The sequence below is a fragment of the Miscanthus floridulus genome, chromosome 7, assembly GCF_019320115.1.
Source record: "Miscanthus floridulus cultivar M001 chromosome 7, ASM1932011v1, whole genome shotgun sequence".
Taxonomy (NCBI): Eukaryota; Viridiplantae; Streptophyta; class Magnoliopsida; order Poales; family Poaceae; genus Miscanthus; species Miscanthus floridulus.
In genome coordinates, this window is record NC_089586.1 from 118565797 (window position 1) to 118635540 (window position 69744).

Below are 69744 nucleotides of genomic sequence, written 5' to 3' on the forward strand. Positions count from 1 at the left end.
AAAAGGACGTGCGGGGGACGAACAAAAAACTCGCTCCGTGCAGAGGCTCGAGGGCTCTTCCTGCACCCAAGATAAAGACAAAGCGACCCAAGCCCGTTACGGTCCAGGGGTTCGAAGGCTGGGCCCCCAGGGGTTTCGACAGCCGCCCCAGTATAAAGGAGTCAGGGATGACCACGGGCGAGCCTGTACAGGCGCGCCCCGGGTCGTGTCCGAGACCGGCAGGGAGGTCTCTGAATGGGATCCCACCGTAGGGAGGCACCGAGCCACCGAGGCCCAGCGAACGGCCTCGGCACCCACTAGAGAAGCCCGCCGGTATCCTTGGAGCGCGTCTCCGGACCGCTAGCCGACCCCCAGCGAACGGGGTACGGGCCTCCACTCGGACTTACCCGATAACAGCTCACCGGAAATACCATCGCTCGCACCCACCGAGGGTAGCATGGCATCTTCCACCCCTCCTTCCGAGCGAAAAGGAAGCACGAGGGTCGTACAGAAAGTCGGGAGAACCCCTGACGGCCCTCTCGCTCCAGGCGGAGGCTAAGGGGCTCTTTCCGCGACATCGTCGAGGCCCCGCGATCCGAACCCGCGCCCACGGGCCCGACAAACACGACGAAAACACCTCACTCGAAAGAGAAAAAAGCCCCTGAAGAAGTGAAATCACTCCTCTAGGGCCTCGGGGGCTACACCCGGCGGGTGCGCTCGCGCGCACCCACCGAAACCTCGAATACAAAACACCATCCCGACAGGAACTACCAAGAGCCAATTCTCGTCGGAACCTCAGGGGGAGTGCCTCCACTCCCCCCAAGGCTCGGGGGCTACTGTCGGGTACCGCGAGAAGGGGTACCCTAAGCAAGACCCAAAAAACAACTGCTTGGACTTCGTAAAGATCGAAACCACCTAAACGCTGCCGGCCTCGGCCGATTCTCCGACTCGCCCGAGGCTCCAAGGGCCTCGGCCAATTCTCCGACTCGCCCGAGGCCCATCGCCACGGGCCTTGGCCGAGTCTCCGATTCGCCCGAGGCCCCCTCACTACTGACCCCGAGCGATTCCCCGCCAAAGGCCTCGGCCGGGCCACCGACCCTCCGTCTCGCGCAAGGCAGGCTCGGCAGCACTCCGCTGCCTCTTCCTTCTCCCGTCCCTCTGACAAAACGTCGTGTCACATCACCTCAGCCAACTGCTGCCCCTGACGACAACGGCATGCTCGGCACAGTACAGCAGAATAGCCGATGGGACAGGAGGCAGGACTGGGCAGGGGTTACCCGCCACTGTACTAACCACCATGCACATGGTTGACGCCCATGCCTCACTGTGCTGCCAACTCCTGCTCCGAGGATAACGCGGCGTGGGAAGCCACGTCTGGGCTACTGTGGCCTCGGAATCAGTACCCAGGACCAATAATTCCCTCCAGGGCCTCGGCGGTTTGCTTCAGGGGCTCGACAGCCTGGGGACCCATGTCCGCCAACGCCCCCCGCGATGGCTTGGCCTCGGCACCTACAGAACCACGGCCCCCTACGACGTCATCACGCGATGACCTGCACGTCCCTCGGACTGGGCAGGGGTTACCCGTCACTGTGCTAACCACCATGCACATGGTTGGCACCCATGCCTCACTGTGCTGCCAACTCCTGCTCCGAGGACAACGCGGCGTGGGAAGCCACGTCTGGGCTACTGTGGCCTCGGAATCAGTACCCAGGACCAATAATTCCCTCCAGGGCCTCGACGGTTTGCTTCACGGGCTCGGCAGCCTGAGGGTCCATGACTGCCGAGCCCCCCACGATGGCTCGGCCTCGGCATCTGCAGAGCCGCTGCCCACTACGACGTCATTACACGGTGACCAGCACGTCGCCCGCCATGTTCTGCATCAAGCTGTACTGGAGTCCCACGACGCACAAGATCGAGTATGACTGGCGCGTCACTTCTGCACGACAAGGACGGGGCCACTCCGTCGACCACACCACAACAGTGGCCGGCTACAGGGCTCGGACACGCCACCCCCGTTTTTAGAACGCTATGTAGCAACATATGTAGGTTCCTGGTTCTCCCTTGGAGTATAAAAGGGAAGGACCGGGGCCATTTCTAGGGAAAAAAAAGAAAGAGGAGGACGAACACACCGATAGAACTAGACACTTCCGCTACGCTGGTGGAGAACAACGCCTCAAGCAGCCCGCTCCACCCTCGCCGAGACCTGGGGCTAGCCCCCTCTCTCACCTAGCTTGTAACCCCCTACTACGAGCACTCCGGTGCAAGGAATACAAGATCGATCTCTCGGACTGGACGTAGGGCCTCGATTGCCTGAACCAGTATAAACCTTGTGTCTCTTTGCATCACCATCCGGGATTAGGAGCACGCAGCACAAATTCACTCGTTGGTTGAGGGACCCCTGGTTCCGAAGCACCGACACTCTAACCGGCTAACAATGAATTCAAATAATCTTGTGTCAACTAGGGGTTTTGTTTTTCCCATGATTCAAAAAGGTCTAAGGCCCGTCTCAATAGCGGTTTCATGTCATTGTTTTTGAGACTTCCATATGTTGAAATATAGACAAGTTTCATCTTCACGAGACTTATCTCATCTCTCTTTTCATCAATGCCATGCCACATCAACTTTATTAATCATTACGAAACTTTCCAAGTTTCAGCGAAACTACCTTGGTCCAGTCTTAGTGGGGGTTTCATGTCCCGGTTTACCACACATCCATATTTTGGGAAATGCAAACAATGCAGAAGAGTTTTATCCTCTCTAGTCTCATAAAACTTTTATAATCTCTATCTTTATCAATATACGGTGTCACATTAACATATTTAATGAGCATGAAACTCTGATGAAACCCATTCTTATAGAAACGTACTCTTAGTCCAGTCTCACGGGGATTTTCATGCCCAATTTCCGATGCACCCATATTTTGAAAAGAGTGCGAAAGAGTTTTATCTCAATTAAATTTTCTTTATTCTCTTAGAACTTTCATTATATCTCTTCATTAATATAGTATAATGTTAGCGTATTTAATGTTCATAAAACTCCATAAAACCCGCATTGAAATTGGTCTCATTGACACTAGCGATTGTGAAAGCGAGTTGCTAAATCACATGCACCTATTTTTTCCTTTTATTTCAGGCAACGAATATCATCTAATCTACATCGAATGATCAGCACTCATCCTCATTCCTAAGACCAAACATCTTCTCTCTTGTTGTCAGAGCAAGGTTAATAATACAGCCGATTTGCTGGTTGTAAGGTTCCTTATAGCTTTCTCTCAGCTCACTCATATAGTAGTTAGCTCTTTACAGTTAATACATGGCCCACTTGTCTCTCTCACAGACTTTCTTGATTCTTTTGCCCAAGCCGACTATAAGCTTACAGCCCGCTTCTCCTCTCTCTCCTCCCCTCCTCCACATCAGCATTTAGGGGGTGTTTGGTTCCATGGACTAAATTTTAGTCCATGTCACATCGGACGTTCGGATGTTATTTAGGAGAACTAAATATGAGTTAATTATAAAACTAATTACATAGATGGAGACTAATTTACGAGACGAATTTATTAAGCCTAATTAATCCGCCATCAACACATATTTACTGTAGCACCACATTGTCAAATCATGGACTAATTAGGCTTAAAAAATTCGTCTCGCAAATTAGCCACAATTTGTGCAATTAGTTATTTTTTTTATCTATATTTAATACTTCATACATATGCCCAAACATCCGATAGGACAGGGACTAAAATTTTCCTGTACTAACAAACATAGCCTTAGTCGGCTTACAGCCTGCTATGATACTCGCCTCATCTTCACTTCCAGCCACCTGGATGTTAGGAAATGTGATTGTGAAAACGTGCACGAGGATTCACTGGAGCAAGAGAACGGTGGACCACCGTCACCACCCCCCGCGCCTCATGTTCAACTTCCAAAGCTGGCACGCCGCACCATCACCGCGACGGTCTTCATCGACCTCTCCTCCGCACGCTCGGCGCCCACCTTTTTTACCCCCGTTCCCTCCCGCCCGCCACGCCTCCCAGTGGTGCCCGCCAGAAAACCCGTGTCCCTACGCGGTAGCTCAGCTACTTTTCCAGGGCATGCCGAGGCCCACGCCACTCCGTCCCAGGCCGCCGCGCGCCCAGCCCCACAACCCCGCAACCACCCGTCCATTCCCGTCCCGCCCACGCCCTGCGCACCGCGCGCGGCGGTTTGAAACCCTTCCGCCGCCTCCCCCTCTATTTATCCCCCGCACAACCCCATCCCCACATCACCTCACCTCACTTCACTCCCTAGCCGCGCCGGCGCCGCACCGTGCGCCGCTCCGCACCGCCGTCCCCCAGCCCGCCCCAACCCAATGTCGCCTCGCCAAGCCGTCCTCGCGGCCGTGGTCCTCGCCGCGCTGTTCCCGCTCGCCATCTCTCACGGGCTGGGCCTGGGGCACGGGCATGTGCGGCCGCACGCGCACGGGCTGGGGCTTGGCCACCACCACGTCCAGCCGCACCCACAGCCGCAGCCGCACGGGCACGCACCGCTCGGCGGTGGCGCGTGGTCCTCGGCTCACGCCACCTTCTACGGCGGCGGCGACGCGTCCGGCACCATGGGTACGTGAGCGAACCCCATTCTCGAACATTTCGCAGTACTTGTAGATTGCAGTCCCGTGCTGAGACACCTGCGACTGAATTTTGCATCTGAACGTGCGTGCGTCCATGCAGGCGGGGCGTGTGGGTACGGCAACCTCTACAGCCAGGGGTACGGCACCAACACGGCGGCGCTGAGCACGGCGCTCTTCAACAACGGCCTCAGCTGCGGCGCCTGCTTCGAGGTGCGCTGCGACGCGGCGGGCGGCGGGAGCCACTCGTGCCTGCCGGGCTCCGTCGTGGTGACGGCCACCAACTTCTGCCCGCCCAACAACGCGCTGCCCTCCGACGACGGCGGCTGGTGCAACCCGCCGCGCGCCCACTTCGACATGTCGCAGCCCGTGTTCCAGCGCATCGCGCTCTACAGGGCCGGCATTGTCCCCGTCTCCTACCGCAGGTCCGTGGTGAAACCAAACCGTTGTTTCGTGTTTTCAATTTCGATTTTTTTCGTTTTCTTTGAACAAAACAAGAAAGGAATTCGAGTAGATCTGACAGTCGCGCTTGTTTGTTTCCTATCCCACCTGACATGCTGCAGGGTTGCGTGCAACAAGAAGGGCGGCATCCGGTTCACCATCAACGGCCACTCCTACTTCAACCTGGTGCTGGTAACCAACGTTGGCGGCGCCGGCGACGTGCACGCGGTCGCCGTGAAGGCGGAGCGCTCCGCGGGGTGGCAGGTGCTGTCGCGCAACTGGGGCCAGAACTGGCAGAGCAACACGCTCCTGGACGGGCAGGCCCTCTCCTTCCGCGTCACCACCAGCGACGGCCGCTCCGTGGTCTCCAACAACGCCGCCCCCCGCGGCTGGGCCTTCGGCCAGACCTTCAGCGGGGCCCAGTTTAACTGAACACCCCGCAGCGTCGGCGACGCACTGGCCCTAGTACTAGTAGTTCGTTGGTCGTGGTTGAGTCGTCCTCCCCAATTGCAGCTTGCTGAGAGGCGCCATGGTTTTATGAATGGTGCGTCTCACATTAGTTCTTGGGAATTACCAGTAGTTTTAGGCCTAGTATTATCGTGCTGGGTGTTGTTAGCCTGATGTGTTAGTGTTCCTTGGTTGTTTCGGCCTGGGAATTGGAAGTGGTGGTAAAGGCAGGCTTGGAGATTAACGGAGGCAGGCCGCCTGGTATCACCCGCCAATTATGCGTTTTGGGCCTCATGTTGATGGCCTCTTGAGATGAGATCTGTTTTGTAGTCTGGGTTATCCAAGTGTGGTTGTTATGAACCTTATCAGGTTACTATTATCCTTTTGAACTGGGTTAAGATTTAATGTGTCCTTTTAAGCTGGAACTTGATTAATGGGCGTCTTCTTTTAAGCTGGAACATGAATTTGTTCTCGGTCTGCCTTAAGATTTACTACTCCATAGTTCACTCGGCGAGTAATTTGGACTCTCAACTTGGCCGTTTGTCCTGTTGATCCTGTTTCTGTCTGTCGGCCCTGTTCGCTTTGAAAAGTATTGCCTGCTCCACCATTAGTGATAAGCCAGGCAGAGACATTGCAGCCGTTCTGACCGTCTGATTCATTGCAGCCGTTCCAACTACAGCTGCAAGTTTAGGCCTTGTTTAGTTCCACCCCAACTTCCAAAAAGTTACTAGAGTACCTGTCACATCGAATGTTTGCGGTCTTTGCATGGAGCATTAAATGTAGACGAAAAGAAAAACTAATTGCACAGTTTGGTGGAAAATTACGAGACGAACGTTTTAAGCCTAATTAGTCCATGTTTAAACACTATTTGTCAAATAAAAACGAACGTGCTACAGTAGACTCAAAATCCAAATTCATGGAACTAAACAAGGCCAATGCAGTGCGTCTACAGTAAATTGTTGTTCGGCTAGTTTCCAAATTTTTTCCGGCGCCGCCCGAAGTACTGTGCACTACTGTAGCACCATTTGTATTTGGTAATAATTGTCCAATCGTTGACTAATTAGGCTCAAAACGTTCGTCTCGCAAAGTACAACCAAACTGTGCAATTAGTTTTTGATTTCGTCAACATTTAGTACTCTATGCATGTACCGTAAATTTGATGTGATGGAAAATATTCTTTTTACATAATGCCAAAATTTAAATTTTGATGGAACTAAACATGGCCCAACTACACAATCGAATCTCATTCCGTTTGTGAACTCTCGGCAAACAAAAAAAAAAAGTTGTCCATTACGCGGGCAATAAGTAGTTCAAACTCCCATAACTCAGATATTTTGTACCTGATGCACAAGGACGCCCTGTATTATGCTAGTGCTGTTTGATTTCATGTAGTATGAGTACGCTGTGTTTCGGGCATAGAGAATCCTTGTGTACCAGCAGCATAGAGATTCTTGCTAGTGGTACTGGACGCTCCCCTGAAGCTAGCGTGCATTCCAGACTTGGACGGGGGCCTCGTTTAGATTGTGAAAAAATTTCAACTCGATAAATAGTAGCATTTTCGTCTGACAAATATTGTTCAATCGTGGATCAACTAGGTTTAAAAGATTCATCTCGTGATTTCAAACTAAACTATGTAATTAGTTATTTTTTTTACCTATATTTAATACTCTATACAAACAGCTAAAAATTGATGTGACGGAGAGAGAATGAAAAAACTTGGAATTCAAGGCCCGGGTAAAATCATGCGGTGCCTGCTGCGTCGGCCTCAGCGTCGCCTCGCATAGCTGCAGTGCTCGAGAAGTACGGCGCCAAAAGCAGGGGCCTAGCCCTAAATTAAAGCGAAGGAGCCATCGTCAGGTTCTGTTGGTGTTGTGTTTCGGTTCTCTAGAACAGTCATTCCCATCTCTGACCATCTGTTTGAGCAGGGATTATCAACCCTTGCTGGCCCGTATTGTACCATTGGATTCTTCTGATGGTCTCCGACAAGCATCGGTGTTCGACAGGAGTGAAAAAAACAAGAAAGTTTTCTTTTTTTCATTCAAGAAAAAGGTGGGAACAAACAAAATATGGAGTAATACCGCATACCAAGAATATAGCCTTTCTTTCGTAAAAAGAAAGAAAGAAAGAATATAGCCTAAGAATATGCATTTCAAAAAAAAAAAAGAGAATAGAGTATTATGGAGATGATTGGGTGCCAGCAGTGCTACACTGTTTCTTAACCTCTGTTTCTGCCCGACGAACACGATTTATTTTGCGCTTTGATTTTGTGCAAGAATCAAGGCCTTGTTGAGATCGTAAATTTTTGCAATCTGAACACTGTAGCACGTTTTGTTTGTATTTGACAAACTTTATCCGATCATGGACTAACTAGGCTCAAAAGATTCGTCTCGTGATTTACAACCAAACTGTGCAATTAATTATTTTTTTACCTACATTTAATGCTCCATGCATACATTAAAAAATTGATGTGATGAAGAGATAGTGAAAAAACTTGAAATTTGAAGGTGATCTAAACAAGGTCGGTTGGAGTTGGACACATCTCAGACAATTGACAAATGGAAACAGAAGCAAGAGCTCAGCTTTGACTGGACATGACATCTGACATCTCGGACCCCAGAGCATCCCAATCAACAAATGACGAAATTTTGCAAGACATGTCATCATGTCCTGCGCCGCGACTGCGAAGGGAGTTTGCAATCAGCTTTCGGCATGCGCGGCAGCCGCGCAGGCAGCTTCACTCGCATAACCGACAGCATCCGCCCTCGCATGGGAAAAGCTATCGCAATCCTTGGCGGTTCGCATGCCAACTTGGGCCCAGTTCCCAAAAATTTTATAAAATTTTTCATATTTTCCATCACATCGAATCCTTAGACGCATGCATGAAATATTAAATATAAATAAAAAATAAAACTAATTACATAGTTTAGACGAAATCTACGAGACAAATTTTTTAAGCCTAATTAGACTATAATTAGACACTATTTGTTAAATAATAACGAAAATACTACCGTGTCTATTTTGCCAAAAATTTTAAAACTAAACTGGCCCTTGCCAAGGGACGGGAGCATGCAAGGGGCAGGGGTCGGCAATGGCAATCGATGCGTTTCCCCTGCTAGGGCAGACATGGCGCAAAAGGCTACTACACTGCCTCTCGCGGACGTGTAGGTGGTGGTTGTGGCAAGCAACATGCGAGTGTCAGTGGACGCAGTGCTACAGTTGCAGCAGATACGCACATGAAACTTCGTAGTACTGTGCTTTAAATCTCTGTGGTATCTCCATGCAGTGTCCTGTCCTCGTGGACTGACGGTCTACGGATGGAATTGGACGGCTGGGAGAGCTCCCTGTTTTTCGTTCTTTTTTGGTTACGTTACCTTTATTCTCTCGGCTCCGAATAGTTTTGAGAAGATAAATAATTTAAATTTCACTAAATCTATAAACAACAAAAATATATACCGAATAAGTGTTATTAAAATAGAGATATGATATTTTCCTTTTCTGAAATTTCTTTGTGTGTGAATTTATCTCGGCGTTTGAGCTCCGTTATATCGTGTTCTCTTAGGCCATGTTTAGTTTTCCCAATTCCTGAATTTGGCACTATGCAAAAAGAAGATTCTCCGTCACATCAAACTTGCGGTACATGCATGGACTACTAAATGTTGATGAAATCAAAAACTAATTACACAGTTTAGTTGTACTTTACGAGACGAACGTTTTGAGCCTAATTAGTCAACAATTGGACAATCATTACCAAATAAAAACAAAACGCTACAGTAGCTACAGTAGCGCCACGAATCCGGCGGCGCCGATTAGGTTTACAGGAGTAGAGAGTTGTACGTACAAGAAAATTGTAGTCTAAACTTGTTTGGTTTGATTTCGAAGACAAAGTATAAAAAACTACGTGCTTTGGTGCCAATTATTCATGCTTTGTTAGCACTCATGTAAAAGTGGTGATGGCAACAAGCGGTATGTTGTGAGGATCAAATTCAAAAATATTATGGGCCTGTTTGGTTAGGCTCCAAAAATTGCCCTACCAAAATTTTGGCAAGCCAAAACAAGGGCATGCTAAATTCTAGTTGCCAAAACCAATGTAAGAAATTTAGTATATGGTTTGTCCAAATTTTGGCCGGGCAGATTTGGAGCCTAACCAAATAACTGCCTAAGTTTTGGGACTACCCTAGTTTTAGCTAGGCAGATTTTGGAGTCCAACCAGTCAGACCCTATATTTTATAATTGTTATTGTATAACACATATGCGAAATTGATTTACTATTGTAATGTTTTGTTAGTTTTCTAGATCTTCATTAAAAGTAATAATGCAACGACAATCACCTATTTGTACATATAGGGAGACAAATGTTTGACTAATTTATCAAACACTAAAGAATGAACTGCTATTTTTAAGCCGGCATCTCCTAATCTTTTCGTATATAAGGGCATGTTTGGATGCACCTGAACTAAAGTTTAGCTAGCTAATTGTTAGAGCTAAATTTTAACAATCTAAACTTTAGCTACCTAAACTTTAGTTGGGGTTGTTTGAGTGCACCAGCTAATTGAAGAGTTTCTACCATGCTACTCCATTAGCTGGTTTTAGCTGGGTGCAAACACCTAATGAGATTATGTATATTTTAACCTCCAGCTAAAATTTATGAGAAAATTCCTTCATTGCCATTGAAAACTATAACAATCCCTTGATTGCCATTCAAAATTACATGTTCCCTTCGTTACCATCAGTTTCAGATTTTTCGTTCCCTCGTTGCCACCCCTGTTACAGAGGAATCACGGCGTGACTTCGCTCGCAGTCTCCCACGCCCAGGCCGCCTCCTCCGTGACCGTGACGAAGCACGCTCGCAGGCGCAGGCGCAGGCGCAAAGAGGCACCACCGTCACACACCCAGCGCACACACACACTGATGAGTGAGGACTAATCAGCGAGATGAGCTGAACTGAGCTTGCTGTGCAGCTGGCCCCCATGCGACTCTGTGTGACGAGCCTGCGCTGCGCTTGCCTTCATCAATCACACACACACGCGCGCCCCTCCCAGCCCCATGTGCCCGCTCTGAATGCCACTACCCGCTCCACGCTTCCCTCTCCCCTCTCTCTCTAGATCACAAGATCGACTCGCCGTCCGGCTCGCATTCCCTGCCTCTCCTCCGACCGGATCGCAACGCGCCTTCGCGCTGCTGCTGCTGCTGCTCGCCTGCCCCTCGGTGGCGCAGCAGGAGGGGGCTGTCTCTGAGTCGTACGCGTCCTCGCTCGTGTCCCGCTTCGACGCGCCACCGTCGTGGGCGTTCCCGAACCCTCGCCTCCGGGCGTCCTATGCCGCGCTGCAAGCGTGGAAGCACACCGCCATCTTCTCCGACCCTTCCAACTTCACCACCAACTGGGTGGGGCCCAACGTCTGCGCCTACAACGGCGTCTTCTGCGCGCCCCTTCCTGGCAGCACCTCGCACGACATCATGGTCGCCGGGATCGACCTCAACCACGCCGACATCGCGGGGTACCTTCCCGCGTCGCTGCTGCTGGGCGTCCCGGACCTGGCGCTGTTCCACATCAACTCCAACCGCTTCTACGGCGTCGTCCCGCACACGTTCGCGCACCTCCACGAGCTCGACCTCAGCAACAACCGCTTCGTGGGCGGGTTCCCGGAGGTGGTGCTGTCGCTGTCGGCGCTGCGGTACCTGGACCTCCGCTTCAACGACTTTAAGGGCAGCATCCCGCCGGCGCTCTTCGACCGCCCGCTCGACGCCATCTTCCTGAACTCCAACCGCCTCCGCAACCCGATCCCAGCCAACCTCGGGAACTCCCCGGCCTTCGTCGTCGTGCTCGCGCACAACCGCCTCGGTGGGTGCATCCCGCCCAGCATCGAACGGATGGCTGACATGTTCAACGAGATTGTGCTCATCGTCGACGAGCTCACGGGATGCGCCCCGCCGTAGGTCGGCCTGCTCCGGAAGCTCACCGTCTTTGACGTCAGCGTCAACCACCTGCAGGGACAACTCCCCGCCAGCATCGCTAACATGGCTGCTGTCGAGGAGCTCGACGTCGCCCGCAACCGTCTCGAGGGCGCCGTGCCGACGGGAGTCTACGCGCTCGCCAGCCTCAGGAACTTCACCTACACCGACAACTTCTTCACTTCGTGCCCGCCCTGCGCCAAGGCCCGCCCTGCGCCGACGGCGCTTGGAACTGCATCCCCGACGCGCCGGCCCAGCGCCCGCCGTCGTAGTGCGCGGCCGCCGCAGCACACCCATTTGACTATAGCAAGGCACAATGCCAGGAAGCCTCAGGCTACACCCCGACACCGGGCGGTGGCCACGCACGCGGCGACCGCGGCCGCGGGAGCGGCAGCCAGCCGCCCACGCCGGTGTCGTCGACTCCTAGAGGCAGAATCGCAGGGAACCCGCCGCCATCGTCTGCTACTCCCACTCCCACGGGAGCGAAGTCACGCCGTGACTCCTCTCTAACAGCAGTGGCAACGAGGGAATGAAAAATCTAAAACCGATGGCAACGAAGGGATCATGTAATTTTGAATGACAACGAAGGGATTGTTATAGTTTTCAATGGCAATGAAGAAATTTTCTCAAATTTTATTGGATGCACCATCGCTAAAATTAGCGAGCTGCATCTGAACATGGCCTAAACAACTTTATCGTCCGTATTTAATCTGACTGCTTTTTTGGAAGGAAAAATACAGTATTACCAGCGGTATCTGGGTAAAGCATGCAGATCTACTGGGGTCCATGCCTCCGCGGTCACGGGGGGAACATGTTTAAAAATGCACGGTAGCCTTGAGTTTTGAAAACAAAGTACGCCAAGCGAAGGGTGCTGTTCCAGACTAGCCGAAACTCGAAAGTGTTAATTTGGCTTATGTTGAAGGTTATATTGACATGTCGCGAAAAAAAAAATACTATTTCATGACTGAAAAGTAATTTTAAATAAGCTCCGGTAAACTGGGGCGTAGCCGAAACACAAAAGTGTGTAGGATGTACTGCAAAAGTGCCAAGGTTATTTTTTTTAGGGTTAAGTCCAATTTACACCCTCCAACTTGCAGCAAAGTTCGAATTTCAAACTCGAACTTCAAAATCGGACAACTTTGACCCTCCAACTCTCGAAAAAGTTCAACTTTCAACCTTCTCGGCGGTTTTGTGGGTGAACAGTAGCTTTTGATATTTTTGGGAGCGCCGAAATTTTATATTATTTTTTTAAGTATCTTAACGTCCTCAAATGAAAAACTCAAAACTACAAAGTTATAGATCTCATCGAGGTCTACAATTTACATATAAAAATTATCTTCATCCGACATCGTATTGAAGGGTTTTCTATTTTTTGAAATTTGAGTCTCATCACGCGATAAAATATGGTGCTGAAATTTTATATTATTTTTTCGAGCATCTTACTGTCCTTCAATGAAAAAACTCAAAACTACAAAGTTGTAGATCTCATTGAGGTCTATAATTTACAAAGTTGTATTTTAGCACCATGTCGGATGAAGATAATTTTTATATGTAAATTGTAGACCTCGATAAGATCTACAACTTTGTAGTTTTGAGTTTTTTCATTTGAGGACAGTAAGATGCTCGAAAAAATAATATAAAATTTCAGGACCATATTTTATCGCGTGATGAGACTCAAATTTCAAAAAATAGAAAACCCTTCAATACGATGTCGGATGAAGATAATTTTTATATGTAAATTATAGACCTCGATGAGATCTACAACTTTGTAGTTTTGAGTTTTTTCATTTGAAGACGTTAAGATGCTCGAAAAAATAATATAAAATTTCGGCGCTCCCAAAAATATCAAAAGTTACTGTTCACCCACAAAACCGCCCGGAAGGTTGAAAGTTGAACTTTTTCGAGAGTTGGAGGGCCAAAGTTGTTCGGCTTTTGAAGTTCGAGGTTGAAATCCGAACTTTGCTGCAAGTTGGAGGGTGTAAATTGAACTTAACCCTTTTTTTTAGGAATAGATGTTTTCCCTGCTTTTATGGCACCGCTCGGCTTACCCCATATCTGGTTTGTTCGGCTTTTTTTTTAGCTGAAACAGTATTTTTCTCTAACAACAATTCAGCAAGAATAATATTTTTTAGCCAGTTTCAGCTAAAATTCGGCCAGGCAAACGGGGTTCAAAAAGCATAAAAGAGTTTTATGTTCCACAATTTGGCGCGTCCGCTTTACAATTCAGCCTCAAGGCAACATAAGAGGAAAGTTCAAACTATTACTGTCTACAGACAACGGCAAGGGTATTACTCTATCGGTCCAGAAAAAAATCAATTCTAGCACAATGTAATGGTTTTGCATCTTAAATTCGATTAATTATTGATAAAAAAATATAAATATTTATGATATGAAATAAATATTATTAGATTAATTACGAAATATATTTTTATAATAAATTATTTTAAAATTATAAATAAGAATAATATTTATTAAAAATTTAGTCAAATGTAAACTACTTTTGCTGACAAGTAACACGTAATTGCATTCTTTTGGGAAGGAACGAAGTATTCGGCAAATACCAGTACTATTTCATAGTATAAAAACGCGCGAAAGTTGAAATCAAGCCCGTGTTTAGTTGCTATGCCAAATTCCAAAAAAGTGCTACAATATCCATCACATCGAATCTTGCGATATGTGCATGGAGTATTAAATGTAAGCGAAAAAAAAAAACTAATTGCACAGTTTGATTGGAAATCTCGAGACGAACGTTTTAAGCCTAATTAGACCATGATTGAACACTAATTATCAAATAAAAATGAAAATGCTATAGTAGCCCAAAATCCAAAATTCACCCAACTAAACCCCCTCCAAGCGGGAGTTCGCAGTCAAAATCGGTCTACCTGTCACCCATACGGCCATACCGGAAATCACGCTCAAACCAGAAGCCTTGACGGAGGGAAGCGTACGTTCCCTCGCGTACTTCAGGGGCGCAGACGCCGTGGCACGCGAACCCAGAGGCAAAAGGCCAGAGGGAGGACTCGTCACAGTCGTCGGTCTCGAACGGTGGTGCGGCGACGCATCGTCCCGCACCATCCGACCTGACGGGTGCGTGCTGTCGCGGCCTTGCCCTCTCGATTCGGTTCGGCCAAAGCAAAAAAACGTCACCGGACGCGCGATTTCCGCCGCAAAACGGTGCGTTTCCTCGGGCTCGCCGACGACCGCAGGGCTCTCAAATAGTCAAATCACATGGCAGAGCACTAGAGCAGTCGCCGAACCGATGGTCCGAGGTGCAAGCAGCTAAGGCCCGCACCCAAAAGGCCCATTGCAAACGTGCGAGGCCTTTTGAGCTTTGGACCTGGCCCTTTCCCTGTCAAGCCCATCTCACACCTAAATTCACAGCATATACTTCACGGCCTTCCCTTGTCAAGCCCGTCTCACCCCCAAAAATTTCCGCGTCATGTTCAGGACCTGGCCCTTTTGAGCAGTAACCACCAATGAATTTTGTCCGCTAGCGCATGTGCACATGAATTTTATTATTTTCATATGATTTTTCTTGGATTGCGATTGAATCTCAAATTTTATGACATGTATACATCTATAGATGTGCATAATTTCAATTATTTTGAAAACTGATAAGTATGTTTTTATAGAAGGTTTACGTGATTCGATTATAGATGTGATTTGAACTGAATATTTTCCCTTCAGACATACCAGCAAGATCTGATCGTCTGTACACAACTCTTACATCTAAATACATTGGTTGTGTTTCAGATGCAATTTTCTGCACCTAGTGAATTAATAGATTCGTCTCAACCTCCCATGTGCTTATCCTATCTTGAAGTATAACATCTCTTCTTCATTACACACAACACAACACCAGCCCTTTTGTAGATCATTAATACAAGACCTTCATCTGAGCAATCATAATATTGCAACCAAAACTTTCGATTGTGTCTTGCGATTGGTCAGTCTTCGGAGACTCTGAGACCAATGAACTGAAATCCAATTGCGAAATACATGATCGATTGAGGAAGAACAAAGAGGTAAAAATAGTCATCTCTGTATAAGTAGTCGAAGCACGCAGAGGCCAAAAGGAATAGCCCGATAAATACCTCCAGGAAATGGAACCTGACACGAAGCAGGATAGCAAATTAGCACCAAGGCTCAAAGCTATGATATATTAGGTGTACATGTCTGCTGAATATGTCATCCTCTAGAAATTACCTGTCTTTGAAACGATAGTTTCCTGTAAGACTGGCAATGGATTTGAGCTTCTGCAAATTCCCCAGCTTTTGTGTAACAATCCATTCATTGGCCCTGTCAGCTTCGAAAAACCCTATCAAGATGGCTTTAAACCGATGCAGTGCCATTACATTCTCAAATAAGACCCACAGTATAATAAGATGGATAGACCTGCAACACCTTAGGAATTCAGGATATGAAATGTTCTCAAATAAAACTCAATAAAGCTAACACCAAGCGAACCTTGGAGTCCCAACAGAGTTGAGAAGAATGATAGCTGTGGGGATATAGATCAGCTCCCACACAGGAATCTGCGCTTCTGGTAATAGAATGTTTAAAGGAATCAGGACGCTGAAAAAGAAGAATGTGAAGAAGGTGCCTATGATCCTCCGGGCAATGAAGAAGTCATAGATCATATACAACTTCTTCCAAACCGACACTTTCTGCACAGGAAAACAACAGAACATACGGACAAATAATCATATGACAGAATTTTCATGGCACTCACTGCATGTCAGGGAGCAGGTTGGTGTACAAGACTAACCTTGGCAGCAAGAATTTCCCAGAACATTTTCTTGAACAGGAGCGCAGGTCCACATGACCAGCGGTGCTGCTGGGACCGGTACGCCTTCAGAGTACTTGGCAGCTCACTCTTAACCTGAATGGAAATTGCAATCTCGGATCAGTTCGATACAGTTTTGTCTGACATGATAGTACCTTGGATCTATTTGTCAGAGGTGCGAACCTTTATGCTTCCAACGTAAACGAACTCCCAGCCCAAGAGCCCTGCTCTCAGTGCCAAGTCCATGTCCTCAGCAGTAGTTCGGTCCTCCCAACCCCCGGACTCGACAATCGCTTGCGTTCTCCATACTCCAGCTGTTCCTGCGTGCATGAATAAATAATATCATTCACATTTCTCGAACACAGCTGAAGTTGACAGCGTGACATGAACAATTGCGAGTTTGCGACGGCGCAGTTGAGGGAGGGAGGGCAGTGGATACCATTGTAGCCAAAGAAGTTGCAGAGGGAAGAGCCGGCTTCCTGCTCCACCTTGAAATGGTAGTCCATGGACATCTCTTGCATTCTCGTCAGCAAGCAGTCGTTCGCATTCACTACAGGGCAGCTTAAACAAAAGCTTTGTCAGCAGATGGAACTACATCTTGATGTCAGACAAAGCAGGACGCAAGCTGGAACTGAACTGACTGATGAACGTAGATAATTGGGTCTCGTGGAACTACTTTCCTTTCACTAACTAGATGAGGCCGAAAGCTCAACATTGCAAATGGGTCACAAAATCCAAGCCTAGTGCAACATTTCTGTGGCCTGCTTGAAGCCCAGACAGATCGAAGTAAGCCCAAACAGAGACAGCAGCATCTGTCTGGCTCTGTACGCTGCAGTTGCAACGCAGGCAACTTGCTTCTGTTCACTTGCCAATAAATTAAAAAGAAAATAATGGCAATCGTTGTCGGCTGCCTGTGCGCGAGAGACTGATGATGACTCACCGAACTTCCAGCGCGTCTGCACGAGCGCGAGGCTGGGGTTGTGGACGAGGAACGGGACGGTCTTGACGAGGAAGTCCGGCGCCGGCTGGAAGTCGGCGTCGAACATGGCGATGAACTCGCAGCCGCGCACGTAGGCGTGGCGCATCCCTTCCTTGAGGTTGCCGGCCTTGTACCCGGCCCTGTCCTTGCGCGTCTCGTACTTGACGTTGATCCCCTCCGCGGCCCACCGCTCGCACTCGCCCTTCACCAGCTCCTGCCCAGCCCAGCGAGTGGCATCAATCACAAAACCGAGCTCTGCCGACTACTCGGTCGGCCGTGCGAATTCGACCAAATTGCGGGTTTACGCTTCAAAAGAATGGGAAAAAATGGCAACTTTTTTTTGTCTGGTCTGTACAGTAGCTGTAGGGCCGTGCATTCTTGCTGGCTCCCGGTTCTTGTGGTGCATGCATGTTCCCGTGGCAATTGGCAGGCATTCAAAGTGACAGTGACAGGTGAAAACGAAGCCCGATCTCACTCACCTTGATGACGGCGTCGGTGGAGTCGTCCAGCACCTGCACTATCAATCGATCTACCGGCCATGTGAGCCTGCAAGCTGCCCCTATTGATAGCTGGTACACCTGCGTACGCGTTTCAGGCTTCCTGTCAGAGATGTGCCCATCCATGATAGATTGCTCTGAAAATTTGAAGACAAAACATCCCTTGTTCTGCGTTCTGATCCACTTTTACCCTTAACAGAACTATGACCAATGGAGCGTAGTAGTAATGAAAAATTAATTGGTCCAATGCAAACTCTTAAAGATTAATTAAAGAGATTCAGATGCTGCTGTTTAAGCGCTTGAGGATCAGCAGTTCAGCAATTAGCTTACTGATCTGACAGTCTGACTGAACAACCGTCTGAGTTCACCGAGAGCAGCACAGTCCGGAAGGACACAGAGACGCCAGAGACATACGGAGTACAGTACATACCTCCTCCTCGTTGTACATGGGGATCTGGACGAGCACCATGGGATAGGCAGCTGCCTCCTCGTCCGGCCGCGCGATGGGGTCGCACCTGTACACCCGCCACGGCCGCCGGCGCCGCAGCTTCATCACGGAGCTGACCGCGCCCAGGAACAGCTTCTCGGCCAGCACGATCACCGACATGGCCGTGCACAGCACCACCGCGGCACGGAGCAGCGGCACGAGCAGCCCGGCCCTGACCTCCGCCCACGCCTGGAGCAGCGCCTCCACGAAGGCGGCGATCGTCGCGGGGAACGAGAGCCGGCCGTACGCGCCCAAGAAGACGACGTCACCGACGGCGCGCAGCGCGTGGCCACCTGCTGCATTGCCACCGGCGCGCCAGCGGGAAGAGGTTAAAAACGCGTACTACGAATAGCCCATTTAGCAGAAGGAATTGCTACTCGTCCTGGCGGCAGCAAGAAAGAAGCTGAGTGCACGTACCTTCCATGGCTTGCTGCGTGCGTTCAGCGGCGTCGCACTTGAGTTCAGGCACTGCTGGTTTGAGGAGGCAACAACCATGGAGATAGAGAGAGACCACAGAGTGGGAGAATTGCCGCAAGATCGGATTGACTAAATAGGCGCCGTCTGAGTCAGATCTAGGGTACACGCGACTCTGGTCTCTCGCGCATGCGGCTGGCTCACTGCAGTGGTTGTTAGCCTGAGTGAGCACCTTTACAGTAGATGTCAGTTTGTCAGCATCTGCGCGATCGTATGCAGTACTATATTAATTTGATGGATTCCTACTCTGGTTCCATGCGCACGAGAAATGGTAACAAGGTTTTCTCGTCACACGTTGCCATGTGAGCCCTGCGGGGGTAGACTAGTGCAGGTTTTGGACGCTCTGGCCAGTTTGGGCAGCGGAGCAGAGCCAAAATGACCGCATCCAATGGACAGTGCGGTTGGTTGGCTCGGCTGACTGTGTCGAGCGTCGACCGAGCTAGTAGGCCCATGCATTTGCTACGAGCTAGGGACAGGGTCCGCTTGCATGCAGTTGAATTGCATGTGATGTGACAGCCTGTGGGATAGCTACGCGCAGTTTCAGTGACGTTCGCAGCAACGTGTTTGGTGCATCAGATTAATTGCAGCGATGGATAGATGCTTAACTACTCGTAATCGTAGCAGCTACGCACTTTTGTACTTCTATTTATGCGCGTCTTTGAGTGTGTGCCAATTATTGGACCACGTCCTTCTTATTATTATGTGCCATCGTAGAAAATCTTTGCCGTTGATGGCTACTAGGGTGCATATGCTTGCTTCGGGCACGCCGGGAGAGCCGGTGCCCAGTGGCGGCTGAGATCACACGATTAATGTATCAAATTAACAAGATGGTCCACGCATTTACATAGCTAGTGTCCTGTTAAATTCTTGTGCCATGGCTCTGTTTGAATAATTAGCGGCTAATAATTAGCTAGCTAATAGTTCATCACTAATATTAGCTAGCTAACTAGTCTTTGCTCCCCTCCTCTTTTGTTTGGCTCCTTTTGTATTGAACTACTACTTTTTCTTTAATAAATACTGCAGGGGCCCCGGCCCCTCTAGATTCGTAAAAAAAAGCTAGCTAACTATTAGATGCTATTAGCTAGTTTTGTCCAACCAGTAGGATATTAGTTAGTTGGCATTCAATTAACAATTGGCTTAACTATTAGTCGAACCCGTTGGATCCAAAGAAGCTAATTATTAGCTCTATGGATCTATGCATGCCCTATGTCTTGCATCTTGTGTGCTTTCAAATCACTTCATTAGTAATTACTGTTTATGTCTATTGTAGTTGGAAATAGTTGTTCCGCCATAAACGAACTACATGCTACATCTTGCTTTATTGCTTTGGTTCATATCACAATCTTGACTCTTGAGCTATATATCAATACATGGGACCTAAACTTCGTTTAATTTAGTACCACATATTGGTCCCGTTCGTTTCGGCTGAAAAAATAAACTGAAAAGTACGGATTATAAGACAAGCGAACAGGGCCATTGCTTGTACAATTCACTCATATCCCGCTTTGTAGACTAATGACATTACCGATGGTCCTTTTTTCTCGTGAGATGTAAAAGTTTTACCATCAACTATACAAATTACACCTTGCTTAGTTGCCTGGTCCACATTACAACCTCATGCTAAAGGCCTAAGCATAGTGCAAGCAGATAATGTTGTTAATTATTTGATTCTCTTCTCTCTATTGCTTGTCTTAGTTATCTCTTTTTCTTTGTTGTAGAGTGTGCATCAAACTAATAACTCATATGTAAGCAAGAGAAGCAAGTTACATTTGTAACAGCTTACGGGCGACCCTACTGAGTTTGCATGTCAATGAGACAATGGTGGGCAGGGCAACTCTACACAGGTTCCCGTTCCCCACGGTAAGGCATATTGAACTTTGTTTCCTATACTCTTGTGCCCAATTTATAGGACCCGTTTCCTAATTGATGTCATAATCAACATTCATGGTTCTCATTTGGTATCACAATGTTTTTGTTGGTATCATATAAGTGATTCAATCACGCAATGCACACATCATGGGGAGCTTGATCTATAGCTTGTGTAGTTTTAGGAGTAACATGTGTTCAAGTCTATTGTATGTCCCATAGATTGAGGCAAAAAGGAGGGAAGGTGAAGAAGAATACTATACTCCCCCAAATGGATTGTGCTTCCTAATTGGAACGATGGTAAAATATTGCCCACATGTACAACTTTGCTACTAATACCTCTCTTTGTGTAAATTTCATGTAGAGGAAAATGTACACTTGAGGACCTTTTCGGGATGGATGAGGAAGGGGGAGAGGATGAAACTAAAGCAAGCTTTCCTTTGGATAGATGAAAATTGAAGCGAGATTCCATAAGTTTTGGTGGAGAAATAGAAGGCTTCAACACAAAGGAAGCAAGGCAAAGGAGAATATCAAGGATTAAGAGGGAGGGAATACACCTAGGCCTCATTTGGGAGGCCCAATCCAAGGGGCCATCCCGACATTTTCCCTAGGAAACCCCCACCCTTCGCACACATGCAGAATTAGCCCCAGGCCACCTAACTCCGCCATTTGGAAGCTCACGTGAGGGTGGGCTGACCCAAGCCTTTTCCCTAGGGTGACTCTCCCCCACCTCTTGTGTCCGGGGATGGCTTCCCCGTGCACTAGAGCGAGACGAGAGGTTATGCTAGCACGCGCCAACAACCGTTGTCCTCGTAGCCTTGCCTCAGTCGCCTCGTGCCCCATCTACACCTCAGTCGATGTGCCTTTATGATCCAGAGTCGTCCTGGCATCTCGTTCATGATGAAAGCAAGTGGTGTCATCAAGTTCACGATGCAAGCAAGCGGTGTCATCAACAACGACCGCCTCCATCTCTCTGGAGTTAGATGTACCCAAACAGCAGTGGGGGGCATTGTTGATCTCCCCTACCATGGAAGGGGATCTGATCGTCCACATAAATCCCCTTAGTTAGAGGGCTGCTGTTCCTGGGCGAATTTCCCTCTCGTCCTAAACGAAGCCCTAGTGTTTAAAAGATGAGAGAGAATTGGAAATTTGATGATTGCAGGACATACATCAAGTTGAAATTCCTTAACAAAACCACTAAACTAAACACATCCAGTGTGCCCATACGAGGGCTTGTTTGGTAGAGCTCCACTTCTTGATTCTTTGATGGAGTGATTAAGTTAAAGTTAAATCTTATGAGGGAGCAGTGCGGTGAGTAGATAAGAATTAATTCTGAAGTGACCTCGACGGAGATTGGAGAGGGAGCACTGAGAAGTGAATTTCTTAACTCCCAATTCCTAGTGTAAACGAAGAAGTGATTCTTTCGCACTAGAATCTGTGTGGATTTTTAGCTCTACAAATAGGATTGTAAATACGTGCTTGGAGTGAAAAACTTGTCAGTATCAATAAATATATACAACAGAAGTGGCGATAAGTAACATAGAACTCCCCATTTATCGGCGGGAATGCCATGCGCCTGATCTCCAACTCAATACGGAGTAGTTTACATTACCTCGAACCAGACCCAACGTGATTTAATAGACTACGAACCAAATGCAGTATTTTTTTGGTGCGGTATCCTATGTTATAGAAACTATCCGTTTCTTTCATCGGGACTGCCTAACATAGAACTCCATTTATCGGCGGGAATGCCATGCGCCTGATCTCCAACTCAATACGGAGTAGTTTAAATTACCTCGAACCAGACCCAACGTGATTTAATAGACTACGAACCAAATGCAGGGCATCAACGTATGCTCACATACATCACCGTCGCATTCATACTACCCCGCGCCCGGTGCCCAGTGGCATCATCGCACCCGCCCAAATTCCCAAGGCACGTAGCCGACGTAGGCCAAGCACCATCGCCCAGCGCCAATCGCGCAAGTGCGCCGCGCGCATCAAAGCCGGGAGAGAAGAGCCGCCTAAATAACATGCCCAGCGCGTCCAGGTCCCGCGACAGGAGGGCGTCGGCGTCGCCAATTAAACTCACTCACCACTGATACTTGGCCTTGACGAGGACGTCCTCATACAGAACGGCGGCGTGGTCCCAGCTGAGGTCCTGCGCCATGCCGCGCGCCTGCAGGCCGCGCCAGCTCTCCTTGTAGTTCCGGTACGTGTTGAGGCAGTGCGAGAGCGCGTCGATCATCCGATTCGCCTCCGCGCGGTCGAAGGTCCACCCGAGCCCGGTGTCGTTGAACGGGTCGAACGGCGCCACCGTGTCCCGGAGCCCGCCCACGGCGTGCACCACGGGCACGGTCCCGTACGCCATCGCGTAGAGCTGGTTCAGCCCGCACGGCTCGAACCGCGACGGCATTAGCAGGATGTCCGCGCCCGCCGTGATGCGGTGCGCCAGGGGAACCGAGAACCCGACCCACGCGCGCACCTTGTCGTTGTGCTCCGCCTCGCACCACCGCAGCATGTCCTCCAGGTCGGGGCGCCCGGTGCCCAGCATCACCAGCTGCACGTCCTGCCCCGCGATCCAGTGGATCGCGTCGGCGATGAGGTCCACGCCCTTCTGTCCATACAGACGCCCGATGAACCCGATCAGTGGCACGTCGTCGCGGACCTGCAGGGCGACCTTGCACTGCCGCTTGCCCGTGTCCAGCGTCTCGAACGTGTAGTTGGTGTAGCCGTCAGAGTGGAGGTGCACGTCCACAGCGGGGTTCCACTCGCTCATGTCGATGCCGTTCACGATGCCCTGCAGCTTCCAGTCGTTCTGATTTATGATGTCGTGGAGGCCCCACCCACCTTCCGAAGTCTTCAACTCCCACAGGTAGCCATTGCTGACGGTCACCACCCGATCTGCTGTCTTCAGCCCCGCAGCGAAAACGTTGCTGTGATCGCCACCGATATTGTCGTACAGTTTGAAGTGATCGATGTAGTGTTCAGGCAAGTAAAAAATGACGAAGTCGTCTACAGGGCCACGACCCTGCAGCAAATGTTAAATTGAGCATAACTGCATCAGTCATTTTGGCCGTGTCAGGTCAAATGAACAAAGCTTTTTTTTGAAAGTACAAATGAGCAAAAGCTAACTGAAATACATTAACCTACACAATAATTTATGTCTTGAGCACATAATTGTTCATTAAGTTTCATGAACTAAGACTACTAGCATATTCATTGCCATAAGAACTAACTAAATGAAACCTGAAAGTTACAATGAACCAAATTGTTGCCTGAAAGTAGCAAAGAACTGATGCTGAAAATAGGAAAGAACCTAATCGATCCCTCAAAATAGCAAAGCCTAAAACATATCCAGCAAAATTATTCCTAAGAATATATATCACAAAAACATTTCCTCACATGGGTAACTTTCCTTATCTACGACCACATTTTATCCTTTCAAAAAATTTCATAGTTTCGTTTCATCCGAGTTTCAGATCAGTAGTCAACTAAGAACATGATGATAGGCTTCTAGGTTAAGTATTATGAGAGAAAACAAGAGGCAGCATAAGTTTAAGGTGCAAAACCTGATGAGCAATGTTGTGTATCACAAGCACAGAGCGAGCATACTTCATCAAACCATTGTCCCGGTAATAAGCCTTTAGATAGACAGGCAGAAGTGCGGTATGCCAATCATTAGCAATGAAAACTAAGTTGCCATCACCATAGACGGTACCGCCACATGGAGCATACCATGGAACCTGCGTTCAGAATAAATTTGAAAAGGAAGATAATGCAGATTTATCCGCCCACAACAAACTATAACAGACATGAGCTATAATCGAGTTTGTTATGACACAAACTATTCAATGAGGTGCGTAGACAGCTTGGAAAATAGAATAAAAACAAGAATTTATCTATGGGGCAGTGTGCATATTGTACAAGTACAATTTTACGGGGCCTGGACACTGTTGACTTATCAAAGTTTGCCAGTAATGAATTTATCTTTGTATTGGTCAGTAAGCAATCAGATATTTTAAAGTCCAAATTAGTTCTCTTTGTGAATTGCTTAGAAACCAATGTCTAGTAGTACCTCAACAGCGGCCTTGCAGAACAAAATCATGCGCTTCAAAATATCCTGCCATCAATTGATTAAATACAGAGACAGTTTAGATAAATATGACAGGTTTCCAATTGAATTTTCTACTGTTAGAAAAGGCACTTGAAAATTGGTGTTTACCGATCTTTCTCCTCCATAAATATCATTGTGCCGGTGCAGGAAGGGAGGGGCTTCTATGAATACAAAATCAACTCCATCAATGTAAGAGTGAAAATAAGTAACTTCTGAATCCTGAAAACCCACAGGAGGAAAAAAATCAGGCCTCTCATCTTTTTCTTTCATACAGGACCAGTACTACAGACTCTTTGTTTCTATTTTTTTTCCATACGTGTCCAGCTACCCTGTAACGTCGCCGTACACCTAAATCCCGGGCTTCTGCATACTCTCCATATCTTGGTATCACGACCTGATATTGGAACACAAAATCGCATTACTTTTCTGATCACATATGAATTATAATTTCCTCCCTTTTTTTGTAAAAGTATACTAGAGCACTGACACAAAACTTCAGGTTACAGTAGTATGACTATTGACCTTTTTTTCCACATGTTTCACAAAGGACAAGAGTTCAGAATCTGCATTCAGGTGCATGGCAGCTGAAACAGCATCTGTTGTCTCTCGTAGAGTGCATAAATATAATGAAATGGAAGAGATGAATACCATAACACGGTGTCCTCTCCTCGCCAAAGCCTTAGGCAAAGCACCCACAACATCTCCAAGGCCACCTATGCCATAGCGGTTGTCAGGGCAGTTGCTTAGTTTGGATGTGGAGACGCTCAGCAGAAATGCAATTTACCTGTCTTGCAGAAAGGTGCACATTCAGAAGCCACCACGACGATATTCATCACATTAGGACCAGCGAAAGGGCCAGGTTCCTTGTCCTCACTGTCATCAGCAGCGCTCGCCGCCGCATCAGTAGCTGGAGCGGCGTCCGCCTTAGCATCCACCGGTTCAGCGATGCCTATGCCTTCCACCGGTTTAGCATCATCCACTGCGGGCTTCAGCTCTTCAACCTTCGCACTGGCAGCGGTTTCTGTCTTGGTGACAGGAGCTGATGGTTCAGCTTTGGGTTCGGACACCAGCTCTGCGGATTTGCTCGCACTGCTGCTCCCAACCGTTCCGTTTTGATTTGCAGCGCTCTGACTTTGCTTCGTCGCAGGTGTCACAGGTTTGGGAGGTGAATATGGGGTATACTCTCCATCCAGAAACGGGTCCCGGTGCTTCTGACTTCTGAGACGTACATGAGGGGCTGAGAGCCTGAGGCTTGAGAGAATCGTTACTCGGTCGTTTCTGACTGACAGGTGGGCATGTGAGCAAAGGCGCGTGTGTCCGGCATGTTATCCGTGTGGGTGTATAAAATGCTGCTAGTTGCTGATTCGGATCAAGATGTGACCTGTTATTTCTGTTGTTTCAGACTAAGTTTAGGTGGATTATGAAAGGATTTTATGTCGTCCAGAGAGAGTATGAATAGCTTCTGAAAGTTAACTACAAATAAGGAAGTTTTAGAATACCTATTAAGACCAAGCTCAAACCAATCACCTAAGAGAAAATTTTCTATTTGACACCAGAAATAATACTGGTTTCTTATTTGACACCGAAACTCAAATTTTTTGCTACCCGTCACCATCTCAAGTTTTTCTATTTTATTTGAAACTTCCATTAGTTTAGTGTTATAACGCTATTAAGTCCTAGAGGAAAAGACTGTTTTATCCCTATAGTTCTTTTTACCCGTTATGACATTCCCTGGTACATATTACTATCTTTTTTTAATGTTTTTATTTTGAATGGTTATGTTTTCTTTTTGCTTCGGTAAAATAAAGGAACGAACATCATCTTATATAATTACTTATAATTACGTTGAGTTCAGTATCAATCATTTAGGAACACAAATCATAATAATAAAATGAGATCTCCAACAATAACAATCTCATTCAGGCTCACATCAATTACAAAACTAACAAGACTAACAAAATTTAGCTTTGTTGCGGTACTCCCAAACAATTGTGTGCTATTCATTTATTTTGACCGGACGGTGATGATCACACATTACCTCCTATAAGGTAATAGGTGAAATTTATTCTCTGATGATCACAGAATAACACGAAGTTTTAGAATACCTCTAGAGATCAAGCTCAAACCAATCACCTAAATATCATTTGCTGCCCTGGTGTTGGGGCTTCCCTTTTTGTAAGGTGAAAAATCCTAATAACCAGAGGGGATGAATAGCCTATTGAAAATTTCTACAACAACACTTAGCAAAGATGTTAGACAATTAAACGGCGAAGCGAGTGTTGAACTAGCATATTAAAAATGCAAGCCACCTACCACAACTCTAATGACTATGATCTCTAAGCACACAAAGGCTAAGTCACTACACTAAGTTAGTGTGCTCTCATTTACACAGTTAATCCAAGTAAAAAAAATGGGCATTTTATATTGAAAAGCGTAAGTGCATGACAAACCTTGGATAGTTGCCCGGGCTAGTCTAATACTGCTGTAGATCTTTTTAACAAGAATGTCACGGCCTCGGTGAAAGATCTTCAAACAATACGACGTGGCAGCGCACCACCCACGTACTCGCAGAAGGGTCCAAGAGTTCACCGCTCATGTGATTTGGCACACAGCTCAACCACACGCCCGATCCAACAACAAAAAAGCGGAAACAAACAAAACCTGATCCTTACACGATCCAGACCGTCCAATTTCTCGATCAAACGGCCAGCATATCCCGCAATCTCCCCTCATCCTATCCCTCCACTCTCACTTCACTACTACGCTCCCCTCGGAGGTCGGAGGTCGGAGCTCGCACTCGAGAACGTCGAGTTCAAACGAAAGATCCTCCTCCCTCCCAAAGGCGAGTCCGTTAGCCAAGAATCCTGGCAACAATGACCTCCCTCTCCTCCGCCGTGGCACTGCCGTCCTCGTGCCGGGCCCGCCCGGCGGGGGGCAGCCGGAGGGCGCGGATGGTGGTGACGCGCGCGGCGGCGTCGAGCCCGAAGCTGCCGAACGGGCGGCGGCTGCGGGTGGCGGTGGTGGGAGGCGGCCCCGCGGGCGGCGCCGCGGCGGAGGCGCTGGCGAAGGGCGGCGTGGAGACGGTGCTGATCGAGCGGAAGATGGACAACTGCAAGCCCTGCGGCGGCGCCATCCCGCTGTGCATGGTGTCGGAGTTCGACCTGCCGCTCGACCTCGTGGACCGCAAGGTGAGGAAGATGAAGATGATTTCGCCGTCCAACGTCGCCGTCGACATCGGCCGCACGCTCGCGCCCCACGAGTACATCGGGATGGTCAGGCGCGAGGTGCTCGACGCCTACCTCCGCTCACGGGCACAGTCCGCCGGCGCGGAGGTCGTCAACGGCCTCTTCCTAAGGTATGCACGGAAAACCCAACAGCAAGATTTTACAGGAACTGAAGTGAATGCTGTCATTCATACTCTTGCACTGATGTTGGCAGCATTTTGAATTGCATGCTGCTTGTGCCTACTAGTACAAATTGATTTTACTTTCCTAGGGGGGGAAATATTTGATCTTAATTTGTCTCCCAATGCTAGAAATACCTATTAATTTCTATAGATGCTACGTGTAACCATGGTCTTAATGCATAGTTTTTACCGAACAATTTTTTATTCAATCACATGCATTCTCTCCATTCTCTACAAATCATATCCCTTCATGTCTTAGTTCTCGTGTAGACATGGTTTAGTCTCTTCAATAACTATTTTGTCACGCCGGCGAAACGTTTAGGTGTCAACACAATTAACGTACTATGATGATTTCTGCATTGAGAGTGCCCTGACCCTCAATTCTAGTCCTGCCACAACCTTCATGGAATTCGATTCAAATCGAATGAATCAAAGCACATATCCAAAATTGGATCTGCATGCTTTAAAAGCCAACTCTGAAATCTTGAATGTCAGTTGGTGACTTGGTGTGCAACAAGTGAACGCGCGGTGAGACTTGATCTATCTGATTGTTTTGCTCAGGTACGAGGCGCCCAAGGAGCCGAACGGCTCGTACGTGGTGCACTACAACCACTACGACAGCAGCAGCAGCAACGGCAAGATCGGCGGTGAGAAGCGGTCGTTCGAGGTGGACGCGATCGTGGGCGCGGACGGCGCCAACTCCCGCGTGGCCAAGGACATGGGCGCGGGCGACTACGAGTACGCCATCGCGTTCCAGGAGCGCGTCAAGATCCCCGACGACAAGATGGTGTACTACGAGGAGCGCGCGGAGATGTACGTCGGCGACGACGTCTCGCCCGACTTCTACGGCTGGGTGTTCCCCAAGTGCGACCACGTCGCCGTCGGCACCGGCACCGTCACGCACAAGGCCGACATCAAGAAGTTCCAGGCCGCCACGCGCCTCCGCGCCAAGGACAAGATCGAGGGCGGCAAGATCATCCGCGTCGAGGCGCACCCCATCCCCGAGCACCCCAGGCCCAAGAGGTACCATACTACCATGAGTTTCTCGGGGCAAGAATGGCATGCGGTTGCCGGACATGACTGGCAAATTGACCAACAAAATGCAGGGTGTCCGGGCGGGTGACGCTGGTGGGCGACGCCGCGGGGTACGTGACCAAGTGCTCCGGCGAGGGCATCTACTTCGCGGCGAAGAGCGGGCGGATGTGCGCCGAGGCCATCGTGGCGGGCTCCGCCAACGGGACGCGGATGGTGGAGGAGAGCGACCTGCGTAAGTACCTGGCCGAGTTCGACCGCCTCTACTGGCCCACGTACAAGGTGCTGGACATCCTGCAGAAGGTGTTCTACCGCTCCAACGCGGCGCGGGAGGCGTTCGTGGAGATGTGCGCCGACGACTACGTGCAGAAGATGACCTTCGACAGCTACCTCTACAAGCGCGTCGTGCCGGGCAACCCGCTCGACGACATCAAGCTCGCCGTCAACACCATCGGCAGCCTCGTCAGGGCCATCGCGCTGCGACGGGAGATGGAGAAGGTCACCTTGTGAGCTGCCGCTTGCGACGTCGCCATCGTCGTCGTCGTCGTCGAAATGGCATTCACTTTAGTTGTTGGAGTCGCAGCTGATCGGTGAACTAGCAGAGATTTGCGGCTGATCAACCGGGTTAATTGAGGCCAACGTGCGTGGACAATGGGCACGGAGAGGAGAGAAAGAGAGGTTGTGCAAGTGCAGCAAGTAGATCAAGGTGCTGCCTGTTTGTATCGATCGATCCTGCAACATATAGCATCTGATGATGTTGAGAACTCGGAGCAGTTCATCGATTGGATTGCTGACGACGGCAAACCTCGACGTGAATGAATGTATAATAGATCAAAACATAATAATGAAACTAAAATTTCCCCGTTCTGGTTCTGATTACTGTGTCCCTGTATCTTTAGTTTCTGAACTCTGACGAGGAAGCAAATATATCGAGACTGTTGGACTGCTCGTCTAGCAGTTCTCACACAGATTTTTTTTTTTAGAGTTTTAGGGCTCAGCCCCAGTCTTAGCATTAAGCAAAGACACCTCTCCACAAAGTAACAGGCAAAAGACAGAGAATTCATGGCAGAACTATTCTAAAATCCGAAGTGGGAGGATGGCAAGAAGAGATAAACACAACAAAATGATTCATCAACTGCTGTCCAGTTAACTTACTGCCCAATGGCAAGCCTGATCTTGAGGTCATCATACTACACCTGATCTTAAGGTCATCATACTACACCATACCCTACTGCTAATTACACTACGAGACGGCTGACTGCTGCCCTAGTTAACTTACTGCTCAATGGCATGCCTAATCTGAAGGTCAACACACTATGGCTAACATTACTGCTAATTACATACACTGAAAGACTGACGCGTTGCCATCAGACAAAATTCCTATGTGATCAGACCTGCACCAGCACAAAATTCAGGGACCAAATCGGCAAGCAGAGGCATCCTTCACCAGGTGCCATGGCAGCCTATGAGGCGCTTCCTCTTGAAGCTCTCCTTGAAGCACACCTGCCTGAGGTGCTTCGTCCTCTGATCCAGAGTCACATCGGGCCTCTCCTCGATCATCTTCTTGGTCAGCTGCAGGAATTCCACCACGCTCCTGGTCAGATGCCCGTCCTCTTGTGCATTCTCCTTGAAGCACACCTGACTGAGCTCTATCGTCCTCTGATCCAGCATCACATCGGGCCTCTCCCCGAGCAGCTTCACCGTCTGCTGAAGGAATTCCACCAGGCTCCTGGTCAGATGCCCGTTCTCTTGTGCATTCTCCTTCCCGAGCCCCTGCAGGACGCGCGCTCCATTCTTGTCAGTTCATGAAGATTGCAGAGAAAATCTACTAGCCGAAACGAACTTGAAGACAGTGCTAGAGCGAGAGAAGCAGAGACCTGGACGTTGTCGATGAGCTTCTGCAGACTCTTCACCTTCCGGTGCGGCCAACGCGGGATGCCGAGCTTCCTGCATTGCTTCTTCAGGACGGTGACCCCCACGTTGAGCTCCCGCGCCGCCTGCTTGATCGGCACGGAGAAGTGCCGCGACACCTGCTCGAAAGTCAGTTCCTTCTTCGTCTCTGACGACCCACCGCCCCGACGTCCTGGTATCTCTGCGACCGTCTGCACATTGGCAGACTCGATCAGGGCCTTCTCGCAGTCGCCTTCCTTGCTCTTGCGATGCGCGTCGTCCTCCTCTATCTGAGCCCAGAAACTGGGAAAGTCAACATCAAATAGGTCGCCGACCTCACCTGCGTTCAAAGAAGAAAGAACATGAACTCAAGAAAATGTGCAATGGTTGCTTGCTTGCGCGCATCCTTGTAACAAAGCGTCGTGGTACCTTGAGAGAAGCTGCTCTCTGAAGAAGAATCACCAGCACTTGAGCGTGACTCAAAAGTACTGCACATGACAGGAAAAGAGTAGCATTCGATCAAACAGAGAGAAAAAAAAAATCCTTACAAATGTTCATCGTAGGGAACAGTCCTGGAGAAAGGTGTACCTGAAATCCTGAAACTGGAAGTACCAGTCGTCTTCCTCGTAGAAACGATCTTCCATTGGCGAAGGAAAGAAGTGTTCAAGGCTACTGAACAAAGGAGCTACAGCCATCAGGTTAAGGGGGTGTTTGTTTCCAGCCTCGTAAAATTTAGTCCACGTCACATCAACTATAGTAAATATATTTAAGGGTTTGTTTGGTTTGTCTAGTAGCTTTTAAATTTAGTAGCTTTTAGCCATTTTTAATAACTTTTTAATCAAACGTTATGACTAAAAGCTACTCAAAGAACTTTAGTCATCTCTAGTAACTCTGGAGTTACTAAAAGTGACTAAACCGTTTAGTAGCTATTAAAGTTTAATAGCTCGAACCACACATCCCCTAACACTATTTAAAATATTAAATATAGATTAATTATAAAACTAATTATATAGATTGTGACTAATTTATAAGACGAATCTATTAAATCTAATTACGGGAAGAGGACTCTGTGTATGCGTAGTGAGAAGTACAATGTCATTCGTTTGGCAATGTCATTATTAGAAACTTCACGGCTTCCAAGACATATCCATTTTTGAAGCCTAACTCTTTTTCTCTCACCTCTCACGTCGGCTCGATGCACGCGTGCATCTTCTATGAACATCAAAATTAAAAAAAAATGGTCATGCATACGGGCTCTGTACCGAAATAATTGTGAAGTCAAATATTTTTAACTTTAACTAAATATATATAAGAAATTATTAATATTTATGATGCATAATATTGTAAGTATTATTAGGTTAATTATTAAATATATTTTAATAATAAATTTATTTAGAGACACAAATGTTGTTAGTATTTTGTATAAATCTAGTCAAATTTAAGAAAGTTTAACCTGTACTGTGGGGGTATTAACCCATATACCCTTACGGCTAGGCTTGGGTCGGCCCGGATCAGAAGGTCTGGCCCACTAGAAGACGACGCGCGGCCCGGCCAATCTATTCGGAATCCTGCGCAAGGACTTAAGGCAGATTTGGAGGTCAAACGAGATCCTGGTCGGTTAGAATAGGAATCCTTATCTGGCCACCTATGACAATTATAACTGGCTAGAATTAGTTTCCAGATCTGTAACCCTGCCCCCGGACTATATAAAGCGGACAGGGGACCCCTCTAAAAAACATCTCTCATTGACATACAACAATACAATCAGACGCAGGACGTAGGTATTACGCCTTTACGGCGGCCGAACCTGGATAAAATCTTGTGTCTGTCTTGCGTCACCATCTTGTTTGTAGCTTACGCATCTGTCTGCCGATAATCTACTACCTTGGTCATACCCTAGGTAGACTGCCGACCATATTTCGTCGACAGTGGCGCGCCAGGTAGAGGGTATGCGTACTGCTCTCTAGGCGAACAAGATGGTCATCATCCCCGGTTCCATGGCTACCCCGAACGGCCTCACGTTCACCATCGGCCAGATCACCTGGACTACTGGCTCCAACGACTTCATCGCCATGACCCCGGAGGAGGTGTGGGTTCAATCTATGCCGACCACTGCTTCACCTACATCGGCTATGGCTCTGACCACGGTGGATCTGGCTCCGACCACGCCAGCATTGTCTTCAGCCACGCCAACAACCCGTCGTCTGCTTCCTCGCTACAAAAGGAGGCAGATCGTCAACACCGACTTGCTCGACTCCATCGATCGGGTCGGCACCAAACTTGTCGAAACCCTAGCTCTGGTAAGTTTGATTCAAAGTCAACCTAATGAGCAGGTAACTACGACCCACAACAGATCTACCCGACCAACTCGGGCCAGTCGTCCTGCACGACTCGGTACGAATCTCGTGGTCACATCTACTCCTGAAGGACGCTCTATTCGTTGTCGGCCAGCCCCTGCGACGGGTCTCCGGCTCTTCGAGTACGAAGCCTCAATGGAGAACCACCAGGTCCAGCCCTACGGCCTACGCAACTTCATCAACATGGTCCGAATTGAGGATTATCAAGAAGGATCGGTCCACACAGTTCAAGAGGGTGGCTCAAGCTCCTCGTCCGGCATCGCATCTAATGCCTCCGTTCACACCGAGCTCCAGCATCATGACGATGAAGGCGTTGAATACAATCTGGATATCCCAGACCACGCCTCGGGATTCCCGCGATTCCCATCCTTCCCACCAAGGCGAGGAGACTTGATCAATGTTGTCAGTAATGACGAACCACCGGTAGTCGACGAAACAGAACAAGAAAGGCTAGCACACGAAGCACACAATATTGTCCGGTTTAATCGCTGACAAATTGAAGCCGAGGCAGAAGAGCAGGCCCGACGCATAAGGGTCTAGCCACGCGACCTTAACAATGCCTTTGACAGGGTGGGGGACAAGCAGGTCTTTAGGACTCTAAGCGCCAACGTAGCTGTTGCTATGGCAACAATGCAATGACTACCTAACACCCCAGAAACACAGGCAGTTCATGATAATATACAAGCTTACCTGACGGCTGCTATGGCCTAGACCGCAGAGATTGTAAATCAAGCCCGGGCTCCATCTGTCTCAGTCGAATCAAGCCACAGTCGCTAGTACTTAAGTCGCTCACAGCCATCCAACCAACGTGGCTCGCGCAACAACGACCCATCAGACAACCATCAAGGCGGAAACGGTGGCCATAATGGTGGTCGGGACAACAACCGCCGTCGGGGTGACAACCGCCGCGACTTCCGGGACGACAACCACCGGGACAACCGCGATAATCACCGTGATAACCATGGTCACAGGGTTAATTAGGGTGGCAACCGAGATCGCCGTGATGGCAATAACGATCTCCGCCATTACCTCGGAGAACGCGATCTGCGCGATCGCATCAACCAAAGAGCCAACGATCGTGCATCCCACAAAAGCTATCGCCGTATGGAATATGATACTGCCCATGACCCTCCGGGGTTGAAGCAGTTTACTCCGCACCTTTGCCAAGTCATATGGCCCAAGAACTTCAAGCTCAAAAAACTTTAGAAGTACGTCGGCAAGGAGAACCCCGAATTATGGGTCATGCTCTATGAAACTACATGCAGATCAGCCATGGCTGACGAGCACATCATGTCTAACTACTTCCTAGTCGCTGTCGGCCATGCAGGTCACAAATGGCTGGTCAGCTTGCCGGCGAACTACTTTGATTCTTGGTAAGAGCTCAAGCAAGCTTTCATCGACAACTTCATTGCTACTTGCGAGCAACCCGGCAACAAATATGATCTGTAGCGGATTCGAGACCGGAAAGATGAGCCACTACGTGAGTACATCTGGCGTTTCTTAGAGATGCGCATCAAGGTCCTATCAATCTCCAACAATGAGGCAATCGAGGCTTTCATCACTGGTCTCCGCTTCCACAATGCCCTACAGGACAAGCTTCTTCGCAAGAGACCTGAATCAGTCACAGCGCTCCTAGCCACTGCTAAGAAATATGTGGATGCCGACGATGCTAAAAAGATAATCATCGAAGAAGCAGTAAGGGTTCCATGCTCTGACCACCCCCACACCGCGACGACTACCGCGGCAACCATGGTCGGAATGACAATTTTGATCGCCGCAACCAGCGCAACGACCCCTGCGACCACCGCGACTAGCGTAATTAGCGGCGTAATCACCGTGACGATTATAGGGGCAAGCGTGCTCGGGAAGACGACGGTGAAAGGTCCTAATATGGCTAGAGGGGGGTGAATAGCCTATTTAAAAATCTACAAATTAACTAGAGAAATTTGATTAGTATGACAAATAGCGTAATATAAACTTGCTCTAGCTCTACAAGGGTTGCAAGCCACCTATCCAATAATTCTAGTTGCAATGATTACTTAGGCACACAAACTTGCTAGTCTAAAGAGCTCAACTAGATGAATGTAAATAACAAAGCAAGCTCTCAATTCTAATTACACTAAAGAGCTTGTATCAACTAGTTTGCAAGAATGTAAATAGGCAAGTAGGGTGATTATACCGCCGTGTAGGGGATGAACCAATCACAAGATGAAGATCAAGCCAATCACCGGGAGAATGCAAATGATAAGAGACAATCGATTTTTTTCTCCCGAGGTTCACGTGTTTGCCAACACGCTAGTCCCCGTTGTGTCGACCAACACTTGGTGGTTCGGCGGCTAAGAGGTGTTTCACAAACCTCGTCCACACGTCGGGCGCCGCAAGAACCGACCCACAAGTGAGGTAACTCAATGACACGAGCAATTTACTAAAGTTACCTTTCGGCACTCCACCGGGGAAGGTACAACTCCCCTCACAATCACCGAAGGCGGCCACGAACAATCACCGACTCGTGCCAATCCTCCATCGCTGCTCCAACCGTCTAGGTGGTGGCAACCACCAAGAGAAACAAGCGAAATCCGCAGCGCAACACGAATACCAAGTGCCTCTAGATGCAATCACTCAAGCAATGTACTTGGATTCTCTCCTAATCTCACAATGATGATGGATCAATGATGGAGATGAGTGGGAGGGCTTTGGTTAAGCTCACAAGGTTGTTATGTCAATGAAAATGTGCAAGAGTACCCCCATGAGCTAGCCATGGGGCTATAAATAGAGCCCTAATCAAATAGAGTCATTATACCCTTTCACTAAGCAAAACGCGCTCTGACCGGACGCTCCGGTCATACTGACCGGACGCTGGCCCTCAGTGTCTAGTCGCCCGATGGACGCCACGTGTCACCAGCTTCAAACGCTGTTCGTCAGATTTCAACGGCTGCGAAGCTGATCGGACGCTCTAGTAAAACTTATCGGACGCTGAAGCCCTAGCGTTCGGTCATTTCCAGTAAGCTCCCCGAGGCATATTTTTTCGACCGGACGCGTCTGGTCCATCTTGACCGGACATAGACCAGCGTCCGGTGCTCAACCCTAGCCACTGTGCCATCTGACAGCTCAACCGAACGTAGCCTTTCAGCGTCCGGTCGCTGAGTGACCCAGCGTTCGGTCAGTAGACCGACGCCAGCATCATTTCGACCAACTCTATTTCAACTCTAACTTCTTCACCCTTGCTCAAGTGTGCCAACCACCAAGAATTTTGCATCCGTCGCAATAGAAAATAGGCATTTCATTTTCCCGAAAGCGCCGAATCCATCTCAACCCTGCAAACACCACCTCCTTTGAAGTTGTGCCAACACCACCAAGTGTATCACCTTGTGCACAAGTGTTAGCATATTTTCACAAACATTTTCAAGGGTGTTAGCACTCCACTAGATCCTAAATGCATATGCAAAGAGTTAGAGCATCTAGTGGCACTTTGATAACCGCATTCCGATACGAGTTTCACTCCTCTTAATAGTATGGCTATCTATCCTAAATGTGATCACACTCACTAAGTGTCTTGATCACTAAAACAAAATGGCTCCTACATTTTATACCTTTGCCTTGAGCCTTTTGTTTTTCTCTTTCTTCTTTTCCAAGTTTAAGCATTTGACCATCACCATGCCATCACCATTGTCATGATCTTTGCCATTGCTTCATCACTTAGAGTAGTGCTACCTATCTCATAATCATCTTGATAAACTAGGTTAGCACTTAGGGTTTCATCAATTAACCAAAACCAAACTAGAGCTTTCAGACGGTGAGGTCAATACCGTTAAGAAAGGTGGTGGACGTCGCAACTACGAAGAAGACTATGCCAAAGCATTGAAAGGACCCTGCCAGCTCCACCCCAAGTCAAACCATACCATGGAGAATTGCCACGTTCTTAAGTCTATCTACACGCATCAACAGGCTCCGGATACGTCCAATAAGCCTAACAACGCAGGGGAACAGCGCAACGAAGACAACGATGATGAAGACGTAGATCCTCGTCACAAGTACGTCAAGCCAACCGATCATGTCCACACCATCATTGGAGGCAAAGTATCCATCGAGACCAAACAAGAATGCAAGCTGCTCGCCCGCGCCTACTTGAACGTGGCCAACATCGACAACCTCATCGCCGATCCGCGGCTCCCTCCTTGGTCTCACTGTGAGATCTCCTTCAGCAGAAAAGACCAATGGGCTACAATACCTGAGCTAGGATGTTTTCCCCTGGTCCTCGATCCTTGTATCAACAAGGTTCAATTCGACAGAGTGCTGATTGATGGCGGCAGTTCTATCGATATACTATTCAAGAACAGTCTGCTAGCCCTGAAGATAACCCAGGCGGATCTCAAACCATACGAGGCACAATTCTAGGGTGTCCTCCCTAGATAGAGCTCTACACCTCTCGGGCAGATCACGCTACCTATGCAGTTTGGTACCCCAGACCACTTCCGCACTAACTATGTCAACTTCATGGTCGTTGACTTCGACGGCACCTACCATGCTATCCTTGGTCGACCATCGCTCACCAAATTCATGGCCATACCTCACTACAGGTATTTGGTGCTCAAGATGCCTACCGAGAAAGGGGTTCTAACTCTCAGGGGCAACATATACGTAGCTTATACCTGCGAGGACGATAGCTTCAAAATAGCAGAGGCTCACGACCTCTCTATTCGCATGGCAGAGACCATGCTCGACGCCAAGAAGACCTCAGCCGACCACCTAGAGATCCCAGAGCTCGAGGCTCCATGCAAGAACATCAAGTCTAAGGAGCACAAGGCGATCCAGCTGGTTGATGGTGATCCTTGCAAAATGGCCCTTATCAGGGCCAACCTAGATCCTAAATAGGAAGACACGCTCGTCAGGTTCTTGAGGAGCAACATGAGTGTGTTCGCATGGAAACCTGCCGACATGCCCGGTGTACCTCGGAACTTGATCGAGCACTCCTTGAATGTTAACGGCAAGGCCAAACTTATCAAGTAGAAGCTACGATGGTTCGCTCGTGATAAGAAGGAGGCGATTAGGGTAGAAGTTACATGGCTTTTGGCAGTTGGATTTATCAAAGAAGTGTATCATCCGGAGTGGTTAGCCAACTCGGTTCTTGTATGCAAAAAGAATAATGAATGGAGAATGTGCGTTGATTACACTAATCTCAACAAACACTGCCCTAAAGACCCCTTCGGCTTACCTCGCATAGACGAGGTCATAGATTCAATCGCCAGTTGCGAGCTGCTTTCCTTTCTCGATTGCTACTCTGGTTATCACTAGATCGCTCTCAAAAAGGACGACCAGATCAAGACATCCTTCATCACGCCTTTCAGCGCTTACTGCTACACAACCATGTCGTTCAGGCTTAAGAACACCGGGGCTACCTACCAACGCGCCATACAGGCCTGCCTCAAAGATGAGATAAAAGACGACCTTGTCGAGGCTTATGTTGATGACATAGTTGTCAAAACCAAGGAAGCATGTACCCTTGTTGACAACCTCGAATGCACCTTTGTAGCCCTTAATACATTCCAATGGAAATTAAACCCAAAGAAGTGCATCTTTGGTGTTCCTTCTGGTATACTACTTGGCAACGTCGTCAGTCATGATGGCATACGCCCTAACCTAGAGAAAGTCAAAGATGTCTTGGACATGAAGCCACCCAAAAAGGTGAAGGATGTTCAGAAGCTTACCAGATGCATGGCTGCCCTCAGTCATTTCATATCAAGATTAGGTGAAAAAGGATTACCATTTTTTAAGCTGCTCAAAGCATCCAAGAAGTTTGAGTGGTCGGAGAAAGCAGACGTTGCCTTCACACAGCTGAAACAATACCTTACATCACCTCCGATCCTCACTGCTCCTAGAGAAGATGAAACTCTCCTACTTTACATTACGGCAACTAATCAAGTGGTCTCCACTGCCATGGTGGTCGAGCATGATGAGCCCAGCCATGTCTACAAGCTACAACGACCAATTTATTTCATCAATGAGTTACTCAATGAATCCAAGACTAGGTACCCACAGATCCAGAAACTGATCTACGCCATACTAATAACATCCTGAAAGTTGAAATATTACTTCGACGGATACCGTGTGGTGGTCATGACCGAGTACCCTCTGGGAGACATCATTTGCAATAAGGATGCGAACGAGCACATCGTTAAATGGGCAATGGAGCTATGCCCTTTCTCCTTGGAATTTGCAAGCAGTACTACAATCAAGTCTCAAGCACTCGTTGATTTCATCGTCGAGTGAATAGATTTAAGCACACCTGCCTCTTAGGGGCCCGACGAGTATTGGAAGATGTACTTCGATGGCTCTCTCAACATCGATGATGCAGGAGTAGGAGTCCTTTTCGTGTCACCATCCAAGGAGCAGCTCCGATACGTCCTTAGGATTTATTTCCCGACATCTAATAACGCCACCGAGTACGAAGCATGCCTGCATGGTCTGCGCATTGCGGTCGAGCTCGGTGTCAAACATCTCTATGTCTATGGAGATTCAGCTCTGGTCATCAACCAACTCAACAAGGACTGAGATACGACTAGCGAAAAGATGGACGCATACTGCAAATCGATCAGAAATCTAGAAGGCAAGTTCTATGGCATTGAGTACACATATGTGGTCCGGGACAAAAATCAAGCAGCAGATGCACTATCAAAGTTAGGATCATCCCGAGCTAAAGTCCCACATGGCGTATTTGTTCAAGACCTGCTCACGCCTTCCATCGAAGAGGAAGATCCCACGGTCGACAAGCCTCTAGACCAGCTTTTGGTGGCTACGGTTCTGGCGTCAAACACCATCGAACCACCTCCAACCACTAAGAAGCCTGACTAGAGAGTACCTTTCATCAAGTACCTAACAGATGGTAGCGGTTACACTAATCAGATAGAAAACGAATGCCTGATGCATCGCAGTAAGCAGTATCTGCTTGTCAATGGCAAATTGTGGCGCAAGAACGCAAAGGAGGAAATCTTGATGAAGTGTATAACCTAGGAGGACGACGAACATCTCCTAGACCAAATCCACTCTGGCTCCTACGGCAATCACACGGTCTCGAGAACGCTGGTTGGTAAGGCTTTCCAAGCAGGGTTCTATTGGCTGTCAGCTATAGCCGATATGGAGAAGCTAGTCCACCATTGTGAGGGTTGTCAATTCTTCGCCAAGAGAATCCATGTACCAGCACACAAGATTCAGACAATACCAACCTCTTGGCCCTTCGTATGCTGGGGACTAGATATGATCAGGCCCTTCAAGCTGGCTCCTGGGAAATTCACATGTGTCTTTGTCCTGATTGATAAATTTTCTAAGTGGATAGAGTACATGCCTTTGGTACAAGCATCTTCCGAAAAGGCTGTGACGTTCATTGACCAGGTCATCCACCGCTTCGGCATACCTAACAGCATCATCACTGATCTAGGTACTCAGTTCACCAGAAACGCTTTTTGGGACTTCTGTGATGAAAGGAGCATAGTAGTGAAATACGTCTCGGTGGCGCACCTTAGAGCTAATGGACAGGTCGAGCGAGCAAATGGTATGATCTTGGACGCACTTAAGAAGAGGATGTACAGAGAAAATGACAAAGCTCCCAGAAGATGGCTCAAAGAGTTACCAGCCATGGTCTAGGGCCTTAGAACCCAGCCCAGTCGCAACACCGGTGTATCACCATACTTTATGGTTTATGGCGCTGAGGTAGTGCTCCCAGCAGATATAGCTTTTAGATCAGCACGGGTTGAGAACTTTGACGAAGACAAGGCCAATGAAGTGCGGGAGCTAGAAGTGAATAGTGTAGAAGAGAAGCGGCTCGATTCTTGCGTACGTACAGCCAAATGCCTTGCTATTTTGCATAGATACTACAACAAGAACGTTAAGGAGCGGTTCTTCGTGGTTGGGGACCTGGTCCTAAAGTGGAAGACGAATCAGGCTAGTGTCCACAAACTCGCAACTCCATGGGAAGGGCCCTTCATGATCAAGGAGGTTACACGACCAACGTCTTATAGGTTAGCTCACCTAGATGATATGGACGTACCCAATTCATGGCACATCGACAAGCTTAGGTGTTTCTATGCTTAACAACTAAGATATGTACTCCTCTTGTACTTTCGACTTAATTCAATAAAGCTATTATGATTTTTTCGACCACTCTAATGTGTCACTTCGAAGTCTATTGTTATCCTAACTCAACCAGTCAAAACCGACCACCATTCCTTCTCGGGTTTTCGGAGCAGGCCCTGTCTCTGGTTCCTCCCAACACGTGCATGGGGTCTGCTCTCTACGCTACGGGTGATTAGTAGGTCCTCTCTGGTTTGACTTGTGTGCGTCTATGTGTGCACAGGCTACGCACCTTACACTCCGACCACAGGACAAACCAGGTCCATACAAACCTTTTAGGATGACATGTCGACTAAACTAGTACAACTAAATAGAATGCTAACATGTTCTCACTTAGTTACACCAACATGAGATCCAAGCTTAAATACGTTTTCTATAAAACAAACAAGCTTATACAGATATACAATTACGTTATTACAAGCTTGCCCAAAAAGGTCCAAGTTTACAATAACACAACTACATCTTCTTCTACAGCTATAACCTATACTATTGGCTGGTCAGGTCACGCGGCACCTGCTGCTCGCTGGGCCTGACATCGTGCTCGAGTCCTAGGGACTCTTGTACTGGTCGAGCTAAAGAAGATAGCCCCACCGATGCCTGGCTGGTCGAGACCGCGGGCTTCGTCGGTTGGCTCAAAACTGATGGCGCTTCCAGCTGACTTGTTGATGGCGTACCCTGTACAGGTGTTGTCCCGCCTCCACACAAGTTAATGTCACTAATTATTTTTGTCGACAAGTCCAGCTAGGTCATCCAAAGCTCCTCAGCCTTGTCTAGATCTACCTCCTTCGGGTATCCAGCCTCCAGGCACTTGAGATCGATCAAGGGGTAGTGAGCACGCACCATGCTTAGCACATGTGTGCCTATGTACTCACCCGCCTCCTTCACGAACTCCTGGAACCATCCCCATGCCTTTTGGCATCTATCGACCAGTCCGAGCTGTGGCATCGTTGGCACGTCCTCTATAAGCGCTTAATCGATAAGGTTGAGGACCGGCAAAATGCCCGTTGCCACTTCCTGGCACTGGTTTTTTCATGTGTCCCGATCCTTGGTGATCTCTTGGCACTGTGCCTTCCAGCCATCATGATCTTTTATCATGGCCTCTAGATGCTTCTTGGCATTAACTTTCACAACTGCAAACCGCACAAGCTATTACAACGTCATACCACGACAAGATAAGGCGGGCAACAAAAGTGAGCAAAGGGATTTGGAAAACTTACTTTTCAGTTCCTCTTTCATCTTGGTCGTGTGGTCCCGGAGCTACGACTGGTCGTGCGCCAGTTTTTTATTGTCCTCCTTCAGGCAATCACACTCTATGACTGCACGACTGTTCTCCTCTCGGAGACAGACCACTTCGGTTTCTAAGCCTGCACTACAGCTGTTACTACTAACAACGCAACAACACTTGTCATGCACTCGTTGTGATAAAGTGACTACTTACTTGTTCTTTCCTGCTCTTTGTTACTGAGCTGGACAACCAGGTTCTAGTTCTAGGACTCTTGCTCTGTCCTCTCATGATTGGCAGCTTCAAGTTGGTGGCGCAAGCATTCCACCTCTATCGTCAGCTCTTTATTACTTGCAGCGATCCCCTCGATCTGGTCGAAGCACTTCTTATGGTACCTTGCGGTCTTCATTAAGTCCTGTGTGCAAAAAGATAAGTAAGAAAGTTTGACTAGATAGCAAAATTAGGTGGTGAAGCAAAGCATACCTGGACCTCCGTCACCAGTCGTTTCACCGATCGTTCAACTTTCTTGGTCTCTTCGACCTCTGGGATTTTCTCATGAACAACCCACTAGTCATTCTGCCAATGCGACACATACACATGTTGTCGCTTGTCCTGCGGACGGCCTAGGACCTCCTCTACTTCATCCTCTTCGGGCTCTTCTTCAGGTATCGGTGCTGGTCTGGAGTTGGCAGCTTCTGCGATCACTATGGCTTTTCCACGGGCTACAGCATCGACAAACATGCTTTGTGCTCTCACCTCTGACCGTTGCTCCTTGGTCTATTCCATTACCCTTGGTGCTGAGGTGTTATCCTCAGTAGGGTTAGTGCTCAGAGCACTTGTGCTTGGCTCGGCTCTTCCCTTGACCCCCTGCTCGGGGACTGTTGTCTGACTGCTTGTTTGCTGAGGCTCTGACGGACCTTCTACCATGGGTTCCTCGATGGCCAGCTACTGGGTAGTCTCCTCTGCAATAGCTGGTGGAGCCATGCTGCTACTGGCTAGTTGGTCTGGATTTTCGGTGGACGCCGAACTAGTACATCCGAGATAAGTTCAGAAGGCCACCACAATCAATACAAATTGCAAGCTTACATCAAAGTTACAAATACTTACATGTTGGAAGCATGGAATGATGTGGCAAAGGCACGTCTCTTCGGCCATGCTCGCTCCATGTGCTGTGTGGGTGACACCTGGTCTCCCTCTACATCCAGCACCGACGCTGGGGCTTGGTGCTCGACCCCTCTACTGCTTGTCCTTCGCATTGCAGTGGTCGGCGATGTGGGTCCCGCCGGCATGGAGGAGCCACCTTGCTCTATTGACTCCAGTTGCCTCCTCCTCTTTCGAGGGATGAGTCAAAAGATGTTTGCATCCTCTCCCTCCTCTGCATCATCGTCCGATAGAGTAAAGATTGCCTGACGATGCTTGCTGGCCGCCGGCCGCATACCAGCAGCTTTGGCCGCTGCCTCCTCTCCAACTCCGAGAACAACCCAGTTGACGTCTTCGACCCCGGTGCTGGTCTAGGCGGTTGGGTCAGCAACTTGCGGCCAATCTACACCAGAGGGTGGTGACGCAAACACTGTTGCTTTATCTCGACCATTAATCTAGGAAACAAATAGGAGATAACACAGTAAGTTCCAATTACAATATAAGACTACGGATACAAGGCAAGATGAGTTACCTTTGGGGGAGGTTGGGCGAGCTTGAAAGCATGCTCGATGTCGCTCAATCTGACATAATTTGGATTAGCTAAGTTAAATAGCTCTCCAATTCTGGCCCTGACTTTGATCTTGTCAAGCGCCTCCTGCCTTGTCCTCATCGGGTCTACGCTACCTTAGTACTCATAGCCAGGATGTACCCTCCTCTAGCAGGGCTAGATCCGTTGGCTAATGAAGTTCCCAACCATGCTCGGACCATCTAGTTTCTTCCACGGGATCATCCCAAGTATTTCTAAAATCTGTTATAGGTGCTCGGGCTTCTCTGACCAGCTTGTCCTCTTCTCTAGAACGAACCCCACATCGCACAGTGTGATCGTGTTCGGCTCTTCGTGGATGTAGAACTATTTCTTGTACCAGTCGTCAAACGATGTGTTCCAAGGGCAGTGCAGGTACTGGACCTTCATCCCATCATGGAGGTTGAGGTACACACCTCTGGCTATCTTTGAGCTGCCACTTCCTTTCTTCCACAGACAGAAAAGATGGCGAAAGAAGTCAAAATGGGGCTGGAAGCCGCCATATGCTTCGCAAAGATGAATAAAGGTGGAGACAAGGAGGATCGAGTTGGGATGCAGATTGTAAATCCCAATCTCGTAGTATAGACAGAGCCCCTGAAGGAAAGGGTGCACTGGAACTCCAAAACCCTGATTAAAGAAGTCTTCAAAAACCACGATCTCACCTGGTTGTGGATCGGGGTACCCCTCACCCTCTGGCGCACGCCATCCTGTGAGTTCCTTGTTGTGGAGTACTCCCATGATGATGAGGTCTTCAATGGTCTGCTCATTGCTTCTCAATTTCCACCACTCCTTCGCCATGACTCCTGCTTTCTTCTGGGCGTCACTTTTCGCCATGAATCCGGCCTTACTGATGAACGAGGAAACGATGGAGGATTGATTGGTGGTGATTTTAGAGGTATTAGGGTTGGCAAGAGGAAGAAGAAGGCTGCGGTGGCGAATGGTAATGGGGTTTAGTAGAAAGTAACTTACCAATTCTATACTATATTTAACCAAGAGTTCTGCCGTTTTGTCTGCCCGAGATTCTTAGGAGTCGAGCGCACACGCCATAGACGGTTGTTCTCACAACCTCGAGATCTATGCTAATATATGCGCCACTTCGTTATCAGCGTATGCGCCTCTTCGTTACCAGTGTGAGAGGGCCCACGCTGACGCACCTACTTACAGGTGCCACGTAACTATTTGCTTGAAAGGATAAGAAGGCAGTATGACGTGCTATACCCGTCTACTTTTTTTACCAGACGTGTCAGATTGGATTTGAGAGAGCAAGTAAATAAATAAATACACAAAATAATAGTACAAGTGGCATTTGGTTTTTTGTCGCACCTCTCGTGCTCGGGGACTGTCCAGACCACTACCGTGCTCGGGGACTGTCTAGACCACTACCGTGCTCGGAGACTGTCCAGACCACTGCCGTGCTCGGGGACTGTTTTGACCACTACCGTGCTCGAGGACTTTTCTGACCACTATCGTGCTCGGGAACTGTTCCGACCACTGCTCGGAGACCGCTCTCCTCGGCTACATGTGATCTGTACTCATATACAGTTGAGAGACATTTATTTAGACCTTGCTACAAGGCTTATACTTCACCTTTCAGCAAGCTCAGAGACTACATCGGTACGATGCACCTGCCGGTGCATCTCGTATTGCTTGTACGACGATTGGATTCTTAACTTCAGTAGAAATTCTTTTTAGACCCTGGCACCACGTGCCTACGTCACCTACTACCAGGCTCGAGGACTAAGTGGGTGAAAGGTCCTCGTTTGGTTTTGGTAATTGAGTGACAACTTAGGTGGACTAATTGTGTTTATGTGAGATACACAGGTGATTAGTCCACAGGTACATGTGTGTGAGCAACATATGCCATGGAGGTAAAAATGGCTTGGAGATGTTGCAAAGCTCACACATGTGATGATGAAGGAGCTTAAATGCACATGAGACATGACATTGAGTCATGTGATCAAGGTGGAGAAGATCAAGACAAGACTTGGCTTGATGGACCGGTTGCAAGCGTGAAGGGCAAGTCGAAGGCTTTGGAGTGATGGACCGCGTGGCGGTGAAGCTTGAGCAAGACTTGGCGCCGATGGACGATGGCAATGGTGAAGAGCAAGTAGAGTCAAGATCGATGAACCAATATGATCATGTGATGATATGAAGTGGATCATATCATTGTTGATCATGTTGGTGCATGTGTTGCATCGACATTGAAGGAGATGGAATGGAATGCGCAAGGCAAAGGTATAACCTAGGGCATTTCATTTCACCGGTCATAGGTGTGTAGAGAAGTTTATGACCGGGTTTAGGATAGATGGCCGTACTATCAAGAGGGGCAAACTTGTTTGCATATCGGTCATCTAGTGCCACTCGAGTGATCTAACTTTGCATTGTCGCTAGGATCGAGTGGCGTGGCAAGTTGAGTGGCTAACATCCTTTGGGAAATGATTGTGAAAATGCTAACACACATACACATGGTGGTGTACACTTGGTGGTGTTGGCACATTTACAAAGGAGGTGGTGTTTGTAGGGGTGAGATGGGTTTGGGTCCCTCTCTCGGATGCTTTCGGGAAAATGGAATGCCTATTTTCTATTGCGCCGGATGCTAATTCTTGTGGTTAGCACACTTGGGCAAGGGTGAAGAGAATGGAGAAGATGCTGGCGTTGGTCAACTGACCGGACGCTGGATCTGAATGCACCAGACGCTGGCTGGCTGCGTCCGGTCGTGCTGACGTGGAGTGTAGCAGTAGCTGGAGAATGACCGGACACTAGCTGCGTCCGATCGCGTTCGACCGGACGCGTCCGGTCATGCTCGGGAGCATACTAGAAATGACCGGACGCTGAGGGTCCAGCGTCCGGTCAGTTGAAGCTGCTACGTCCGGTCAGGTCAAGTGACCGTTGGAACCAGGACACGTGGTCGTCTGTGAGTGACCGGACGCTGAGGTCCAGCGTCCGGTCAACACGACCGGAGTGTCCGGTCGGCCCGACCGTTGCCCAGTGAAGGGGTAACGGCTAGTTTAGCCCTTGGGGCTATAAATAGAAGTGGCCCTCGGCCATGGCTGGTGCTGAGCACCTCAAGGGACTTAGTGTCCATGCTTGTGAGTGCTTGGGAGCCCTCCATCACACATATACTTGATAGTGATCATTCGTTTGTGTGAGTGAGCGATTCTAGTGCGATTGTATCGTGAGGTTGCATCAAGTGGCACTAGGTGATCGAGTTGCAAGCCGGTGGTGCTTGTTACTCTTGGAGGTTGCCACCTCCTAGACGGCTTGGTGGTGGTCTCCGTCGAAGTGCGCAAGAAGCTTGTGCGGCGCTCCGGAGAAGTGCTTGTGAGGGGCATTGTGCTCGCCCCACGGGAGCCGCGAAGTGCAACTCTAGTAAAGCGTGTCATTGAGCTACCCTCACTCAAGGGGTAGGTTCTTGCGGCGCCTGACATGCGGGCTTAGCGGGTGATGCTAATTAGCCGCCGAACCACCAAGTGAGCGGTCGACACAACGGGGACTAGCGTGTTGGCAAACACGTGAACCTCGAGAGAAAAATTATCGTGTCAACCTTGTTCTTCCCGTTGGTTTGCATCCCCATTACATAAGCTTGCAATTACTTTTATACATATTAAGCTTGTGTAGTTGCTCTTGTAATTAGATAGCTTGTGTAGCTTGCTAATTACTTTCTTGCTTGTATAGCATAGAAGTAGCTCTCTTGCGTGGCTAATTTGGTTTTAGTAACCTTGTTAGTCACATTGCTTAGTTTGTGTAACTAAGTATTTGCGCTCTCTAATTAGGCATTGGTTGCCTTGTTATTGAGCATTGCTAGTGGGCTTAGTTAGCTTTGTGCTTTTGCTTACTAGCATGTGTAAGAGCTCCCTTGTTGTTTAAAGTACTAGTGGCATAGGTTTGTGTGACCTTGCTCCTAGAATTATTTAGGAGAGCTCTAGCTAGCCCGGCACCTTAGTTGCATAATTGTTATCTTTGCAAGGTGCTAGTGAACATATATAGTGGGGTATAGTCTTGGCTAGACCGATAGTTTTAATTCCGCATTTGTATCGGTTAGCCGACACGATTAATTTTAGAAAAGACTATTCACCCCCCCTCTAGTCCGCCATCTCGACCCTTCAGTGGGCACACTTCACCTTGCGGTGAATGTGCTTATTTTATCGACCCCTACGCTCTAACTGTTCGTCAGAACTACTATTGTCCAAGGGTCACTTATATTTCTTTTCAGAAATACAAGTGGGCACGCTTGATAAGGAAAGAAATCTTTTTCTTTTTTCTTTAGAGCACCATGCATTCTTCGGACAACCGGAATCTTCGGCTATAATCGTGATCCACTGCTCTTTGTTCTGACCAGAATTCTGGCACATTCGATTGGTCAATATTTCAACCAGTTGGAGATGACATTACGACGGATCGTATTAGTTGAAGGAGATCGAATGACATGTCGTAGCATAATACATGGTGCTCGGGGACTAGCTGTGGGGGTATTAACCCCTATACCCTTACGGCTAGGCTTGGGTCGGCCCAGATCAGAAGGTCTGGCCCACTAGAAGACGACGCGCGGCCCGGCCAATCTGTTCGGAATCCCGCGCAAGGAATCAAGGCAGATTTGGAGGTCAAACGAGATCCTGGTCGGTTAGAATAGGAATCCTTATCCGGCCACCTATGACAATTGTAACTGGCTAGGATTAGTTTCCAGATCTATAACCCTGCCCCCCGGACTATATAAGGTGGGCAGGGGACCCCTCTAAAAACATCTCTCATTGACATACAGCAATACAATCAGACGCATGACGTAGGTATTACATCTTTACGGCGGCCGAACCTGGATAAAATCTTGTGTCTGTCTTGCGTCACCATCTTGTTTGTAGCTTGCGCATTTGTCTGCCGATAATCTACTATCTTGGTCATACCCCTAGATAGACTGCCGACCATATTTCGTCGACATGTACAGAGCCCAAAGTGACACTTGTCTTTGGGGGGGAGGGAGCAAACGAGCACCCGCGCGAATTTTCTAGACAGAGCACTTGCTCCGTTACTCATTGACCTTTTTGCCTGAAAGGAGCTTAGTTACTCATTTATCTTTTTCCCTTAAAGGAGTGACGATTATCAGGGAAAAGGGTACAAGGGTTACTACCTTGTCGAAATAGATGTTTCTTCATAATTTTTTTTCTAATACTCTCTCTATCCTAAAATTATGATATCCTAAAAAAATTAAAATATATTATGTGGTAAATAAAAAATATATAACTCTGTCATTATCATACTTGGTGAGTGATAAACACTAATGATTAATATGTATCATATATGTATATGTTGTCTTTTTAAACTGAGTTGAAAGGTTGATTCATTTAGAATATTTTGCAATTTAAAATAATTTTTGAATGTTTATATTTTGTATTTTAGGACGGAGGGAGTTTTCTGTTAAATTTACTAGCCTGCGAAGCTCCACCTGGCGACCAGTGATTAGGAGAGCATACTAGTACACGATCACGAGGTAGGAGCACTTTGAAGGTGCATACATGTCTCTTTATGTTTTTTTAAGACGCAAAATAGCAGAGTATCTCTTTATAGTTCTTTTAAGCAATAAATACCCTCGATTCCTAAAATATTAAATAAAAGAATTCAGAGAACAGAGAAGTACTACATTCGTCCTGAAAAAAAAAATGTAACTATAGGCTTCGTGCCACGAAAAGTGGTTCACGTTTGATCAAGTTTTTAGTGAATAATATTCACAATTACATCTTTAAAATAATTTATTATAAAAATACATTTTATAATTAATTTGATGATATTTATTTAATATCATAAATATATATATATATTTTATCTATAATTAATCAAACTTAAAGTACTAAAACGTGATACTATAGTAAAATTACGTTCTTTTGGAGACGGAGACGGAGGTAGTAATTTTTAACAAGAAGAAGAGAGGCGTATTGGTATTGCTGACAGTAGAAGGGCACGCAGGGCCCTAAAGAAAGAGGAGTGGAAGGCCACGTGCGCTTATACTCCGAGAAACGTTGTGCATACTGTGGTCTGTTTAGTTTCACCAAAATCCAAACTTTAACACTATGTAAAAAGAAGATTCTCTGTTACTTTAAACTTGTGGTACATACATGGAGTACTAAATGTTGACGAAATCAAAAACTAATTGTACAGTTTGGTTGTACTTTGTGAGACGAACATTTTGAGCCTAATTAGTCAACGATTGGACAATTATTACTAAATACAAATGAAATGCTACAGTGTGCTATGCATGGAGTACTAAATGTTAACGAAATCAAAAACTAATTGCACAGTTTGGTTGTACTTTGTGAGACGAACGTTTTGAGCCTAATTAGTCAACGATTGGACAATTATTATCAAATACAAACAAAATGCTACAGGGTGCTACATGGCGCTACAGTGACTTTGCCGGCGCCGAATCGGCCCAACTAAGGGCATGTTTAGATAGCGAACATTTTTGCAAAGTGACACTGTAGCGCTTTTCGTTGTTATTTGGCAATTAGTGTCCAATCATAGTCTAATTAGGCTTAAAAGATTCGTCTCGTGAATTTCGTCTAAACTGTGTAATTAGTTTTATTTTTTATTTATATTTAATGCTTTATGCATGCGTCCAAAGATTCAATGTGATGAAGAATCTTAAAAAATTTGGCATTTTGGAAGGGACGTAAACAAAGGCTGTATTACCGTAGCATTTAATGCATCGAAGTATTCTTCCGAATCATGATTGTAACTTGTGAGAGGTCTAATCAGCCAATTGCAGACTCCTAGAGTTTCTGAATCACTATGATTGCCCAAGTCTTAAAATGGAATCTCTGGCTCTTTGCCTACATGCACGAATGGCAGCATACGGCGCTCCTAAACCAGAAACTCCATCTTCTATGTTTACTGGGTAGCGTGTTGCTACAGAACAACTAAAATTTTATATTAAAAACACATAGATTGTACGATAAGATAACAATACTATGAAATTAAATACCGATATTAAAATGACATTTAATTCAAAAAACAAATTTCATGAAATTAACATAAAAACACACGGATCGCACGATAAGATAATAATATTATGAAATTAAATACCGACATTAAAGTAATATTTAATCCATAAAGTAAAGTTCGTGAAATTAGCGCTCTCACGGAGACTCACCAACTCTACTGTATAAATATTTTCGTGCGTTGCAACAGGATAAATAATGTCCTAATAATTTGAGCATGAACGTATTGTATTGTTAAAAAAACGATAATGCGAGCATGATGTTCAATATTACAAATTGAATCTTGTGCATGGCTAAAACTCTCATCGATGGTTTGCAATCATCAAGGTATGTATTTATAGTATTGTACATTTGTGCATACGCACATAAAAGTTCATATCACTATAACAAGATTAATTGATTCCTCAACCTTTTAAAACTAACCATCTCGATGAATTATCAGTTTGCTTCATACAAGACTGGTATACCAAGGTCACCCTTCTTCATATTTTAGATAATAACATAACATGCCTTCAACCATATGCCGCTAGTATTGAATTATGATCCAGTTTAGTATGCCTTTGCCGCTTGAAACATTGTTTGATTAGTAACTCAATGAGATGTAGGCAATTATTTAATTTAATATAAAAGACTTGTAACGAACAGACTATAATTTTAGCATACTATAATGGGATTATCATACTTAAAAAGTCACGGATCATGAAATTGCAACAAAGCTATTCACCCTTTCTAGAACACAAGTCGTTACAGGAGGCAAGCAAAATTTTAATGCAATTCAGATTTCAGAACTCGGTGTTGTATATAGAAGAAGGGATAGACAGTGTAGTCAAACAAGAAGCATCTCTTTCTAATTTTTTGTAACTTTAACATTTTTCAGTGACTCTGGAATAGGAGATGATCCCTGCAGACGGCTTCCTAAGCTGCCATGGCCCCTGTTCACAGTCAAGTTTTATATAGTATTATGCAAAACGAAAACTTAAAATATAGAGGTATTCCGGTGTCCTTTGTTATTTCCCCACTACCTAGGTAGATTAAAATATATCTGGCAAGAATGTATTAACTACTCAAAATCACCACTTGCTATGAAGCTGATCAAAGTACAACTCATTCTGCATGGATAGCCTTGACCGAACATCGACGAGGCGCGGAGGCCTCCACTCTCCTCTAGGCTCCAGATTTGGCATTCCATGGCGGGAAGAACTATAGCCTAGCGACCCACTTCCAGCCCCGCAACATTAAGTCAGTAACCGACCGAAAAACCGCCCCTAGAGAAGAGCTCACAAACAACCCATGACCACACAAAACCACATATCAGAGCAAAGGCGATGCCTTTGGGGACCAATGACGCGAGGGGAGCCGAATCCGATGTTAAGATTGCACCTTTGTGTGTCCCCGCGGTTGTAGCGGTGGAGGGAGGGAGACAATGCCAGAGAGGAGGATGCACGAGTGCTGCGTTACCAGGCGGACGCGAGTGCCATGAAGTTTGCGCTCGCCAGCCTAGCGCGGCCATTCGAGGCTAGATCGCAACTGCTTGATCTGAATACCAAAATGATGCATATATTTCCCCAAAATAAAACAAAATGATGATATACCCTCTCTTAAGCATGTTCATTAATTTTTGGTAGGAAGTCCATATAAACTAAATATATACTACTAATAACGCTAAAACAGTCACACACCTTGGGAACCGCCACAACAATATCAGCTATTGCAGCATTCTTGCTCCTAGTAGTACAACCTCTACAACACGAAAACTATATGTGGATGAGAACAAAAATTCTAGGAAGCTCCAAAAACATAGAATTTGAATCATGAATAAATTGCACTGTACTTCTGTTCACAAGATGACTCAACTACTGAACTAAAACAGAACTGCTATGCTCTCCTGTTCTTATGCCTTATGATCAAGCAAATAATATTGCAAAGAATAATTAAATAGAGCATATTAATTCCTATAGCTACTGCCCTGCCATCTGCTGGTCAAAGCTCCAGCATGCACAGGGTCGACATAAGCATGATGCATGAACAATTAAAGTGTAATTTAAGAGATGTTCAGAACGTTTGTTTTTTTAATCCGTCTTCATGATGCGTGAACAATTAAAATATAATTTAAGTTTTAGCATAAAATTGAAACAATCTTATTTTTTGAAGAAATCAAAACAATCTTATTGCAAACTGCCACGACAAAACTCGATCTTAACATGTCACCTACAGTTGTCCTATTTATGAAAGTATGGCCCTGCATATAAACAATTATTGTTTAAAGCTAAAGTAACATTAATTATCATAAACAAAAATATAACTTTGTATTGCGGTACTTGCTCCTAACTGGCTTGTTTAGTTGGATGATAGAACCTAAATGGAGGCCTAAAAATGAAAGCGGGAGAAGCAACCTGAATACTATAGGGAACGTCTAAACAGGAATTGCACTTGAAAGCTGGAGAAGCAATCTGAATACTAACCAAGTGACGATTGGCCACGAAAGTTTTGGAGACATATATACCTGGGTGATGATGCGGTAGGCGGGGTTATGCGCGGTTACACCTAGTACTACCGAGATCGATGGGTGCGGCGGCCAAACTGTCAAACTGACGAGGACAATGGACTTTGCCCTACCAAGAGGGCAACAGCGGTGGAAGACGCTGGCAGAGACGTACTGATCCTTTGATGATGATGAGCTGGTGGGGAGGGCCTGGCGGAGACGCACACTAGCTATCCGGTTGGTTGCTGGACGTTGTTCCTTTCCTTTCTTCCACGGGCAGGACGAGCTAAACGGTGGCTTGCGCGATGATCAATCCACTACGATGATCGATGATGGCCAGAGCGACAATGGTTCGTGGTGGGGTGGGGAAGCAGGATATGGTGTCTAATCTCGTCTGCCTCTCTTTTGTGCGGTTGTCACTACAAGGAAAGACAGAAGGAGGAGAAAATATAAAAATCTGGGCTTGCATGTAATGTGATTTTAGGAAAGAGAAGTGCCGTATTTTTTTGCAAGTCTTAATTACGCCAGATGGACGTCCGTTTCTTCTCTTCCTATTTGGCCGGCCGGAGATGTGAGATTTTTTTTCACGAGCGTTCATTACGCCCAGATGGACGTCCGTTTCCCCTCCTTCCTATTCGGCCAGGCAATTTGAGATTTTTTTCACAAGCGCTTATGATTGGTGGACGCTATTTGGCCGTAGGTTTCCGTCTATTAGTGGCATATGATGAGACGTGATCACGTGATTCTTGCGTGGAGTGGCATTTTTAGGGAAGAAGCGCCGTGTGAGCCATTGTGGGGGGCGCCGCCGCCGGGTGGGATAACGAGCATGTGATCGCACGCAGGTAGACCGATGACCCGACGTTGGATTGTCGCACCAAAACGGTGTCCACTTTTTATTCTTTTTAGATGTGATAAGAGAAGAGATTGATGAGCCATGCTAACATGCTGCTTGTGGTTGGTGTGGTCTTTGATGGTGGTAGTTTCCTTCTTGATTGGTTGCATGGCTTCCTTCTTGATTGCACATGCACGATTCCTGTTTGCATGCACCATTGTGGCGCCGTGCATGGAAGGTGGTCTGGTGGCTCTGTTTCACATAATCCTTGATATTCTTTCTTCCTTCAAAAAAAAGAATGGAGATTGGTCTATAATCAATCATTCGTATATATAGTCGTCATTTAGCAAATTGTATTGCTATAATTGTGCATGACTAATTTCAAAGGAAGAATTTTGTTGCAAGGGATGGGTGTAGGAGCGAGGGTTGCGGGAACGTAGCAGGCAGGACTATGGGCCCACGTTGGAATGTCTCACCAAAAAGTGTCCACGCTTTTTCTTTTTAGTTGTAGGGGATTTTTAGACGTGATGAGAGAAGAGATTGATGAGCTATGCTAATGTGCTGCTTGTGGTTGGTGTGGTCTTTGATGATGGCAATTTCCTTCTTGATTGGTTGCATGGTGTCGGATTCATAAACCCGGGGTCCCTCGAGGACAAGCTTCCACGCCTGGGCTCAGCCTAGGAAAACAACATATAGTACATGGGCCGGCCCAAAAATCTAAAACACAGCGGGCTGGAAGGGTAGTCCGATCACCGACCAGAAGGTCTACCCTTAAGAACAAGCGTTTGCTCGACAACTTCTTCGGCCCACCTCTCTGACCGAAGCCCTCACTTCAGGCACCAGCCGTCTCCAAGCGGTTTCTCCAATCGAAAGGCCTAAAACGCTGCTTCCTACTCTGACCCCGTGACTCCAACCCCACGACCGGGGCTCATGAGAACCCTGCTCACCGCTCTTCTTCGACCGGCACACTGAGAGCCAACTGGAGCAATCCGACCGGGGGCTCCCCATTCAGAAGGAACCAGAAGACGTGCGAAGAAAGGCAAGGCATGACTCACAAGTCAAAACCACTATACCAGGGACCATATCCTACACGAAATACTGCTCTGCAGCCACCCTGACACAAAGTATTGTAGGGGCCGCTAGAAACTCCCATATGGTAAGCCCCCCGCGTGTCTCTGGACATTGGTCGTAGTATGGGCTCTAGGATATGCCATACTGGGTGAATGTAGCGCGGCTCCTCACATGCCACTAGGCATCAAGAAGTATTTGTAGGTATTCACGTCATCCTTCCTGAAGAAGATAGCTCGACCTCCCATGCACATCTAACATCATACAGCGACATCGACAATATTGGGGGGCGTCAACCATTATCCAGTTTTCATCAACATAGGTAGCAAGGCTTAGAAACATCCGTACTCCCTCCCTCTCACTTGTAAAGCCATCCCCTTCATCTATAAAAGGGGATGCGCTCCCTCCAATGAGGGGAGATCGACTTCACCAAGCTCAGACTCACTAGATCGACATCAACACCTTACAACCGTAGGACTACCAAGTTCCGACCGCAACCCTTCCGGTCGGAGCCAACCGAACCTCTTGTACACCCCCTCCTTTCTCCTTCTCGTTTGTAACCCCACTACAGACTTCGAGCACCTGGGCTCAGGAATAAAGTCACCGACCAACCCTGACTAGACGTAGGGCATGTTGCCTGAACTAGTATAAATCCTAAGTCATTGAGTGCTAGGCCACCTCCGATCATAACGTATAGCAAAACTATAAATATTTACTAGTTGGTCACTTTCTGCACCGACAGTTGGCGCCGTCCGTGGGGAAGACGTTGTACGTTCAACACTCTTTTGGTCATCGGATGACCCATTTTTCCGCCACCCCCACCATGGCGGGCTAGGGCGGTACGATTCATTTCGGCTCGCTGGAGTTCCCTACACTCTCGCCCGCTGGGATACGGGTTCCACCCGTCTTCAAGCCATCCCATGTCTTCTGCTTTGGGAGCCTGGACTTCATCGCCGACCGGCTTGGCGTACTCTACCTCTGCGAGGAGGCTCGTGACCCGGCACCCGTCGGAGGGACGTCCTCCATTGACTCCAGGACGCACGACTTCGACGACGTGGCATCTATGCTTCATTCCGAGCAAACTCTCTGCTCAAACCTCGCTCTGCCATACGGCCAGTTCCCCTATGGCCTCACGTCTTCCGCAGACACATATGCCTGGGGACTCCAAAAGGTGCTAGCACTGCACCCTCTCATGTCTAAGTTCATGGGGATGGCGAGCTATGCTCCCACATGTTTCCTCGACATCATGGATGACGACATCGGGAGCGACGGCTCCAGCATTAGCGATGTGGCGCCTAGCCACTGTCGGTCCTAGGAGTATGTTGTGGCAGACGCCCTAGAACAGCCGCTAGGGGTAACAGAGTCCTTCTGGACCCATGCCCCACTGGGCCCTCATGCAGAGACCCCCGAGCTCACACGTGAGCATAGGGAGGACCTATGACGACAGTGGCTGCATCAGCCACCAACTGCACCAACATGCTCGACGTACCACACTGCGCCCCATGCGCATAGACCGGCGAGCGGTGCTTAGGGTCACGCCCGTCAACCCCAGCGCAATGCCTCGGTTCGGGGGACCGACCCCCCACAGTTCGCTTGGGCCAGTTAGAACGTTGCCACCGTGGCAATGCTCCTGCGTGACCTGCCTGAGCCGAACGACCCTCGCGGACGGGCAATCCACCAGAACCTCTAGGCACTGTTGGAGATAGCCACCGTTCAACAGGCGGAGTCCTCCGTATCACGACGCTGACCTATGACCTCGCTCCCCGTCCGGAGAACAGGGACGCAGCAGATGGGGCACTACACCCTATCATCGCCACAACCACCGATTGCGGCACAAGAAGCCGCAACCGCTCCTTGTCTTGACTTGACAACCACCCCATGCTGACCACCTATTTACGTGTGGCTCGGGCCAAACCAAGACGCGCGCAGCGTCGACCGGAGTCCCAACCCTGATAGCCTGGAACCACGGACCTTTGTCCAACACCCCCAGCAAATGCCTTTTCTGTCGCGCTTCAACGGGGGCCACGACAAAGGTAAGGCCAAGCGCTAGGATCAAGATGAGGGCCCCTTCATGTAGAGGGGAAAGAAGAACAGAAAGGATCGCCGCCGATCGGCCAACTATGCGTTGGCCACCGCGGTAGATTACATGGGCACTCAGCCCCAGCAAGACCCTCCGGGCCACTTTCATGAGCTCATGGAGAGCCCGTGCACCAACCACAACTATCCTATCAACCATCTCTACAAGGACTACCAGCTCCTCAGGCGCCTGCTGAGGTAGGCCGGCAGGCCAAAGGAAGAAAAAGGCGAAGAGGCAGCGACCAAACAAGGGGGCGCAGCAGACAGGGATCCAGACGACTGAAGGACGAAGTGATCCGACCGGACACCTACCGACTGAAGGATAATGACGATGACGCTCTCACCAAGCACCTTGGAACAGCTATGTTGTTTTATTTTCCCCTAAGTTTTAGTCTTACCATTATTTACTTAACGTATGCTCCTGTAAGAGCACCCCAACCTGAACGTTTTTTGGCTTAGGGCGCTCGAGGGCTCCACTAGGGGGCACTGCTACCTCTCTATTTTGTTTACTGTTGTATGGAGAATTTCCTTCCTACCCTAACAAAGGGGTAGTTCATTCCTTTAAATTACCTTACATAGCTTCGCTTTAAAAATTCCAACTGATCGCACCCCGCTCTTTCCTACGGTTGCGAATAGCTGAGCCTTGTGGGCCATGCCCCAGGCTCACAAGGTCACAACCTATGGAACAAATGGGCAGGTACGAGAAAGAAAGAACTAAAAAATAAAATTATGCTAAGGGAAAACTAAGGAACGAAAGGGAACAAGCTTCCCCGAGTAGAGTAACTCCATCACAGAAAACAAAATACCATTATAACTATTAAGCACACAAACGTTTTATACAGGGGCTTCCCCCACAAACTTAAAACTATCTACTTCCACTAAACTACTATTATTTTTACATGCTACTAGGCCGGCCCGGTGACATCTGACGATGGTGCAACTGACGAAGGCACGAGCTGCTCACTTCCCAGCGGCACGGCATCCGGCTCAGCCAAGACCAGGGTGACATTCACCTCCGCCCTAGGCTCTTTGCCATCCGAAAGCTCTACAGCATCCTCTCCATGCGCGCTTTTGGCCAGGTCTTCATGGCGGACATCCATCACCCACTCGGTGAAGACTTGGTCTGCCACCGACCGCGTGTGCGGTAGCAAGCTCTCCCTGATTGACTGGATGTCCACCATGCTCATGCCTTTAGTGTATCCGCTACAGATGGTGGCAAACTCTAGGCGTGGATGGTGCATCCCCACCGCGGTCAGCACCCCCGATGCTCCATAGAACAGCCCAGACCTAATAAGATCCCAGACCTCCGCCAGCTGGACAGCGGGTGTGCTGGTGCTCGACACCGACCCAAAGATCTCCGAGACGACATGCTGGGCAACATTGTGGATCTAGTCAAGATCCCCCTCAAGAGCATGATGCTCCTCACGGGACTTGGCCAGCTCCTCCGTATTCTGGCCAAGTGTAGCCTTGGTCGTCTCTAGGTCCTGCTCCAGCACCTCCACTTTTCTGCCCAGCTCCGCGAGAAGAGCAACGAGCTCAGAAACAGGCTGAGGGAAAAGCCAACACAACAAGAAAACAAAAAAGGTATGTACCGACGTGAGAAGCCTCAAGGGTGGAGAGATCCTCCGCCTACCGAGCCACCAGCTCATGTAGTCGGGCCACCTGCTCACGCAGCCGGGCACTCACGTCCTCCGTCTCCATCACCCGGCCCTGGAGTGCGAGCACCTCTCGATCCACCACCGACCGGGCCCTCCGCTCCACCTCTAGGGCCTTCTCCACCGAATCCATGGCAGCGCGCTCTGGATCAAGGGCCGCCAAAGCCTCCCAAAGCGCCACCTCGGTGTTCACCAGGGACGCCCGCAACTCCGCTTCAGTCTCCACCTGATGGGCCCTAGCCGCCTCGAGCCCTTGCTCGGCCACAGTCGCCCGCTCCTCCACGCACTGCCCCTCCGCCCACGTCGCGGCCACCTCAGTCGTCCAGTCCCAGGACTCGTGGCAGGCGGACTCCACCCGACGCTCGAGCTCGGCCACCCGGGCATATTTCGACCGGAGGAAGTGGGACTTGCGGGACGACGTCTTCCTTATCTCCTACGAAAGGTAAGCACGCTAAAAAACAATTGACAAGGGATTCAAAGGGAAAAGGACAAGTACCAGAAACTTACCTCTGCCACGAGCTGCATGTCGCCCTCAACCAACTACCGGGCAAATAGAGCCTGCTTCTGGGCGCTTTCGAGCAGCATGGTCAGCTTGGTGAGTTCTGATACCGTGACATGCCCTTGCCCCCCAAAGATGTCCTAGAGCTAACGCTCCCGGGAGTCCCGGAGGATGAAATGCGTGTTCACTAGGTGCTTAGGGCTGGGCCACTCTAGGTCACCCTCCGGCACCTCGTCGGAGGGCCCAGCCTCCAACCATACCACCGCCAGGTCCTTCGGCGACACCACCGGCCCACCAGAGGTCCTAGCCACCAACTAGACCATAGCCAGGCCCCACGACAGCGCTGATGGCTCCACTGTGACATCACCGGCAGGTTGCCGCAATGGCACCAATGGCTCCACCGTGACGTCTGCCTCGTCATCAGATGGGATCTCCACCACCTCATTGGACTAGGCCACCGCCGGGCATCCCTACCCTAGCCTGGCCACGTCTTCCCCCGGTGCCTTCGGCTCCAACGTCAAGGGTGAGCCGCATGACCCTCCACCCGGCAAGGCAGGGAGCCCAGTATCCCTCACCTCTTCCACCACAATCGGTGGAGGGGAAGCCGCGAGAGTCACCTCGGACACCACCGTCACCATTGGCACCGAGATCACCACCAACGCCGACGCCATAGCTACCACCTCATCAACAGCCAAATCGGGGGGCACCATCCCTGGAACGGAAGGTCTTGCTGCCATGACATGCTGCAGAATGGGCTTCCAGGTCGCCTGCACGATAGTCAGGGCAATACTCATCCCCGACATCCCCAAGCCACTGACGAAAGGTATGGGTCAGTCACACTCCAACAAAAAGCTCAACCAGCAAAAAACCAAAAGGAAACAGAGAAAGACATACCGGGTGGCAAGCGACACAACTCTGAAGGCCAACCCCGACGTCGATGGGCCCGTGCATCGAGGACCGCTTCCGGACCATGACCCGCGCTCCTTTACTTTGGCAGGGGGCAAAGATGTCCCTATCGGCTCCTGCTCGGCCTGCGGGTTATCCCGACCCTCGGCTCGGGAATCCTCAACTAGAGCAACAGGTGTAGTATCCTCCGACCACGACTCACGCCGCACATGTGCTTCAGTCCGCTCCTCAGTAGACCGCTCGCCTTGCTCCGCCACGTCCACAATAGGTGGGGATGGGGCCGGCGACGCTGTCAAGGGGCATGGTGACCGCATCCACTTCGACGCCCGCTCACCGACGACGTCCGTGCCCGCTGCACGATTCTTCAATGAGGGATCCACCGCACGACACGCGGTCACCAGCTCATCACCGGTGGATGATGTCACGGTCTCACGATGCTCCACCGAGGTCGCAACGACTCCCCCGCTCTCCTCCTCGTCAGAGAAGACCATATCATCCAAATCCATAGGATCGTCCAACGTGAGTTCCAACTCAACGTCGCTCCTACGTTCCCCGGCCCTCGTGCGCCGGATGATCTCCTACTCCTTCTCCTGCTTCCACAGGATCTCCTTATTCTTTTTCTTCTTCCGAGCCTCGGTCGCCTTCTTCTGAGCAGTCTGCCGAGCCACACCCTCCGGTCCCTTGGGAAGGTGCTGTTAGGACATATACCTCCCAAGCCCCTACGAAATGAATGAACCGGATAAAAGAAATAGGAAAGAGCAGAGAAGAAGCATGAACAAAACAAGGGAACGCACCAATGTGGACACGATCGAGGCATTGAGCGGTATGGGTTTTCCTGCGATTGTCTCCCTAGGCCTCAGCTGCAGCACTCGGCCGACGCGACTCCAGACCTCGTCGTCCAGCAACTCCTCCGGTGATGCACGGTTCGGGTCCGACTAGCCGCCGTACTCCCACATCGGCTGCGTCCTCTCCGCCAATGGTGCAATCTGGCGGTGGTAGAGGGTGTACAATATCGGCACTCCATCAAGGCCATGCCTCACGAGCTTCTAGAGCTCCTCTTTGATGGCCTCCACCTTGTGCCTCTCCTTACGACCGCAACCCCACGACCAGCTTTCCCGCTCCTCCACCCTCCTACCGGTAAACGCTGGGAACGACGCTGCCTCTGGGTTCCTGATGTAGAACCACTCCCCGTGCCACCCTCGATTGGAACTACAAGGGGTGTACACGAGGTACGAACCTCCTGCGCTCGGCTTCCTCTAAAGGGCGAAACCCCCCACCGGCGTGACCTCAACCGAGCTCCCCACCGTTAAGGTCCTCCCAGAGAAGAACCACCAGAAGAGATTTGTGTGTGGCTCCATCCTGAGGAAAGCCTCACAGATGGTGACAAAACCAGCGATATGCAGCACCCCCATCGGATTGAGGTGTTGTAGCTCCAAATCCCACTCATTAAGGAGCCCGCGCAGGAACCAGTGCGCGGGGTATCCTAGCCCACGCTCATGAAAGGTAAGGAAGGACACCACCTCGCTAGGATGAGGTCATGGGAACTCCTCTCCCCCAGGGATCCTCCAGTGCGCCACCTCCTGCGGCGGTAGAAAACCCTTCTCAACGAAAGATTCCAGCATAGACTTCCTCACGGTGGACGACCTCCAGTCCGACATCTTGCTCTGGCTTGCAAAAAGGATTAGTGAGTTCTATTCTCCCTTGCTCTCTCCCCCTTCCTTTCCTAGAAACCTCCGCAGCTCTCAAGAACGCTCTCGACGAGGAGGAAAAAGAAAGGTGGCGGCAGCAGACGATGAACAGGTAAAAGAATGAGGCGAACACCCTCTCTCTTCTCCTACTTAAAGGAAGGGGAGCAGCGGTTAGGAAAGGACGTGCCAATCAGGAAGGTGAAGCGGTGGGGCGAGAAACTCTCTCTCTTTTTCCATTTAATGCAGATGGGACGCCCCCTGACCGATGGGACATGCCCAGCGCGATGAAACGGCTCCTGATCAGACAGGACATGACTGGGACATGGCCCACCACTACCGCACAACCAACCATTACCGCACAACGGGCATGAAAACCGAAGCGCCACCGCACATGGATGGCTCCCCGTCTCCCTAGGCCAGACCTAGAGAGATCCAACGGTGAAATCTCCATCGGGAGAGATCAACCAGCCTCCTGAGTCGATCGATTCACTCAGGTAAGCACATGAGATATAGGTAGGAAGCGAAGGGGCGCCCCATGCGGGCCATGCCGACTCTGTCTCGAATGACGAGCATGGGTCCTGGTCGGACATTTCCAACTGAAGCTCTCTGAACCCCGTCTCTTAGGTCATCAAGGTGAGCATGTGTTCATTAAATACAAAACTATTCACACGAGGGCTAACCCATGATTGACGAGCACAGGTTTCGGACGGACATTTCCGACTGGAGCTCTTCGAACCCTGTCACTCCAATCTTCAAGGTAAAACACTATCAAAGCCCCTCTATTTCAATTTAAAACATTCATACATCCATACGCGCATTTCATTCCATATGCCTGAACCCCCCGGACGGTTAGGGCATGAACCGCCCGGGGGCTCGGGAACTAAGCATCGCACGTGCAGCGAAATGCACTAGAATGCTCCATGTTGCGCCACAAAGCGGCGGCTTGCCTCATTCGACATGAGCAACCAAACAGAGCTAGGGGAGAAAACCGTAGATGAGCACCGTGTGGCCTTTGCCCGGTCTGGCAAACCGGGTCATCTCAACCTTCTTATTTGATCCTGAACCTCTCGCTAGACCCACAGAATCTCCATCGAGGGGAGGCCGTCAGGCCACCCGGTTTGGTCTCTAGAACAACATAGGCATCTACTGAGTTGCAGGTAAAGGAGTAGTGGAATGCCACAAGAGGGCTATGCCGACCTTGTCACGAACGACGGACCCAGATTTTGCTCGATCACACCCATTAGCGAGCTCACCGAGCTAGTCTTCGAGCCCGAGCGATCGGGATAGGCGACAAAACTCAACCCCTCCGGTTGTGAGGAACCGGTTGGGGTAGCGCAAAACAACTCACATCGACCCCCACGAAGGCCCGACAAGGCTCGAGGGCTTAAATGCCATGGGACCACGACTCTGAACTCGCGTCGACAAGATCGGCGACATCCGGCTATGGCTCTTGGGACCGTGACTCCGAACTTGCATCGATAGGATCGGTGACATCTGGCTACGGCTATTGGGACCACGACTCTGAACTTGCGTCGACAGGATAGGCGACATCCGGCTACGGCTCTTGGGACCACGACTCCGAACTCACGTCGACTGGATCGGCGACAACTGGCTATGGCTCTTAGGACCATGACTCTGAACTCGTGTAACGGCTTCACTAACTAAAACTAACTCTCTCGATCCACGGCGAGCACCGATGCTTGGGTCTACTCGCGACTCCACCTTACCCGATCCCACGGCGCGCACCGACACCAAAGATCAAACTCTATTGCATCCAAAACTAAGCTATCTCCGTTCATGGCACGAACCGACGCCAGGGCTTGTCTCAAACTAAACTTCCTCGCCCGATCCCTGGTGCGCACCGATGTCGGGATCAATAAGTTCTGTCTCAATCCAATCCCCCGCTTAAAAACACCTCGGCTGCACAACGACGCCATGGTTAAACAAAATTACGTCTTAAAACTCAAAACACGCGCACCCACAGACACAACATAAAGAACCCCCTAGCCGGTTCCGCCCGAACCACCTAGGGGCTCAGGGGCTACACCCATGGGTGTGCTCGCGCGCACCCGCTAGCAAGACGAAAAAAATCCCCTAGACGATTCAGCTCAAATCACCCAGGGGCTTGGGGGCTCCTGTCGGGTTCATAAACCCGAGGTCCCTCGAGGACCAGCTTCCACGCCCGGGCTCGGCCCAGGAAACCAACATATAGTTCATGGGCCGGCCCAAAAATCTAAAACACAGCGGGCCAGAAGGGTAGTCCGGTCACCGATCGGAAGGTCTACCCTTAAGAACAAGCGTTCGCTCGACAACTTCTCTGGTCCACCTCTCCGATCGGAGCGCTCACTTCGGGCACCAGCCGTCTCCGAGCGGTTTCTCCAATCGGAAGGCCTGAAACGCTGCTTCCTACTCCGACCCCGCGACCGGGGCTCGTGAGAACCCTGCTCACCGCTCTTCTCCGACCAGCGCACTGAGAGCCGACTGGAGCCATCTGACCGGGGGCTCCCCGTTCGGAAGGAACCAGAAGACGTGCGGAGAAAGGTAAGGCATGGCTCACAAGTCAAAACCTCTGTACCAGGGACCATACCCTGCACGAAACAGTGCTCTGCAGTCACCCTGACACAGTATTGTAGGAGCCGCTAGAAACTCCCATCTGGTAAGCCCCCCACGTGTCTCTAGACATCGGTCGTAGTATGGGCTCCAGGATTTGCCATACCGGGTGAATATAGCGCGGCTCCTCACATGCCACTAGGCATCAAGAAGTATTTGTAGGTACCGGTGTCATCCTTGCCGAAGAAGATAGCTCGACCTCCCATGCACATCTGACATCCTACAGCAACATTGACAGTATTGGGGGGCGTCAACCATTATCCAGTTTTCATCAACGTAGGCAGCAAGGCTTAGAAACATCCGTACTCTCTCACTCTCACCTGTAAAGCCATCCCCTTCATCTATAAAAGGGGATGCGCTCCCTCCAACGAGGGGAGATTGACTTCACCAAGCTCACTCACTAGATCGACATCAACACCTTACAACTGTAGGATCACCAAGTTCCGACCGCAACCCTTCCGGTCGGAGCCAACCAAACCTCTTGCACACCCCCTCCTTTCTCCTTCTCATTTGTAATCCAACTACAGACTTCGAGCACCTGGGCTTAGGAATAAAGTCACCGACCAACCCCGACTGGACGTAGGGCACATTGCCTGAACCAGTATAAATCCTGAGTCATTGAGTGCTAGGCCACCTCCGATCACAACGTACAACAAAACTACAAATATTTACTAGTTGATCACTTTCTGCACCGACACATGGCTTCCTTCTTGATTGCACATGCATGATTCTTGTTTGCATGCACCATTGCGACGCCGTGCATGGAAGGTGGTTTGGTTGCTCGGTTTCACATAATCCTTGATATTCTTTCTTCCTTCAAAAAAAGAATGGAGATTGGTCTATAATCAATCATTCGTATATATAGTCCTCATTTAGCAAATTGTATTGCTATAATTGTGCACGACTAATTTGAAAGGAAGAATTTTGTTGCAAGGGATGGGTGTAGGAACGAGGACTGCGGGAACACAGCAGGCAGGACTATGGACTCACGTTGGAATGTCGCAATAAAAAGTATCCACGCTTGTTCTTTTTAGTTGTAGGAGATTATTAATTAAGACCTCAAATAAATAAAAAATATTGTGACATTGTAATTAAGGAAGAAAGAGAGGAGCAAATAATTTCTTAGACACATGAAACTATGCCTACACAGAAACCAACATATAAATAGTCGGAAAATTAAATATGTGATAGGTAGATGATAGAAGATATGATATATGTCGGATAAAATTTTTTTAGATGAAACCATACATTAAGACCAACAAGGAGTAGGACTAGCTAGCACTCCGTGCCAAAGGTTTTGCAAAATAGGAGTATTCTCGAAACAGCTTCACACCATTTCAAGGTTTTACAAAATCAAAACCACAAATTGCAACGGTGGATCCTTGGTAGGTTATGTCATCAGGTTCCTATGCAAGATTCAGATTGGACGATGCAATGACAAGGATAGCGGCAATAGGCTAGTAGCATTTCTGCAGAAACCGGCAGAGACATGCCTCTTCCCTGATGCTAAAATTTGGTTTACGTCGATAGTTATGCTAAGATGTTACGAGAGAAAAATACTACTGCCATTGAAAAGTAGTTCGGAATAATTTTCTCTTGCAGAACCGACTCCCGAGGCAGAACTGCCTTCCCGATCGGCCTGCATGGGCGGCGCGGGTCTGCATGCTGCGCGAAATCCAAAGACACGTCACACGCTCCGGAGCGGCACGCGCGTCCTGTCCTCTACAGTATTCCTACCCGTTCGATCACATCAACGTAGCGTCCCAAGCCCAAGCATCATCGCTTGGCAGATAAACCAATGCTTAAAAATATCCTGAACAACTGCATCAGGGGAGAAGAAAAAAAAACTCATTTCTTGTACAAAGTTGACATGGCACGTATGGAAAAACGAAGAGTTTCACAAAGCCGTCGAACCAAAAGGCCACAGGTGTTGCTATCTATCTTGGGAATAATTAATGTACACAAAAGGATAAACATTACAGCATTTCAGCTCAATTAGCCTGATTTGGGACTAAATCGAATCTGGCGACTGGCATCACTGCCAAGAGTAACCGGTCATCAAACGCTAGTGCAGGCGTGCAGCAAAACCCTCCAATTCGGTGCTTTCTACTCAGATTTAATGCACGGGGGGTATGTTATGCTGTATTGTCGCTGCAAACTACTTCTCAAGCTTATACCAGAAGAGCCCACAGATTGTCAGTTGCAGAGCAATGCAATCGCGCAGCAGGCTAACAGTAATATTGGCCAATTAAGCACCCTTATAAGTGATCCTGTTTCCCACAGCTGAAGTTACTTCCAAACTATATCACCCAAAAACTTGAGAGCTGGAACACCTCTAATCTCCATGTCCACAAGAGGTGCTTGGATAATGTTCAAACCCATCAACTCCGGGTCACTCCTTATCATATCCAATGCACGTGTTTGATCCTGTGTAAAAGAAAATGAGATGCATAAATTTTCCTACAGGCCGGTAGTTTTTACAGAACCAGATACAACAACAACAACAAAGCCTTTAAGTCCCAATCAAGTTGAGGCAGGCTAGAGTTAAAATCCAACAGAAGCCATCAAGGTTCAGGCCGGTAGTTTTCCAAGCACTCCTATCTAAGGCTAAGGCATGGTTCGGCCGGACTTAAATTTTTACTGTTCATACCAGAAAAATACTGTTCATGCTGAAATTTTGTGAGAGAAAAACACTGCTCCGACTGAAAACGGTAGCCAACCAGCCAGCCAATTCTAGCTAGCCGAACACGGTGTAAGTCTTTGGGTATATTCCATCCTTTCAAGTCTCATTTTATTGCCTCTACCCAAATCAACTTCGGTCTTCCTCTGCCTCTCTTCAAGTTACTATCCTGGCTTAGGATTCCTCTACGCACCGATGCCTCTGGAGGTCTCCGTTGGACATATCCAAACCATCTCAACCGGTGTTGGACAAGCTTTTCTTCAATTGATGCTATCCCTAATCTATCACGTATATCATCGTTCCAAACTCGATCCCTTCTTGTATGACCACAAATCCAACGCAACATACGTATTTCCACGACACTTATCTGTTGAATATGTCGTCTTTTCGTAGGCCAACATTCTGCACCATACAACATAGCAGGTCTAATCGCCGTTCTATAGAACTTGCTTTTTAGTTTCTGTGATACCCTTTTGTCACATAGGACACCAGATGCTTGGCACCACTTCATCCACCCTACTTTGATTCTATGGCTAACATCTTCATTAATATCCCCGTCCTTCTATAGCATTGATCCTAAATATCGAAAGATATCCTTTCTAGGCACTACTTGACCTTTCAAACTAATATTTTCCTCCTCCCGAGTAGGAGTGCCGAAGTCACATCTCACGTGCATGTGAATAGCTGTTTTACAAGAACCAGATATTAACTGAAAATCTAAACTGTCGGTGCCACATCATTTGTACCTTTCTTTTTATAGCACAGAATTTGCAGTCTGATGTTGAAAGTGGCAGAACTTGGTTCACAATGAGTCTCCTTACAGGAACACTTTCCTTTTGCAACGAAGAATGCAGTCTTGATGACTCACTGATTGCCATCACCTGAAAAATGCCAAGTATTACCTTCAAGGGAGTACATATGCTAGCGGGATGGGGAGCTAAGAATACAAAAGTTACCGTTGGGATTGTCACGATTATAAACTCTGTTGATTCCGTGTCACGGAAAAGCTCTCTCACTTTGACCATCCTTTCTCTGAGTTTCTCTAATTTGTTTGCCTTTAGGAGGATGAATATGAGTTAGAGGTTAGAACACCTAGTGAAGAAACAAATATACTGTATTCCACAGGAACTGAGCAGAACACCTACTGCATCCTGCTGTTGGATCTCTTGTCCAAATACTGATTTAATAGCTGATGTTGCAGAAGCAATCTTGCTCCTCAGCTGCAAAAAGAAGGCAGACCTCAACACGATACAAACAGCACCATTTCAAGTTGCCGGAACACAACGATAAACATCTGATGAAATATTATCTCCTAGCTATGATATCTGAAGAACAACATCATTATCAAATTCCAATTAAATTATAGAGACAGCAGATGGAATGAATGATCTTTGGCCATACCAAGCCATTTCAATGAGATGCATGTGATGTTTGGCAACGCCAAGGAAAATAAAATGTTGAGCTCACTAACACAGACATGAACATATTATAAGGAATGTTTTGAGCACATAGATGTAGAAAAGCACATACGGCTATCCAATTTCACAAACTGAATGTGTTAACAATACAGCACAGTGCAGAAGGCTATATTAAATAAGTCACAGGAAACCATATCAGAGGATATGCAATCACTACAAGTCGAGCCATCAGAATAAAACAAGGGGATTGTAAGAAGATTACAATATAACTATTTTTTTCTTCACTCAGCAATCAGTGTATATTAAGGATTTAAGGGCCTTAAATCATAGCATAATAACACAAAGCATGGAAGCTAACAAATACCTTCAAGATTTTCCCAATGGACGCATCCAAGAAATCTGGCAAGGATAGTAACCGGAGCGTATGGCCCTGTCAAAAAATGTAGCAAATAATAGCTGATAATGT

The 69744-nt window shown here is 48.3% G+C and overlaps 6 protein-coding genes and 1 pseudogene across 7 annotated transcripts in view; 3 read left to right on the plus strand and 4 right to left on the minus strand.

Annotated features, from left to right (window-relative positions):
* Nucleotides 1–4229: 4229 nt before the first annotated feature.
* On the plus strand, nucleotides 4230–5867 carry LOC136464439 (expansin-A5-like). The gene is made up of 3 exons (XM_066463391.1): nucleotides 4230–4573; nucleotides 4685–5006; nucleotides 5145–5867. The coding sequence occupies exons 1-3, from the start codon at nucleotides 4327–4329 to the stop codon at nucleotides 5452–5454; spliced, it is 879 nt and encodes a 292-aa protein (XP_066319488.1). The 5' UTR covers nucleotides 4230–4326; the 3' UTR covers nucleotides 5455–5867.
* A 4660-nt stretch (nucleotides 5868–10527) lies between these two features.
* Nucleotides 10528–11951, plus strand: LOC136466129 (leucine-rich repeat extensin-like protein 2; annotated as a pseudogene).
* A 3250-nt stretch (nucleotides 11952–15201) lies between these two features.
* LOC136464440 (probable glucomannan 4-beta-mannosyltransferase 6) lies at nucleotides 15202–18784 on the minus strand. Of its 2 annotated transcripts, none has more exons than XM_066463393.1 (10): nucleotides 18585–18784; nucleotides 18111–18460; nucleotides 17663–17761; nucleotides 17145–17397; nucleotides 16644–16754; nucleotides 16388–16524; nucleotides 16187–16300; nucleotides 15886–16085; nucleotides 15625–15813; nucleotides 15202–15528 (listed from the first exon to the last, which is right to left on the minus strand). In XM_066463393.1, the coding sequence occupies exons 1-10, from the start codon at nucleotides 18589–18591 to the stop codon at nucleotides 15366–15368; spliced, it is 1623 nt and encodes a 540-aa protein (XP_066319490.1). In that variant the 5' UTR covers nucleotides 18592–18784; the 3' UTR covers nucleotides 15202–15365. The 2 variants fall into 2 exon arrangements, with proteins under 2 accessions (XP_066319490.1, XP_066319489.1); XM_066463392.1 differs by having other exon boundaries at nucleotides 18111–18463.
* Nucleotides 18785–22564: 3780 nt separating this feature from the next.
* Nucleotides 22565–25457, minus strand: LOC136464441 (soluble starch synthase 2-2, chloroplastic/amyloplastic). Its single transcript, XM_066463394.1, has 7 exons — nucleotides 25409–25457; nucleotides 25273–25337; nucleotides 24941–25018; nucleotides 24733–24843; nucleotides 24586–24630; nucleotides 24080–24253; nucleotides 22565–23538 (listed from the first exon to the last, which is right to left on the minus strand). Exons 1-7 carry the CDS (start codon nucleotides 25455–25457, stop codon nucleotides 22600–22602), a joined length of 1461 nt encoding a protein of 486 aa, XP_066319491.1. The 3' UTR covers nucleotides 22565–22599.
* A 1948-nt stretch (nucleotides 25458–27405) lies between these two features.
* Nucleotides 27406–29935, plus strand: LOC136467724 (geranylgeranyl diphosphate reductase, chloroplastic-like). Its single transcript, XM_066466495.1, has 3 exons — nucleotides 27406–27979; nucleotides 28592–29053; nucleotides 29137–29935. The coding sequence occupies exons 1-3, from the start codon at nucleotides 27498–27500 to the stop codon at nucleotides 29570–29572; spliced, it is 1380 nt and encodes a 459-aa protein (XP_066322592.1). The 5' UTR covers nucleotides 27406–27497; the 3' UTR covers nucleotides 29573–29935.
* Nucleotides 29936–30505: 570 nt separating this feature from the next.
* On the minus strand, nucleotides 30506–31596 carry LOC136466130 (protein RKD3-like). Its single transcript, XM_066464591.1, has 4 exons — nucleotides 31541–31596; nucleotides 31382–31440; nucleotides 30940–31292; nucleotides 30506–30835 (listed from the first exon to the last, which is right to left on the minus strand). Exons 1-4 carry the CDS (start codon nucleotides 31594–31596, stop codon nucleotides 30506–30508), a joined length of 798 nt encoding a protein of 265 aa, XP_066320688.1.
* A 35447-nt stretch (nucleotides 31597–67043) lies between these two features.
* The window catches only part of LOC136464442 (ATPase GET3B-like), a 4513-nt gene continuing 1812 nt past the window's right edge, over nucleotides 67044–69744 (minus strand). Inside the window, exons 6-10 of the mRNA XM_066463395.1 lie at nucleotides 69643–69708; nucleotides 69006–69080; nucleotides 68817–68915; nucleotides 68607–68741; nucleotides 67044–67607 (exon numbers count right to left, since the gene is read on the minus strand). Coding sequence (XP_066319492.1) covers nucleotides 67470–67607; nucleotides 68607–68741; nucleotides 68817–68915; nucleotides 69006–69080; nucleotides 69643–69708 — 513 coding nt within the window. The 3' untranslated portion in view covers nucleotides 67044–67469. The remainder of the gene's footprint in view (nucleotides 67608–68606; nucleotides 68742–68816; nucleotides 68916–69005; nucleotides 69081–69642; nucleotides 69709–69744) is intronic.

Bases quoted from the DNA above. Each gene is read 5' to 3' on its own strand.
- LOC136464439 (XM_066463391.1), top strand. From the start codon at position 4,327: ATGTCGCCTCGCCAAGCCGTCCTCGCGGCCGTGGTCCTCGCCGCGCTG. The intron at 4,574-4,684 runs GTACGTGAGCGA...GCGTCCATGCAG, and splicing joins CGACGCGTCCGGCACCATGG to GCGGGGCGTGTGGGTACGGC. The intron at 5,007-5,144 runs GTCCGTGGTGAA...GACATGCTGCAG, and splicing joins GTCCCCGTCTCCTACCGCAG to GGTTGCGTGCAACAAGAAGG.
- LOC136464440 (XM_066463392.1), bottom strand. The intron at 16,755-17,144 runs GTGAGTCATCAT...GCTGCCCTGTAG, and splicing joins GCAGACGCGCTGGAAGTTCG to TGAATGCGAACGACTGCTTG. The intron at 15,814-15,885 runs GTTCGCTTGGTG...AAGGTGTTGCAG, and splicing joins AACTCTGTTGGGACTCCAAG to GTCTATCCATCTTATTATAC.
- LOC136464441 (XM_066463394.1), bottom strand. From the start codon at position 25,457: ATGAATATCGTCGTGGTGGCTTCTGAATGTGCACCTTTCTGCAAGACA. The intron at 25,338-25,408 runs GTAAATTGCATT...GCTATGGCATAG, and splicing joins TGCACCTTTCTGCAAGACAG to GTGGCCTTGGAGATGTTGTG. The intron at 24,631-24,732 runs GTAAACACCAAT...AATTGATGGCAG, and splicing joins TTTATGGAGGAGAAAGATCG to GATATTTTGAAGCGCATGAT.
- LOC136467724 (XM_066466495.1), top strand. From the start codon at position 27,498: ATGACCTCCCTCTCCTCCGCCGTGGCACTGCCGTCCTCGTGCCGGGCC. The intron at 27,980-28,591 runs GTATGCACGGAA...TGTTTTGCTCAG, and splicing joins GTCAACGGCCTCTTCCTAAG to GTACGAGGCGCCCAAGGAGC. The intron at 29,054-29,136 runs GTACCATACTAC...AACAAAATGCAG, and splicing joins GAGCACCCCAGGCCCAAGAG to GGTGTCCGGGCGGGTGACGC.
- LOC136466130 (XM_066464591.1), bottom strand. From the start codon at position 31,596: ATGGAAGATCGTTTCTACGAGGAAGACGACTGGTACTTCCAGTTTCAG. The intron at 31,293-31,381 runs GTACCACGACGC...CTTTGAACGCAG, and splicing joins AGAGAGCAGCTTCTCTCAAG to GTGAGGTCGGCGACCTATTT. The intron at 30,836-30,939 runs GTCTCTGCTTCT...CGCGTCCTGCAG, and splicing joins AGCTCATCGACAACGTCCAG to GGGCTCGGGAAGGAGAATGC.